A 61,596-nucleotide genomic window follows, 5' to 3' on the forward strand; every position below is an offset into this window, starting at 1 on the left:
GTATTTCTTCTCCCTCTCACCTACCATTGTGGACACAGCTGGAGCTTCTCCCAAAGGAGCTCAGTGCAGGTGCACCTGTAGCATTTTGGAACACTTCAGGGTAATTGCATCCCCACAGGAGGAGTGCCCTCCAGGTTAAGGCTGCCTGAAAGCTAGAGTCACAGTCCCTCTCTACATGCAACATCAGCATTCCTGCAGATGAAAAGAGGTGCTGGTCTGATCTGAATAACCAGAACACTGAATTTGTGACTCACGTGATGTGGAGCCCACCCCAGCTCAAGGAGGCTGGCCTGCCTCTGTCGACTCCTCCTCTGGGGACAGGGCGCAGCTAAACAAAAAGCAGCAGAAACCTCGGCAGAGGTAAATGCCCCTGTCTGACAGCTTTGAAGGGAGCAGTGGATCACCCAGCACAGAGGGTGAGATCTGAGAACAGACAGACTGTCGGCTCAAGTGGGTCCCTGACCCTTAAGTAGTCTAACTGGGAGACATCCCCCCACTAGGTGCAGACTGACACCTCACAAGGCAGGGTACACACCTGAAACAAAGCTTCTAGAGCAAGAATCAGACAGCAACACTCGCTGTTCAGCAATATTCTATCTTCTGCAGCCTCTGCTGCTGATACCCAGGCAAACAGGGTCTGGAGTGGACCTCAAGCAAACTCCAACAGACCTACAGCTGAGGGTCCTGACTCTTAGAAGGAAAACTAACAAACAGAAAGGATACCCACACCAAAACCCCATCAGTACGTCACCATCATCAAAGACCAAAAGCAGATAAAACACAAAGATGGGGAAAAAGCAGTGCAGAGAAGCTGGAAATTCAATAAATAAGAGCACATCTCCCCTTCCAAAGGAATGCAGCTCATCGCCAGCAACAGAAGAAAGCTGGAGAATGACTTTGATGAGGCGAGAGACGAAGGCTTTAGTCCATCAAACTTCTCTGAGCTAAAGGAAGAACTGTGTAACCAGTGCAAAGCAACTAAATACCTTGAAAAAAGAATGGATGAATGGATAACTAGAATAATCAATGCAGAGAAGACCTTAAAAGAGCTGATAGAGGTGAAAACCATAACATGAGAACTACGTGACAAAATGTACAAGCTTCAGTAACTGACTCGATCAACTGGAAGAAAGAGTATCAGCGACTGAAGATCAAATGAACAGAATGAAGTGAGAAGAGAAGTGTGGAGAAAAAAGAGTAAAAAGAAATGAACAAAGCCTCCAAGAAATATGGGGTTATGTGAAAAGACCAAATCTACGTCTGATTAGTATGCCAGAAAATGATGGGGAACATGGAACCAAGTTGGAAAACACTCTGCAGGATATCATCCAGGAGAACTTCCCCAACCTAGTAAGGCAGGCCAACATTCAAATTCAGGAAATACAGAGAACAGCAGAAAGATACTCCTGGAGAAGAGCAACTCCAAGACACATAATTGTTAGATTCACCAAAGTTGAAATGAAGGAAAAAATGTTAAGGGCAGGCAGAGAGAGAGGACAGGTTACACCCAAAGGAAAGCCCATCAGACTAACAGCAGATCTCTCAGCAAACTCTCCAAGCCAGAAGAGAGTGGGGGTCAATATTCAACATTCTTAAAGATTTTTAAACGCAGAATTTCATATCCAGCCAAACTAAGTTTCATAAGTGAAGGAGAATAAAATCCTTTACAGACAAGCAAATGCTTAGATATTTTGTCACCACCAGGCCTGCCCTACAAGAGACCCTGAAGGAAGCACTAAACATGGAAAGGAACAACAGGTACCAACCATTGCAAAAACATGTCAAAATGTAAAGTCCATCGATGCTAGGAAGAAACTGCATCAACTAACGAGCAAAATAACCAGCTAATATCATAATGACAGGATCAAGTTCACATATAACAGTATTAATCTTAAATGTAAATGGAGTAAATGGTCCAATTAAAAGACACAGACTGGCAAACTGGATAAAGAGTCAAGACCCATCAGTTTGCTGTATTCAGGAGACCCATCCCACTTGCAGAGACACACACAGGCTCAAAATAAAGGGATGGAGGAAGATCTACCAAGCAAATGTAAAACAAAAAAAATGCAGCAGTTGCAATCCTAGTCTCTGATAAAACAGACTTTAAACCATCAAAGATCAAAAGAGACAAAGAAGGCCATTACATAATAGTAAAGGGATCAATTCATCAGGAAGAGCTAACTATCCTAAATATATATGCACCCAATACAGGAGCACCCAGATTCATAAAGCAAGTCCTTAGAGACTTACAAAGAGACTTAGACTCCCATACAATAATAATGGGAGACTTTAACACCTCACTGTCAACATTAGACAGATCAACAAGACAGAAAGTTGACAAGATATCCAGGAATTGAACTCAACTCTGCACCAAGCAGACCTAATAGACATCTACAGAACTCTCCACCCCAAATCAACAGAATATACATTCTTCTCAGCACCACATAGCACTTACTCCAAAATTGACCACATAATTGGAAGTAAAGCACTCCTCAGCAAATGTACAAGAACAGAAATTATAACAAACTGTCTCTCAGACCACAGTGCAATCAAACTAGAACTCAGGACTAAGAAACTCACTCAAAACCACTCAATTACATGGAAACTGAACAACCTGCTCCTGAATGACTACTGGGTACATAAAGAAATGAAGGCAGAAATAAAGATGTTCTTTGAAACCAATGAGAACAAAGATACAACACACCAGAATCTCTGGGACACATTTAAAGCAGTGTGTAGAGGGAGATTTATAGCACTAAATGCCCACAAAAGAAAGCAGAAATGATCTAAAATTGACACCTTAACATCACAATTAAAAGAACTAGAGAAGCAACAGCAAACACATTCAAAAAGCTAGCAGAAGGCAACAAATAACTAAGATTAGGGCAGAACTGAAGGAGATAGAGACACAAAAAACCCTCCAAAAAAATCAATGAATCCAGGAGTTGGTTTTTTGAAAAGATCAACAAAATTGATAGAATGCTAATAAGACTAATAGAGAAGAAAAGAGAGAAGAATCAAATAGACGCAATAAAAAATGATAAAGGGGATATCACCACCGACCCCACAGAAATACAAACTACCATCAGAGAATACTATAAACACCCCTATTCAAATAAACTAGAAAGTCTAGAAGAAATGGATAATTTCCTGGACACTTACACTCTTCCAAGACTAAACCAGGAAGAAGTTGAATCCCTGAATAGACCAATAGCAGGCTTTGAAATTGAGGCAATAATTAATAACCTACAAAGCAAAAAAAGTCCAGGACCAGACGGATTCACTGCCAAATTCTACCAGAGGTATGAGGAGGAGTTGGTACCATTCCTTCTGAAACTATTCCAATCAATAGAAAAAGAGGGAATCCTCCCTAACTCATTTTACGAGGCCAACATCATCCTAATACCAAAGCCTGACAGAGATACATTTAGACCAATATCCCTGATGAACATCGATGCAAAAATCCTCATGGGTGCAGCATACCAACATGGCACAAGTATACATATGTAACAAACCTGCATGTTATGCACATGTACCCTAGAACTTAAAGTATAATAATAATAATAATAATAATAATACTGGCAAACTGAATCCAGCAGCACATCAAAAAGCTATCCACCATGATCAAGTGGGCTTCATCCCTGGGATGTAAGGCTGGTTCAACATACGCAAATCAATAAACATAATCCAGCATATAAACAGAACCAAAGATAAAAACCACATGATTATCTCAATAGATGCAGAAAAGGCCTTTGACAAAATTCAACAGCCCTTCATGCTAAAAACTCTCAATAAATTCGGTATTGATGGAACATATCTCAAAATAATAACAGCTATTTATGACAAACCCACAGCCAATATCATACTGAATGGGCAAAAACTGGAAGCATTCCCTTTGAAAACTGGCACAAGACAGGGATGCCCTCTCTCAACACTCCTATTCAACATAGTGTTGCAAGTTCTGGCTAGGGCAATCGGGCAAGAGAAAGAAATCAAGGGGATTCAGTTAGGAAAAGAAGAAGTCAAATTGTCCCTGTTTGCAGATGACATGATTGTATATTTAGAAAACCCCATTGTCTCAGCCCAAAATCTCCTTAAGCTGATAAGAAACTTCAGCAGTCTCAGAATACAAAACCAATGTGCAAAAATCACAAGCATTCTTATACACCAGTAACAGACAAACAAATCATGAATGAACTTCCATTCACAATTGCTTCAAAGAGAATAAAATACCTAGGAATCCAACTTACAAGGGTTGTAAAGGACCTCTTCAAAGAGAACTACAAACCACTGCTCAGTGAAATCAAAGAGGACACAAACAAATGGAAGAACATACCATGCTCATGGATAGGAAGAATCAATATCGTGAAAATTTATAGATTCAATACCATCCCCATCAAGTTACCAATGAATTCTTCACAGAATTGGAAAAAACTGATTTAAAGTTCATATGGAACCAAAAAAGACCCCACATTGCCAAGACAATCCTAAGTCAAAAGAACAAAGCTGGAGGCATCACGCTACCTGACTTCAAACTACACTACAAGGCTACAGTAACCAAAACAGCATGGTACTGGTACCAAAACAGAGATATAGACCAATGGAACAGAACAGCGCCCTCAGAAATAATACCACACATCTACAGCCATCTGATCTTTGACAAACCTGACAAAAACAAGAAATGGGAAAAGGATTCCCTATTTAATAAATGGTGCTGGGAAAACTGGCTAGCCATAAGTAGAAAGCTGAAACTCGGTCCTTTCCTTGCTCCTTATACGAAAATTAATTCAAGATGGAATAGAGACTTAAATGTTAGACCTAATACCATAAAAACCCTAGAAGAAAACCTAGGTAATACCATTCAGGACATAGGCATGGGGAAGGACTTCATATCTAAAACACCAAAAGCAATGGCAACAAAAGCCAAAATTGACAAATGGGATCTAATTAAACTAAAGAGCTTCTGCACAACAAAAGAAACTACCATCAGAGTGAACAGGCAACCTACATAATGGGAGAAAATTTTTGCAATCTACTCATCTGACAAAGGGCTAATATCCGGAACCTATGAAGATCTGGTCACTGCACTCCAGCCTGGGTGACAGAGCGAGATTCTGTCTCAAAAAATAAACAAATAAATAAAAATAAAAAAAATAAAAAATTTACAAGAAAAAAACAACCCCATCCAAAAGTGGGAAAAGGATATGAGCAGACACTTCTCAAAAGAGGAGATTCATTCAGCCAACAGACACATGGAAAAATGCTCATCACTGGCCATCAGAGAAATGCAAATCAAAACCACAATGAGATACCATCTCACACCAGTTAGAATGGCAATCATTAAAAAATCAGGAAATGGCCGGGCGTGGTGGCTCAAGCCTGTAATCCCAGCAGTTTGGGAGGCCAAGATGGGCGGATCACGAGGTCAGGAGATCGAGAGCATTCTGGCTAACATGGTGAAACCCCGTCTCTACTAAAAAACACAAAAAACTAGCTAGGCATGGTGTCAGGTGCCTGTAGTCCCAGCTACTTGGGAGGCTGAGGCAGGAGAATGGCATAAATCCAGGAGGCGGAGCTTGCAGTGAGCTGAGATCTGGTCACTGCACTCCAGCCTGGGCGACAGAGCGAGACTCCGTCTCAAAAAAAAAATAAAAAATAAAAATTAAAATTAAAATTTAAAAAAAGGAAACAACAGGTGCTGGAGAGGATGTGGAGAAATAGGAACACTTTTACATTGTTGGTGGGACTGTAAACTAGTTCAGGCATTGTGGAAAACAGTGTGGTGATTCCTCAAGGATCTAGAACTAGAAATACCATTTGACCCAGCCATCCTATTACTGAGGATATATCCAAAGGATTTTAAGTCATGCTGCTATAAAGACATATGCACACATATGTTTATTGCAGTCCCCACAACCACTGACTCCAGCCAGTCCACAAATTCTGAGCGTCCCAATCTACAGAACACAAGGCAGAGACCTATCGCCCATGCAAAGCAGAATTAATGTGCAGTCATCATCACTTCTACCCACCCAGAGTGGCCTTACGTTCTGGGAAGTATCCACTGGCAGGCAGGCCTCAGTGAACACGGGCCTCAGACATGCATCAGTGCTACAACAGCCTCAGTGGTCACAGGATATCATCTGGGACCCACTCCAATTTCAGTGGCCATGGGATTACAGCATTGCACAGCACCAGTCATGGCAGTCCCAGGCTTAGCACACCACCTAGAGCTGCACTGCCCACAGCAATCTAGAGCTTAGGGACAACAGACAACCTGCTAAAAATCTCTAGACAGGCTTACAACCAAAGAATGTTTCAGGGCAAAACAAATCTGCAAAGACAGGAATAAATACCTATTAGATGCATGACTACAGAAGCAAGAAAAATCAAGAAAGCATACATCACCAAACAAACAAATGGAGATGTATAAATTGCCTGACGAAGAATTTGAAATAACAGTTTTAGGGAAGCCCAGCAAACTTCATGAAAATACACAGAAACCACTGAAACAAATGACAAAAACAATGACCAGAATGATAAACTTAGCAAATATTGAAATAACTTTAAAAATCTAACAGAAATTCTAAAGCTGAAAAATATAATGAACAAAATGTAAATTGCTGTTGAGACCATCAATAGCAGAATGGACCAAGCCAAAGAATCTGTGAACTCAAATCCAGGTTATATGAAAATAGAGAAGAGGAAAAATGAAAAATAATAAAGGAAACTTATGACATTTATGGGACAGCAACAAAACAGCACATTTTTGAGTCATTGAAGGAGATAGAAGAAAATGATAGGGGGTAGAAAGCTTATATAAAGAAATAGAAAAGTTTTCAAACCTAGAAAAAGATGTGAATAACCATGTACAGTGAGGTGAAAAGTAACCAATCAGGTTCAATCCAAACAAAACTATCCCTAAGACATATTATAATCAAACCATCAAAACTCAGAGGGAAGCTTATCTGTATTGGTGGCAGTAGGTAAGGCTTTTCTAACTCCTTACTTCCACTCTATCCTCTGAGTTTCACCTGCACTGACTCAAGGAAGAGTATGCAGCTAGAGCTAGTGAGATTGGGATGAGCTTACAAAGTCAAGAGAGAAGCCTATTGTTCCTTGCTCACCCATAGATTATGTACTATTACTCAAGGCTGGCTGTATTTATTAGAGAAGAGAAAGTCTTCTTGTATTATATATGAGCTGAATTCTTGCTTATCTGAGAATTACCAGAAAAGTTTCCACCCGAGACAGGAAAAGAGAATAGGGCCAACATGTTGAGATTTCCAGAGCAATGAAGAGAAAAGAAAATCTACTGTGTTAGTATTGCCCCTGACAAACCATACTTTTGTCTTTCCTAGGAAGCTGATACTCACAACAGTGGAGATTAGCAATACCTGAAGCACAAATAACACTGAACAGAGCTGAGCTTCAAAAGACACTAGAAATGGTTAAAGCAGGTATAAAGAGAGAAGACTGGAACTTGGTCTATGCTTATCATCTAGCTTCAAGGAGAGACACAATTGGGTTCAGTCATTTTGAAACAATGGTTAGAAACTGCTTAAAAGTTCTTAAGCTTTTTATTATTTATGTATTGGTTTATTTATCCATTTTGAGATGGAGTTGCTCTGTCACCCAGGCTGGAGTGCAGTGGCATACTATCTGCTCACTGCAACCTCTGCCTCCCAGGCTCAAGCAATTCTCTTGCACCAGCCTCCCCAGTGCTGGGATTGCAGGTGCCCACCACTATTCCTGGCTAATTTTTGTAGTTTTAATAGAGAAGGGATTTCACCCTGTTGGTCAAGCTGGTTACAAACTCCTGACCTCAAGTGATCCACCTTCCTCAGCCTCCCAAAGTGATGGGATTATAGGCCTGAGCCACTGTGCCTGGCTCTTACTCTTTTTATGAGAAAACTAATAATTCAAATTAAATGAAACAAATGGTTTTCTTGTAAGATGGAGCAACGTTCTGCATGCTGGAAAATGAGATGCTCTTGGAGTCTTTGCATCTTGGCCCTCTACCGTTTTCCACATTGATATTTATGTGTTCTGTTTAGAGACTTGATGTGTTCCCAGAACTTTCTGAAGAGCCCCACCATATCCTCATTTCTCAGGAGGTAGATGGGGGAGTTTAGCATGGGAGTGAGTATAGTGCAAAATACAGATACAGCTTGTTCTTGCTCAGGGGTGTGGGAGAAACCCTGTGTCATGTATATTTAAACACACACTTCCTAAGTAAAGACCACTGAAAGATGGAGGAGCAAGTGGCCAAAGCTTTGTTCCTACTTTAGGGGGATTTCATATGAAGGACTGAGGAAGATGAGGTACGAGAAGCCATAAGTCCAAGCTGAAACAGATAAGAAGTAGAGAGCCGCAGGCCAAGATCAAATGGTAACAAGTAGAGAGTCTGCATTTGAACCAGGCAGTCTGACTCAGGGTGCACACATCATCTCAACCATGGATGACCACCACAGACACCTTGTTCCTTTCTTATCCCCCATATTCTGGCTTCTGTCTTGCTATGTACACTCCCCTAAATCTCCACACACCTGGGGCCACCCATCCCCACAATCCTGTTCCCATATCTCACCTTGACTGAGAGCCAAGCCAGGAATGAAGCATCTGAAATAATGTTGAAGGAGAAAAGCTGAAGTGAGTGGAGAAGGACATCACTTTGTGTCCTTTACTTTCTGTCGGCCACTGCCTGTCTCCCAGTCTAGACCCTACCTACAGGTGAGGCCTCCAGCACAGCTCATCTCTGCACTGTGTCTGTGTAGAACCCATGTCCCTACTCAGATTAGATATACAAAATCCCCTGGTTGTAGATTTGGGGGCCTGTGGAAATGAATCTCTCATAAACTGCTGAAAGGTACAAATTAACACAGCTTGAGAGAAGTGGCCTGGAGTGAACTTCACTTCACACTAAGCCAGGACCAGATTATTAGTCCCAACAAAATAGTTTGTTTATAGTCCCTTCTCGTGGACTCTAGAAGAGGAAGACGGCAGATAGGAGGCAGGACTGACTTGCAGCTCCCACTTGGATGGACAGAGCAGCATGTGGAGATTCACACTGTGGACTTTTGCGCCAAGAACTACCATAGGACATACCAGGAAAGCCAAGAGAATCCAAACACCCTTTGAAGGAGGACGCTTGCCACTGCAGGCTCCATGCCAAAAACTGAGTGTCAAAATGTGTGAAAGTGTAAAAGGGGGATGCTCCACCCTCAGACACACATCCTCACTGGGGAACCTGAAGGTCCAGATGGTGCGAAAATGATTTAATCTTACGTGGAAGTGAGATGAATTTAGAGAGCCAAGCAAAATACACAGGTAAGGGAAGCAACAACAAGAGCTATGCAGGGCACTCTTGGCCCCCAGGGAAGCCATCTCTGACTTTGTCTTGCAGGGGTCCTTTGGGAGGACTGCCAGTGGAATTGGGGAAAGACCACAAGGAGAAGAAAACTTTCAGATCAATTTTGTAACAATCTTGACTAATGTGAAGTTTCCTGGACAGAACCTGGGGAGGGGAAACTTGGGGTGCAGACACAAGCACAGAAGCTGAGGCAGACAGAGAGGCATGAAACCTAAAAGCCCTGCTTGCTTTCTTAATGAGGGGCTTGTAGACTGGGGCAAGTTCTCAGCCCTGCTCACCAGCTGCCTGGAAATAAACTCAGTGCTACTGCGGGCACAAAGTGGAGGTGAGACTGGCCTTTTGTGCTGCGTGGGAGCTGGGTGAAGCCTGTAACTGCTGGTTTCCCCCACTTCCCTGGTGACCTGCATGACACAGCAGAGGCAGTCATAATCCCCCTGGAAACGTAACTCCATTAGTCTGAGGACCACACCACGGTCCCACACAGCAGCCAAGGCAAGCCCTGCCTAAGGAGAGTCTCAGCTCAGACACCCTAGTCCCACACAGCAGCCAAGGCAAGCCCTGCCTAAGGAGAGTCTCAGCTCAGACACCCCAATTCCACACAGCAGCCATCGCAAGCCCCACCCAAGGACAGTCTGAGCTCAGACAGGCCTAACATTGCCCCCACACCTCATGGCCTTCCTCTACCCACCCTGGGAGCCAAAGATAATCTCATGGGAGTTCTGAGGACCGGCCCATTGCCTGAGAAATCAGGATACTTACCCAGGTGACCCTAAGGCAAGCTTGTGTCTTCCCTACACTACTGCAGCTGATGCACTCTTGAAAGAATCAACTGCTGGCTGGAAAATACAGCCAAGGACCCTCACGGAGTCCACTTCACTCCCCTGCTACCTCCACCACAGCATGTGCTGGTATCCGTGGCTGAGAGACCTGAAGACAGATCACACCACAAGGCTCTTTGCGGACACTGTTCAGTACCAGCCCAGAGCACAGTAGCTTTGCTGGGTGGTTAGATGTGGAAGAGAAACAACAATCTCTACACTTCGGTTCTCAGAAAGCCCCATCACTAGAAGAAGGGGTAGATACCACATCAAGGGAGCACCCCATGGGACAAAAGAATCTCAACAGCAGCCCTTTAGCTCCAGATCTTCTGTCTCACATAGTTTACCCAAATGAGAAAAATCCAGGAAAACTATTCTGAAAATGTGACAAAACAAGATTTTCTGACACCCCCAAAAGATCACACTAGCTCACTAGCAATGGATCCAAATGAAGGAGAAATCCCTGAATTGCCAGATAAATGATTCATAAGGTCAATTATTAAACTACTCAAAGAAGCACCAAAGAAAGGTGATTACCAACTTAAAGAAAATTTTAAAAATATTACAAGACACAGATGGAAAAAATCTCTGAAGAAATAAAACACAATCACAACTTCTGGAAATCAAGGACATAGAGAAAAATGCAAAAATTTGTGTACTTCTTTAGATATATTTATAACAAACCAATGATGCATGGCATCAGGATAAATTCAGAAACAATTACACAAGATTCCATATGGTAGAGATGAGAAATTAGATTTCGCTTATGTTCAAGCGGGAGAACACCCATTTCAAACACCCAAGATTATAGAAGGTTGAAAAATTTTAACTTTAAGCTGCTGAGGGAAGCTTGAAAATATTTAATTCTGACATTTGATATTCTTTATAACCATATTATGAATTACTCAGATGGTATTTAGGAATGAAGGTAAGTCATTAACATACAAAACCCCCAAAAGTGCAAGGAAACAACAAAAAAAAAAGCCTTTAAGACTGAGTCTCACTCTGTCGTCCAGGCTGGAGTGCAGTGCCGTGATCTCATTGCAACCTCTGCCTCCCCGGTTCAAGTGATCCTCCTGCCTCAGCCTCCCAAGTAGCTGGGACTACAGATGCGTGCCTCCACGCCATGTTAATTTTTGTATTTTTAGTAGAGACAGGGTTTCACCATGTTGGCCAGGCTGGTCTGGAACTCCTGACTTCAAGTGATCTGCCTGCCGTGTCCTCCCAAAGTGCTGGGATTACAGCCATGAGCCACCGTTCCCCCACTGATTGGGTTAATTCAATTGCTTTGTCTTCAAGCTCTGATTTTTTTTTTTTTTTTTTTTTTTTTTTTTTTTTTTTTTTTTAAATGCCAGGACCATCCTGTTTCGGTGTTTAATAGCTTTGTAGTATATCAGATAGTATGATGCCTATAGATCCATTCATTTTGCTCAGAATTGCCTTGGATATTTGGAGTCTTTTTTGCTTCCATATGAACTTCAGGATTGTTTTTCTATTTCAGGAAAAAATGTCTTTTGTATTTGGATAGTGATTGATTTAGTTCTCTTTAGGTAGATGGACATTTTAATGATATCAGTTCTTCTAATCCACGAACACAGGGAATCTTTCCATTTGTTTGTGATCTCTCCAATTTGAGTTTTATAGTTTTTCTTGTAGAGGTCTTTCACTTCCTTGGTTAAATTTTTTCCGATTTACTTTAGCTTTTGTAAATGGGATTGCCTTATTTCACTTTCAGATTGTGCACTGTTGGCATATATAAATTCTACTAATTTTGTATGTTGATTTTGTGTCTTGCAAATTTACTGAATTCATTTATCAGTTCTAACAGTCTTTGCTGGTGTCTTTAGGATTTTTTAATACATGACCATGTCATCTGTAAACAGGGAAAATTTGACTTCCTCCTTTCCAATTTAGAGGCTTTTGTTTCTTTTTTACCTAATTGCTCTGGTTAAGACCAGACACAACTTCTTTTTCTCTTTTTTCTCTCCTGAATTCTTGTGAATTCAGGATGTTATTCTTGTTTTTGAATAGTTTCTATTTGTACTTTTGTGGCTGTGTATGAATGATGCCGGAGGATCTTCTATTCATCTGTCTTGTTCCTGTAACTCCTGAGTCTTTCTTGACGTTTAAAAATACAGTTTGCTGTTAGAGTATAGAAACTCTAATTTACATACATTGGTTTTATATCCTGAAACTTTCCTGAATTTATTTATTAGGGAATAGTTTTTGTTGAAGTCTTTGGGTTTTTTAATGTGTAATATTACTTTATTAGCAAACAGAAACCATGTCACTTCTTCCTTTTCTATTTACAGTTTTATTTTCCTTACATAATTGCTTTGTCTGGGACTTCCAGTACTATGTTACATAAAAGTGGCAAGAGTGACCATTCTGGTCCTTTGCTGGATCTTAGAGAAAAAGCTTTCAACATTTCATTGTTAAGTATTGTGTCAGCTGTGGGTTTGTCATATGTGGGCTTTATTATGTTGAGATATATTTCTTGTATACCTAATTTGTTGAGTTTTGGAATTTTGTCAAATGCTTTTCCCCATCTACTTAATCACACAATTGTATCATTCATTCTGTTAATGTGCTATGTGATGTTTATTATTTTACGTCTGTTGAAGCATCCTTGCATCCCTGGGATGAATCCCATTTGATTGTGGTGAATGCTTTTTTAAATGTGCTTTTAAAATTTAGTTTGCTACCTTTTTTTGAGGACTTTTACATTCATGTTCCCAAAGGATATTGACCTGTAGTTCCTTTTTTGTTCCCGTGTCCTTCTGTGGCTTTGGTATTAGCGTAATTCTGGCCTTGCAAAATGAATTTGGAAGTATTCCCACTTCAATTTTTTGGAAGGGTTTGAGAAGAATTGGTATTAGTTCTTCCAATTTTTGATAGAATTTTGCAGTGAATCCATATTTTCCTGGGCTGCTTTTTACCTTTTTGGTGGGAGACTTTTATTACTACTTCATTGCATAATTCATTATTGGTTTGCTTAGATTTACTGTTTATAATTCAATCCTGATAGGTTTTATGTATCAATGAACTTGTATCTTCCAGTTTATATCTAATTTTTGGCATGCAATTTTTCATAATCTTTTGCATTTCTGTGGCCTCAGTTGTAATGTTCCTTTTTAAATTTCTGATTTGCTTTAACCTTCTTAGTCTAGTTGATTTTGTTTTCACAAAACAACTCTTACATGTTTTTGCATTGGTTTTATGACTTGTTTCTTCTGATTATTAATCTACTAATTTGGGGTTTCTTTTTTTCTACTTAATTAAGGTACAACATTACCTTTTCTTATTTGAGGTCTTTCTTCTTTTTTGATGTAGCCCTTCATCGCTATAAACTTCTTTTATCTGCTTTTGCTGTGTCCTGTAGGTTTTGGTATGTTGAATTTTCCATTTTCATTTGTCTCGAGCAACTTTGTTTTCTCTTTTAATTTTTTCATTGACCCACCTATTGTCTAGAAGCGTATTGTTTAATCACCATTTATTTGTAAACTTTCACATAATTCTTTCATTCATTTACAGTTTAAACTGCTGTGATCAGAAAAGATGCTTGATATTTTGATCTTCTTACATCTTTTCTATAGTCAAATATGTGATCTAACCTAGAAAATGTTTAAAATGTGCAATTGAGTATAATGTGAATTCTGCAGCTACTGAATAAAATGTTTTGCATATGCTTTTTTAGGTCCATTGCCCTAGAGTGCAATTTAAAGCTGTTATTTCATCGTTGACTTCCTGTCTGGATAATCTTTCCATTGCTGAAAGTGGGGCGTTGAAGTTTCTTATTATTTTATTGCTCTCTCCCCCCTTAGATCTATTAACAGTTACTTTATATATTTAGGTGCTCTAATGTTTAGTGCATATATAGTCACAATTATTATACACTTTTTATTGAATTGGCTTTTTAATCATTATATAAGATCTTCTTTGTCTCTTTCTACAGTTCTGGATTTCAGTCTGTTTTATCTGATGTAAGCATAGCTAGTCCTGCTCTTTTCTGGTAACGACTTGCATGGGATATCCTTTTTGACCACTTCACTTCAGTCTACATATGTCCTTGCAGGTTAAAATAATCTGTTGAAGGTAGCATTTTTTATTCATTCTGCCACTGTGTCTTTTGATTGGACAATTTAATACATTTACATTCAAGATAATTTCTGATACATAGGGACTTAACACTGTAATTTTAGTTGTTTTCCATTGTTTTGTAGAGTCTTTTTTCCTTCCCATCGTCTTTTGGGGATAAGTGATGTTTTGTCTAGTGGTATGTATTGATTCCTTGTTTTAAAAAATTTTTTCTCTATGTACTACAGGTTTTTGCTTCATAGTTATAAGACTTAACAAAAATATTATAACAGGTTATTTTAAGCTGCTCAACTTAACTTTGAGCACAATAAAACTCTACAAAAATCATTTTTCAAGAAATTTGGCTATAATTTGTTTCCTGTTACAAATGTTTTAAAGATAACCGGCAAATGTGTCTGTAATTATAACCCAGCAAATTGAGAGTTGACACAGGCTCTTTAACTCATCCAAGTCAGAGTAGCCTTTTATACTGTCTGAGTTCAGGAAAAATATTAAAAACCAGTTCTCTCACATTTTTCCCAAAACACTACAGAATCTTTGTTCATGGTCATAAAATAATTGGGTGTGGTGAGAGAAGAGGAATCTGTACTTTTGAAACCGCCTGATAATTCACGAGTTGGACATAGTCAATTAGGAAATTATAGGCATGCAGCTACCACATTTGTGCTTTTATGCAACAGATTCAGCAGGTCCCACACCTCAAATGTCCTCCTATCAGCCTATCCCGGTGTAAAGGCACAGTCGACTCCACTTAGATCAACGTCATTTAAGATCACCGTTCTCATTTACCTGGTCTCTGTGTTTTTGGTCTTGCACATCTCCAATTGGTTACCACACAAATAACATTTCCAAAATGCAAATCTGACCATTTCACTATTATTTTTAAAACCCTGGGCCACACAAGGGCAAGAAAGGAGGCTAAAATGAAATAAGAAAGAAGGATCTTCTGGAGCATTGATCTCTCGCTTGGTGAGAGCCTGTCTTTGCCCATGCTGTGCTTTTCCCTTGTAGCATGTCTCTGAGCACGTTTCCCTGGCTCCACTATCACACACTCAGCTGAGGGTAACTTCTAGTCACTCTCCAGCACTGAGCCGCAGAGTCTCCTCTCAGCTCCTTGTTTGAACTCAGATGTCACAGATGGAATTAGTGTGTCCTTATGAGCTGTACCCTTTACACATGAGTATCAAAACTATTTTATTACATTTGTTTGCATAAATTACATATATTTCTCCAATTCCTTGGAAAAAGTAGCCATGTGCTATTCCAAATTTAATCTTAGCTATTTTTAATTATAATAAAGCACAAAATGTTTGTTGAATAAATGAAGGATTGAATGCTGATGCCATCAACTCTCGTTGTTTGTATAACAAGTTACATGTTTGAAATGTCAGCTCAGGAATCACCCTGGGCAGGTAACCTTCCCTAAAACTCCTTCCACTCAGGTGTAATATTTTTTCTGCAGTCCATTATGTGGTCTTACATCCTCAGTATACCATATGGCACTGAATATTTCAGAGAGGCAATATCAACTAGATGCTGTCAGAATCGGACCATGCAGAAAAAGGTAGCCCTCAATAAAGAGGTGATGACTGGATTTTCTAATTAGACACAATGAAATGAACATGATTTCTAAGATGTCACAATTCCACCAAGCAGAAAGAATATTTTCAAAAAGAGAAAAGCCTGGTATTTAATTATTTGTAAATGATTTGAAATTTACAGAAAACTATCACAAATAAAAAATAGTACAATTAATATATATATACCCTTCACCTGGACTCACCTGTGGCAGCAACATTGTGCTGTTTGTTTCACTGCCCCGTCTCTCTTCCTCCCTCCTTCCCTCTCATTATTTGAGCAATTCATGACCTTTTTGCCTCTAAATATATTATGCATTTCCTAAGGTTAAGGATATTTTTTCACAAAATTAGAGAGCAGTCATCAACTTCCAAAAATGTTCCATTACTAAAACACAATCATATAAGAATTTTGGGTGGACAAGGACAGTAAAATAGAATTTCCACACAGTGAAAGAATTCCTCAACATGAGATGAATATGAGATGAAACATCATTGTATGAGAGTCTGAGGAACAACATGGGGATAAAAATCCTAAGTATCTGATGGGTAGAGAAAAGGAAAATAAATCTTTATATCCAAATGTCCTACTTTATAATTTCCTAAAGGACAATTCTCACAGTTAACATTTTCTTCAGAGCCCCCATGACATCCTTATTCCTAAGACTATAGATTAAAGGGTTCAGCACCGGAGTGAGGATGGTGTAGAAGACAGATACCATCATATCCTTCTCAGGGGTGTGGTAGGAGCTGGGGATCATGTAGGTGTAGATGGCAGCCCCGTAGAAGAGGATGACCACAGTCAGGTGGGAGGAGCAGGTGGCAAAGGCCTTTTTCCGGCCCTCTGCTGAGTTCATCCTATGGATGGTGAGGAGGATGAGTAAATAGGAGCTTGAAATGACCGTCACAGGGATGAGGAGCATGAGAATACAGCATAGGTACATGAGGGTCTCATAGAGGGAGGTGTCTGAGCAGGAGAGTTTCAATACAGCAGGGACTTCACAGAAGAAATGATGAATCTCCCGGGATCTGCAGAACGGAAAGGTCATGGTGATGGGAGTGAGCATGAAGCCATCTACTGAGCCCAGGAGCCAGCAGCCCGATGCCAGGAAGAGACACACCCTACGGGTCATGAGGACAGGGTAACGGAGAGGATGGCAGATGGCCACGTAGCGGTCATAGGCCATGGAGGCTAGAAGGAAAAATTCTGAACCTGCTAGTGTCAGATAGAGGAACATCTGCATCCCACACTCAGCGGCTGAGATCTGATTCACACCCATGACCTGGTCCAGGAGCATTTTGGGCACAGTGACAGAAATGTACACCATGTCCATGAGAGACAATTGACTGATGAAAAAGTACATGGGGGTGTGGAGGTGGGCGTCACAGTGTATCAGAAGGATCAGGACAGCATTTCCAGACAATGCCATCAGGAAAACCACAAAAACGACCACACAAAGTAGAGCTGGATGTTTGGATTGTCTGAAGAGTCCCAACAGGATGAAATCCGACCATCCAGTGTGGTTGGCCATCCAGGTGGTGTTGGCCATGAGGTTTCACCTAGGCCACCAAGGAGAGTTTTGGAGTTAGTGTAATGCATCCCTTTGTAACGAGTGTTTAGTGAGTACTCACATTCGTGTATGCTGATTGTGCTAACCTAAGTCCCGTGGGTTTGGGGAGTTGAGTATATAAATGACATATAACAAATTTACAAAAGAAACTAAGAATTCACAACTATAGGCCAAAAGAATTGGTAACTGATAGTAAGGTTGTCACGGTTCAAATTCATAAACTTTGCTGATAGTGTCATTTATCAACAAGTACTGCAAATTTGCAGAACCACCCTCCTCTGCTAACACAAATGTGACTCATTGAAAGATAAATCAAACTCGTTATTTCTAGAGTTTTTGTCGTAGAGGGCTGGATTGAATTAACATCTCTGGTTTAAGAAAATAGGCATCTTCAAAATACTCAGGGGTATATTTGATATAAGAAAGATGTAGCAAGTAACTAAAGCGTAACTTGGAAAAGAAGTTATACTAGATGTTTGAAACTCCTCCCCCCATAGGATCGGGCCATGCTGTGAGGCTGTGATTGCATGAAGCGAGCCTCATATTCTCATGAGCAGGGAAGGGTCCTCACACACGACTGACCCTTTAGACATTGAAGGACATGAGTAAGGAGCACACACACAGACTCCAGCCATAGGTCTATCTTTTTCTCTATCTGCCATTCCTTTCTCCAGTCTACATCAAAAAGAATACAAATCATGTTTGAGCTCAGGTGTGATGAGGGTAAAATGAGGAAATGTAATGAAGGTGCTTAGAATAGTACAGTTTCCGATAAATAAACACATATACTCTTAAGGAGTTAATATCTATACTATTCTGCACAACCTACCTAAGATGGTTGCTACTATTATTATATAAGATGCATTAACTTCCATTCTCCAGATGCAGTACCTGTTCATATACATTTAAGAAGTTGATTTTCAAAATAAAAATGGCAGAAGGTCTGCAAAATAAAGCATATGACCCACTTGAAAAAAAACACTTTGGGTTTTATATTTACGTGTTTATGTGTAAATATTCTGGTTTTATATAAACATATATAAACATATTTATGTAAACATACACAGGTAAATATATAAATATAACTATATTCTACATTTCTTATTTTAACCCTGGTTATGCAGAGCTTTTTGGAGAATCCCATGTCCTTCCTGTCTATTATGTGGTCCTCCAACCTAATCTCCTTAAAGCTCCTCTCATTTTAAAGCTCATTAAATCTCAGCAAGGAAGAACTAGAATTTGGAGGGTCACTGCTGTTTATCAGACAAGGCTTTAGTTGTTTTTGCAAACATCATGTGTTTCACTGCCTGCCATAATTAATCTTTCATACACACTGAGAAGCAGGGAGGAAAATCAAACACTGAGATGCCTCTGACTTCAACTCACTGTTTCCTTCTCTACCATGACACTCACAGCCTGTCTGTGTTATATGCTGAAGATGAATCAAAGACGAATTGAACTTCAGTGCACTTAAGAAGGTCACAGTCAATCTATTCAGGAAAAATTAATTTGTCAATGTGATTTAAAGTGGAATTTTTAAACAGCTACAAAACAAGGGCAATAGACAAAATATATCCGGCCTTTCTGAAATAATCCGTAACAGCTTCTTCCACGTTTTCTCTGAAGGAAATTAAACTTTTCCAACTTTTCAACTTCTGACATGTTAAATGTTAAATTTTGATAGCCCTTGTCAAGAATAAGGACAGAATAACTCCTCTTTCTGGGAAGACTTTAGCTGTGGTTATGATGCAGGGACATTTTGGAAAGAATTTACAAGTTTCAAATACATTTTGTATTCATGCAATAATTGTAAAAACTAGTTAAGACGTTCAATTTACCAAAAGTGTGAATATTCTGGGATGCTTTGATGCTTTATCATAAATATCTAACAAATCTGAGACACATTTTATCTGTCTATATATTTGTATACATATGAATAGATGATAAGTAGGTAGGTGAATGGATAGATTATTTGTATCAAACACGGTCCCCACTGGCAAACAGTGGCTGAGATCTGTGTACAATTTTAAAACATTCCAGTAAACTGCAAAACACAATTGCCAATCTCGTCTGTATTTGTGGCCAAAGTGAAGCAAGGACCAGAGTGACCAGCACATGTGAAGACCTAAAAGGTGTTTGCTCAGTAAATTCAGAGGGAACAGGAGGGCAGGGAGATGCGGGGTTTGCTAAGCAAATCTTTGCGCTGCACTTTGGTAAATGGGGATCACTGTCATGAAGCCACTCAGAAAGCTCACCCAGGACATGGGACAGATATGGAAACACTGTGTCCACACGCAGTGACTGGTCCCCTGTTCATTCTTCTTCTCTATCCGCTTGTTTGGGTTTCATGTAAATTGCTTAATGCATGTTTAACTTGGGGATTTATTATAAGTATAAATGGAGTCATATCAAATCTTTATTTGAAGCAGACACCATCCCAGGAATTGTTCTAATACTAATACTAAAATTGTTTAATACTTTACATTTCTTCTTTCCCAAGAGCCTATGAGTTACTTCGTCATAGTACTTGCTCTTTTTACATATTAAATTCAGGTTCTCAGGGTACCTGCCTAATGTCACACACCTAACGAGAAAGAACGCATGTCTCAGCCCAAGAGTGGGACCCAGAGCACCTGACTCTGCCTCAGTTCTCTAACGGACACCACCCTCCCTCCACAGTCTACACTTGGGTTTAGGCCACGCTCTGTGGGTTTCATCAGGGAAACATAAAATGATTGAGACATTGTTTCTAGAGTTTTGTAACCCTCAGAAATCATCCCCACTCAAAAGAAAATCAGTCACTTTTCCTCTATAAAACTTCAGTGACAGGAAAATAAATGCATCATTGTATAAAAATACAAAAATATAGAATGATTTTTTCCATAAATAACTGTAAATTAAAAATCCATTGACAATTTTGTCACAGTAAATATGTGTTATATAGAAGTTATAAGAATCACATGTGGTTTTTCTCCATTAAAAACATAATAAAGAACAAATGAGGAAATACTGTGAAGAATAGAACGTTTCAGAAGCAGAACAAGTCGAGAGCAGTGCTTACCCTTTTGTTTCTACCAGTACTGCCTGTCTTCTGGCAGAACTCACCATCAGATGCTGTCTTGAACCTCACCTAGACGAGCTAGTGGTCTGTAGCCAGGTTAAGAGCACAAAGAGAAGAAGGTGGCATCATGCCTGGTTTTACCATGTCCACCAGGGCAGTGGATGAAAGCTTTCCGTTGACACATCACCTCTGGGATTCGAAGAAGAATGCAATTAACAGAGCTAAAGAAGTCAGTAGGTAGCTCTCCTGAACCATTCTGGTTTTCTTCTAATGGCTTTTAAAATTTTTACCTCTGTTTTTAAATGCAAACTCTTAACCAATATTTATAATAAGCTCAAATCTCATCATCAAAATCTTATCTATGAAGCATATGAGTTAATAGACAGCTTTTTTCACTTTACAAAATATATTCCATATATGTGTGAATCTTCATTTAATCTTCAAGTAAATTTTATGAGATATTTTTCCTTTAATGTTTCACAGGCATAGAGTTTGAAATTCAGAGGTCAATTGATGTCTCAAAGATACCTCCACAAATCAGTACCTTGATCAAAACTAAAATTCACGTCATCTCCTTCACTTCACCTTTTTCACTCTTCATTAGGACTCATTGTACTCTTTTTCCCATCACTTGCTTGCAATCTAGATTGCATTAGTGGTGCAGTAACTTTTTATATATTTGTTTTTGTTTTAAGTACTGACATTAAAGTTACAGAAAAATCTAAAAAACACTGGTTGAATGTAAAATTTTAAACTTCTAATGTAATAAACCAGACAAAAATCATGCTTTAATATATCTTGCCTTCAAGTTACAAATATTTCTTGAGTGCACACCATGTATTAGACATTTGGACAAAGCAGGGAAGACGACAGAAGAAACCACACTGACATCGTGGATCTTGCAGCCAAATTCTCTGAACTTTCCTCTACAGACGTGCTCTGGAAACAGGTTGATCATTTTCCTGCATCATGGAGGTCTGTGCGTGACCACCCTTGTCTAGACAGTGCCCTCTTTTCAGGTGCCCATTTGAGGGCTGGAGTCTCCTCTGACCCGCAGTGCTCCAGCCTGCACAGGGTCTGTCCGTCTCCTTTGCTACTTCATTTCTCGTAAGGCTCTGAGAGTGCAGGCCCTTGTGGGTGGACACTGCAGGGTGAGAGGAAGAAGTAAACGTGCTTTTTAACCTGCTTCTGATGAGGGTGCCGGTCAGCAGCTATAAGCAACAGGGACCATGGGGGCCTCAGGCTTCAGCCTCTGAGAGGCAGTTTCAGCCGTTGGCGAGAGGCGGGCATCTGGGCAGCTGCACATCAGCAGGGCGGGGCTCTCCCCGCAGCCCTGGAGGGCAGAGTCCCCATCAGCTCAGCTCAGCAGGGAGGGCACATGGGGCTCCAGTGGTGAGGACTCTTGGTCCTTGGATGACAACACTCCCCAGCCCGCTTCTCCAGCCTTCCTGTAGCCCTTTGCCACCCCTGTAACCCGTCTTCTGTGCTACGTCTCTTCAGTCTGAAATACGTAGTGTTTGTATAGATGACTGGACAGTATCTACTGGAGTTAATATCTATCAAAGTAATTACATCACAATTGCAATCTTCTAATAGTGAACAGTGACGTTGTATTAAAATTTTTAACATTATCAATTACACAGAAATAAAATTATACAAAAAGCACTCTCTGAATAAGTTTTTCCCTAAGACAATCTACCATTTGATATACAGTGATTCAAACTTAATACACAACGTTGAATTACTTTTCCAAAAGCCTCTTCAGATTTTGCTGCAGAATTAAACTTCACTTGCACCAGCTCTGAATTGTGTCTGCTTTTCCTTCTTAGTCAATTTCACAGGTGTATCATTATTTAACTTGTGTTTTTTGATTACCGATATGTTTATGTAAGTTTTCATGTTTATCCAGGTAACTACTATTTTTGTGAAATGTTTTTATCCTTTTCCCATTTTTTCTATTGAAACATTTTAAGTGTTTTTTATAAATATGAACATGTTTTTGGTATGAAAATACTAACTGGCCAGGTGCAGTGGCTCACACCTGTAATCCCAGCACTTTGAGAGGCTGAGGCAGGTGGATCACCTGGGGTCAGGAGTTCGAGACCAGCCTAGTCAGCGTGGTGAAACCCTGTCTCTACTAAAAATACAAGATTAGCTGGCCTGGTGGTGCGTGCTTGTAATCCTAGCTACTTGGGAGGCTGAGACAGGAGAATTCACTTGAACCTGGGAGAAAGAATTTGCAGTGAGCCGAGATTGTGCCATTGTTCTCTCTAGCCTGGGCAAAAAGAGTGAAACGCTGTCTCAAAAAACAAACCAAAAAAAGACAGTAACTCTTTGTGAATGATATCAACTATAATGTCTTTCACTGTTTTGTGCTTACAAAGTCTTTATGAATTTGGGGATTATTTAAAGCATCTACCTTTACATTTTTAATGATGAGCTTCAGAGGGTTTTTTGGTATGTTTGAGTTGTAATACAGAAATAACTTATTTGGGTATCATATGCAGTGATTCACTAACATTATTGCTTTTAAGTAAAAAATTCCAATGTTGAATATTTTCCTTCATTCATTCCAAAAATAAGTACTCAATAACAGTTTTTTTCAACCACTATTCTAGGTTTTTGATGGTGAAAACAAAGATTCTGCCCACACAGAATTTATATACTAGTGGTAAATACAGGCAATAAGTTAATAAATTTGTAATCAAATGTCAAGTATTAATAATTACAGTGAACAGGAAATAAAGGCAGAGATGAGATAGGAATGATTAATGAATCTATTTTACATAGGCTACTTGGGAGCCCTTTATTTAGAAGGTGAAATTTCATCAGATCCATAAATCAAACAATGGAGTCAGTCATAAACAATGCGGCAGAGATGCTTTAAGCAGAGGAAATAGAAAAAGTAAAGGCTGTGAGACTGAAAGTAACTTGCAACATTTGAAGAGCAGCAAGAAAATCTGTGGCCCCAGATTGAGGTGAGAAAGTTGGCCAAACATAGAAAATGGGGTTAGAAATGAAGCCAAGGAACAGGTCCTATAAAATCATGGTCCTTGGAAGGACCAGGGACAGTCAGAGGTATATTGAAGAAAGGGAAGACAAAAGCATGCACATGACACTCAAGAGAGTGAATGTGCGTTTAGAAAAAGAAAGGAAATCTCAATGAATGTTTGGCTCCTGTCTTCTAAGAACTCTTCAGGAAGTTTACCAAGCATGCTCACATAGTCTGTTCTGACTGCAGCCTGGCTTCCCCTCCCCACCCCACAATGCTACAAGCTCCCAGCAACTGCCAGCACTCAGACAATCTCCAGAAAGTGAAGAGCCCCAGAGCTTTGACTCTCCTTGCTTCTTGGTAAATTCCACTCTGAGATATCACTGGAGGACTGACGGAGAGGAAAGACATATGGGACAGGTATATGAGTATCAGTGAGAAGGCTTGAAGCAAGAATGGAGGAGAGGATTTGAGCTAGTCCTGGTGAGAGATATGGTGTCTGGACAAGGGGTTTGGTGGAGGAGGTGAAGGTGGATTGCTATTTATACACACAGGAATTTTGGGGCTGGGCAGGTTGGCATGGAACACTGAAACTGAAATTTGGGACTCCAGTTGCCCAGTACACATCTACATGAATATTATGCAGCAAGGCTAGTGCATCCGCGAATCCAGAGTTCATAAGAGAAGGCAGTCCTGAGATCATGGGTTTGAGAACCAGTGTGTATGGAGGAAACAATGGGATTGCACAAGGAAGGAGGGTCAACATCCTATCCCAGGAGCCAGAGCAGGGGAGGCTAAGTTTCCACATTATCTCTTCTTTCCATTGGTCTTTCACTGAATTCCTTTAAAATATCTTGTTTTATTGGATGTTCCCTCATGACAATTTTAAACATCTAGTGAAACAATTCTTGTCTTCCTGTATGTTCATGTTCAAAATAGTCAAGCTTTTAACAGTTTTTCCTTTCAGTTGATCTATTTGGCTAGGTTCAAAAGATCTAATCGTATGGATTGGAATACAATAAAATATATTTGGAAAGAGCTGATACTGTTAAAATGTTGCAGATTTTTATAAACAAGCATGATAGGTCTCCCAGGTATCCAAACACTAAGAGGTTGAGTCTGGATTTAAAATAATTTTAATAAAATTCTTCCACAATAATTCAGATTAAAAAAAAATCTCAGAATAATTTTTTGAAGAGAATATTTTTATTTAAAAATACTTAAAAAGTATTAACAGTGACAGAAAAGCTACTGATATATATATTTTTCAACAGTAATATTTATGGTGGAAACCCTGCTTAAGTTCTACCTTTTTTACATTTTAAATGTAAACAGAAAATATTTATGAAAGTAAAAATAAAATTTTAAGAACTATAAATATATAAAACATGTCAAAAATTTTGTAAATGATCCTGAAGACACCATCAGAGATATAAAGAAATGGAAAGATACATGCCCAGAACAAAGGAAGAGGGGCCACCACATTTATGGACTGGAGGTCAGGATATCAAGCCAAAAAGGACCTCAAGCCCTAAAATCTAAAACTTTCCATGACAGGTTTCAGGCTTGCTTTGGGCTCCAAGATTTCTTTATTACTTCCAATTTCTCTTTTTCAGAATAGGAATGTCCATCCTACACGTCAGTGTCACTGTTGTATCTTAACAGCAGATAACTTGCTGTCCGGTTTCACAGGTTTTTAATTAACTTACTGAGTAAAATCCAAGTTGAATAAGGTGCTAGAGAACTATTCTTAATACAAAGATTAAAAGCATTAGCAAGATGGAAGAAGAGGAGCTCCTATAATTGTATCCCCTCAAAGCAGCAATAATATAGCAGCCAACCAGGCACAAAAGTCCCTTGCTGGGAACTTCTGGATCTTGGTAGGAAGTGTCAAAACTGTGGTGAATCCCAGCACTGAAAAGAGCTATTTTGAGAAGGCAGGACCTCACCCAGGTGGCAGGCTCACTGACTGTGGTCCTGGCTACAGACACAGAAATAACATCCCTCGGGACTCAGCTAGAGCCCTGTTAGGCATTGTTCCTGCCACCTGAACCATCTGCCAATGGGCCCGGGGCAGTCACACTAACGAGTACCTCAGGTAACAGGCCTGCTGACCTTAGTTCTAGCTCCGGACCCTGAAGCAGTCCATGACCCAGCTCCAGCCTCCCTCAGCCAGATTCTGGGAAAAGACCTTCCCGTACAGAGACCTGCCAGGAGACAACCCTGTTCATGTGCCTAGAGGCGGGCCCACAACACTAGGTCCAATGCCAATCTTGAAGCAGCTCTGTTGCTTGGCACCCTTTTCCATTGCTCAAGAGCAGTCCTGCCCACTCAGTGACCTCCTGGGTGACACATTCATTGACGCCCCCATAAACAAGACTTCTGACATCAGTCAGCTGGAGTTCCTGAATCAGCCCTCTTATCCAGCTCCAGTTTCCATTCAGCCACAGCTTGGGGATGTCTTACATTTACAGGGACTATACAGGAGGTACACCCATCCATGCAGGACAGAAGACCTCAGACTCAGCTGTGGTCCATGACAGCCCTGAGACTCAGATCCAGGCCTTCTCAACTATTGTCTGGGGACAATCCTTCCTGCCTAGAGACTTTCCCACCAGTGTAATGGGAGTCCTTCGAGAGACTCAATAGAATCCACACCCATCTCTCTACCTGGTAACAGGCCTGCCATCTACGGAACCAAATGTGAACCCTGAAGCAGTGTCCTAGTGATAGCCCTATTGACCAAGGTACTAGAGCCAGTTCTTTCTACCCAGGGACCAGACAGGATTTATCCTCAACTTGACTTCTGGTAACAAGCTTGCCAACTGAAAATTCTGCTGTACACCCAGGAGTAGCCACATGACATAGCTCTAACCTCGCTCAACTGCAATCCTGGAGGTAATTCTTATTAGCCTAGAGAAACAACAGGAGAATGTCTTTACCTACTGAAACCAGTCTACACAGACCAGAAGAGCTGTTTGTACCTTCAGATGTGCACACATCAATGCACAGCTACTTGAGTCACAAAAAAATCAGGCAAATGTGACACCACCAGAGTAATAAATACCACCAAACTAGTAAAGCTCCATTAACCAACCCCAAAGAAATGGAAATCTATGAATTGCCTAACAATTTTAAAATCATGTTAAATAGGATCAAAGAGCTTCAAAATAACAGAAATCTAAAGGTAATGAAAAAAATGCATAAACAAAATGAGAAATTTAATAAAGACATTGAAATCATAAAAGAAAAAAATTCTTGCATTGAGAAGATTTGTAGTCAAATTTTCAACACTAGTACTGTAATGGAGGTGTGTAAATCATGTTAACTTCAGTGTAAAGCTTATGAAGTGTTCTGAATACAATTACAGAAGTGAAAAGTTCAACAGAGTACTTTAACAACATGTTTCATCATACAGAGAAAAGCAGAAACGAACTTGAAGTTAGATCATACACATAGAGCAACAAAAATAAAAAAATAAAATGCAGAAGCATCTGGGAACTATGGGACAACATCAAGCAAATATGTATGTGCATTATGACATTCACAGGAGGAGGAGAGAGAAAAACAAAGCTAAAATGACAAAATTTAACTTTGTGAGGGATAGGAACATGCAGATTCATAAAGTTCAAAGGAACCCAAGCAAGAACAAACCAAAACATTATACCTGAGACATATTACGATCAGTTTGTCAAAAGTTAAAGACAATTCTATAATTTGGAAAAATACGGATGAGGCCAGAGGACAATATTTTAAATAAGCCTGATATAGGACAAATTTTGCACAATTTCATTTATATGTGAAGCGTCAAATAGTCAAACACATAGAAACAGAGTAAAATGTTGGTTACCAGAGTTTGGAGTGACAAAGGAAAAGAGAAGATGTGGGTCAAAGGATACAAAATGTTATTTAAGCAGGAAAAATAAGTTCAGGAGGTTTATTGTACGTCATGATGACTACAGTTTCAACAATCATATACTTGAAAATTGCTAAGAAAGTAAGTATGAGTACTCAGCACATGAAATGATCACTTGAACCCGGGAGGCGGAGGTTGCAGTGAGCCAAGGTCATGTCACTGCACTCCAGCCTAGGTGACAGAGTGAGACTTCATCTCAAAAAAAAAAAAAAAAAAAAAAAAAAAATCTCCCAAGAAAAGCCTAGGACTAGAAAACTACATGGTGGATTTGTCCAAGCTCTTCAAGAATTAACACATATCCTTCTCTAATTTTTTCAAATATTTGAAGAGGAAAAACACTTCCAAATTCATTACTGAAGCCAACATTCCCTTTAAACCAAAGCCAGGTAAGAACACTAACCCCCAAAATATTATAGGTCAATATTCCTGACAAACAGCTTTCATAATTTTGATAAAAATTAACAAAATACTAACAAACCAAATTAAGCAGTGCATTAAAAGCATACTTCACCATAATCAAGTGGGATTTATTCTTAGGATGTATAAACCAAAAGTATCTGAGACAGGTCTCAACAGTTTTAAAGTCCATTTCACCAAGGTTAAGGACATGCTCAGAAAAAAGAACACAGAATTACAGAAATAGACTGTGGTCTGTGCTTTTCTTTAAAGATAATTTTGAGGACTTTAATATTTGAAGGGGAAAGCAGGCTAGAGGGAAAAGAGGGAGAGTATGATAATCCACAGGTTGTAAGAAGAAAAGCAGCAAAGGAGTGGGTAGGTGAAGAGTCAATCATGTATTCCTTTCACACTCAGGAGAAGGATCCTCGCTTTACGTGAGGTAAGGAGAACATGGAGTAACTGTCTGTTACTCTAACCTTTTATCTGTAGCTAACCAATTAGGAACACACACACACACACACACACACAAACACACAAAACAAAAGGAAAGGCAGTTTCTTGCATAACAGCTTTCAGCTTAATGTCTTTTTTCCTTTAGGCATAGTCAGTTGGGGTCCCAAGTTCCCCCCTACCCCCAGATGCCAAGATGGTTGAACATACACCAGTCAGTAAATATGCCACATTAACAGAATAAATGACAAAAACAATTGTTCACCTCAATAGACACAGAAAACGCATTGGATAAAATTCAACATCTTTTCATGATAAAAACTCAGCAGATTTGTTATAGAAGGAATGTACCTTTACATAAGAAATCTCACAGCTAAATCATACTCAATGGCGAAAAACAAAGATTTTCTCTACTAAGATCAGGAAAAAGACAAGAGTGCTCACTCTCTCTGCTTCTATTCAACACAATACTGGAAACTCTAGCCAGAGCAATTAGGCAATAAAAAGAAAAAGGACTTTCAAATCAGAGGAAGTTAAATTATCTTGCTATCTGTTTGCAGATGGCATGATTTTACATATAAAAAACTCTAAAGACTCCATCAAAATCCCTTCAGAGTTAAAGAATTCAAGAAAGTTGCAGGATACAAAATCAACATATATAAATCAGTGGTATTTCTATACACCAAAAAGGAACCATCCAAAAATGTAATTAAGAAAAGAATACCATTCCTAATGCCATCGAATAGAATAAAATACATAGGAATAAATACAGCTGAGGGGGTGAAAGATCTGATCACTAAAGAGAAGATAAATAATGGAAAGATCTCTCATGTTAATGGGTTAGAATAACTACTATTCTTTAAATGTCCATATTACTCCAGAAAATGTCTGATTCAGTGTAACCCCAACTAAAATTCCACAGGCACTTTTTACATAAATAGAATAAACCAATTCTAGAAATTTTGTGACTACTCAAAAATATTGAATAGTCAAAGCAATATTGATTTAAAAAAAAGAACAAAGTCAGAGGCTTCAGACTGATTTCAAGCTATATTACAAATTATAGAAATAAACTCATGCTTATACAGTCAATTAGTCTTTGATGAGGGTGCCAAAAATGCAGCATGAAGAAAAGGTAGTCTGTTCAGTAAATACCATTGGGAAAACAGGATATATACACATGCAGAGGAATGAAACTGGACTCTTATCCTACACTATACCCCAAAACTAAATCTAAATGGATTGAGGACATAAGTGTAAGACCTGGATTGTAAAAGTCCTAGATGGTAACGTGGGGGAAACGGCTCTTTGACACTGATCTCGGCTATGATATTTTTTGATGACACAGAAATTAAGGCAACAAAAGCAAAATAAATAAGTAGGACTGCACCAACCTCCAAAAACTTCTGCACAGAAAAGGAAACAACAAAATGAAAAGGTAATCTCTGCAATGGGAGAACATATTTGCAAACCATATTTTGGATAAGGAGTTAGCATCCAAAATATAAAAATAAACTGACATGAATCAATACCAAAAATCAAATTACCCAACTTAAAAATGGTAAAGACGGTGTGAATAGGCATTTTTTCAAAGAGGGCGTACAAATAGCCAACAGGCGAATGGTTTGATGTCCAACATACTAATCATCAGGGCCATGCAAATCAAAACCACAATGGGGTATCAGCTCACACCTGCTAGGACGGCTGTTACCAGACCAACAATGCATAACACATGCTGTCATGTGTGTGGAGAAAATGGAACCCTTGTACGTGTACACTGTTGGCAGAAATGTAAGTTACAACAGCCTGTGTTGAAAACTGTATGGTAGTTCTATAAAGAGTAAAAATAGAGCAACTATATAATTCAGCAATCCCATTCTGTACACTTTCCTGAGGTCAATAATATAATTATATAAATAATGTGATGACAACATAACTACTAACATTGTTAGTCTGTCGTCTCTGGTGTCCATTTGAGCAGTTTTGCCCATTTGTTTAATTACAGCGATTTCTGAAACCAAATTTTACCGACCTCTAACAATCCCCTCTTACATTATGAGTGAGATTTCTGTGCCACTTGAAGGCATTTACTTCCACATTCAGATCTCTGTACACAAACCCAGACAAACTGCCTTCATGCCCTGCAGGAATAATTTTCAGTGAGAAGCAAAAGTGTTCACTCGATGTGTCATGTAAAGCGAGTACTTGTCAGTTCTCTCCAAGATGCAGCAGGCATGGAACACCTGGCTTCCATTCACTGTGAATCGGGCCAGGTCAGGGCTTTGCCAAGGGGAAGCAAATTAACAGCTTCGAGATTCAGCTTGAGATCCGGCTTCTTGCATATTAGTTAAAGCAAGTATATTTCTCTCCTAATTTCTCACATTCCAGAAACACTAGACACATGCATTGTTTTGTTAATGAAAATGATAGTGAGCTGATGCTCATAGATCGACAGAAGTTCTCTCTGTAGCATGATATACGTCTGGCAAACTGAAGGCTAGTGACAAGTTTACAACCATTTTGCTGGTTTTCCCATTTTCAGAAGAAACATACTGAGGGGGTTAAGCTTTCCTAAATCTCCATTATCCCACGAGACTGTTACAATATTTACTCTAACCGTAGTAGACGATTGTCTGGAATAGACTAAATCCTAAAAAAACTAAATGTGGAAATACTTTTATTTACATACAATAGAATAGATGAACCTATTATCTCTTTGAATTTTAAAATGGATTCATTTTTCCTTTAGGTGGTTTTGATAGTCAAACAATGTTAAAACTATTGGCATTTACATGATAAAACTAACTTTAGCCTTTGGAAAAAATGCGTTTTTTTTTTTAAATTTATTTATTATTATTAAACTTCAAGTTGTAGGGTACATGTGCACAATGTGCAGGTTTGCTACATATGTATACTTGTGCCATGTTGGTGTGCTGCACCCATCAACTCGTCATTTACATCAGGTATAACTCCCAATGCAATCCCTCCCCCATCCCCCCTCCCCATGATAGGCCCCGGTGTGTGATGTTCCCCTTCCCGAGTCCAAGTGATCTCATTGTTCAGTTCCCACCTATGAGTGAGAACATGCGGTGTTTGGTTTTCTGTTCTTGTGATAGTTTGCTAAGAATGATGGTTTCCAGCTGCATCCATGTCCCTACAAAGGACACAAACTCATCCTTTTTTATGGCTGCATAGTATTCCATGGTGTATATGTGCCACATTTTCTTAATCCAATCTGTCACTGATGGACATTTGGGTTGATTCCAAGTCTTTGCTATTGTGAATAGTGCTGCAATAAACATACGTGTGCATGTGTCTTTATAGCAGCATGATTTATAATCCTTTGGGTATATACCTAGTAATGGGATGGCTGGGTCATATGGTACATCTAGTTCTAGATCCTTGAGGAATCGCCATACTGTTTTCCATAATGGTTGAACTAGTTTACAACCCCACCAACAGTATAAAAGTGTTCCTATTTCTCCACATCCTCTCCAGCACCTGTTGTTTCCTGACTTTTGAATGATCGCCATTCTAACTGGTGTGAGATGGTATCTCATTGTGGTTTTGATTTGCATTTCTCTGATGGCCAGTGATGATGAGCTTTTTTTCATGTGTCTGTTGGCTGTATGAATGTCTTCTTTTGAGAAATGTCTGTTCATATCCTTTGCCCACTTTTTGATGGGGTTGTTTTTTTCTTGTAAATTTGTTTGAGTTCTTTGTAGGTTCTGGATATTAGCCCTTTGTCAGATGAGTAGATTGCAAAAATTTTCTCCCATTCTGTAGGTTGCCTGTTCACTCTGATGGTAGTTTCTTTTGCTGTGCAGAAGCTCTTTAGTTTAATGAGATCCCATTTGTCAATTTTGGCTTTTGCTGCCGTTGCTTTTGGTGTTTTAGACATGAAGTCTTTGCCCATGCCTATGTCCTGAATGGTACTACCTAGGTTTTCCTCTAGGGTTTTTATGGTATTAGGTCTAACATTTAAGTCTCTAATCCATCTTGAATTAATTTTCGTATAAGGAGTAAGGAAAGGATCCAGTTTCAGCTTTCTACTTATGGCTAGCCAATTTTCCCAGCACCATTTATTAAATAGGGAATCCTTTCCCCATTTCTTGTTTCTCTCAGGTTTGTCAAAGATCAGATGGCTGTAGATGTGTGGTATTATTTCTGAGGACTCTGTTCTGTTCCATTGGTCTATATCTCTGTTTTGGTACCAGTACCATGCTGTTTTGGTTACTGTAGCCTTGTAGTATAGTTTGAAGTCAGGTAGCGTGACAGAGAGCCAAATCAGGAATGAACTTCCATTCACAATTGCTTCAAAGAGAATAAAATACCTAGGAATCCAACTTACAAGGGATGTAAAGGACCTCTTCAAGGAGAACTACAAACCACTGCTCAGTGAAATAAAAGAGGACACAAACAAATGGAAGAACGTACCATGCTCATGGATAGGAAGAATCAATATCGTGAAAATGGCCATACTGCCCAAGGTAATTTATAGATTCAATGCCATCCCCATCAAGCTACCAATGAGCTTCTTCACAGAATTGGAAAAAACTGCTTTAAAGTTCATATGGAACCAAAAAAGAGCCCGCATCTCCAAGACAATCCTAAGTCAAAAGAACAAAGCTGGAGGCATCACGCTACCTGACTTCAAAATGCGTTTCTTTCTACTGACTGAGATACAAGAGCAGAAACATTGAAAGCCAGAGGCTGCCAAGTGAACCGAGGTTTACAGTGTATTGCAAAGTGAGGAGCAGCGGACACTCCTCTAGGGCTCTGCTAGGATTCCAAGTCTTTACACGAGTCTCCTCCAGGGGTAAGGTGTTTACAACCAAGTCTCAGACTAAAATGATCGGTGAACTTGGGATGGGAGAGGAGATAACAGGCACCCTATAAGGTCTTTCATAGGTCAGCTATTGCAGCAGAGTTTTAAAAAAAGATATTAAATCTAAGGAGATAAATAGGAGCAATAGGTAGTGTGGAGGGAAAAAGCCAGGTATAAGCAAGAGGGAAAATATGAGTGGCTTTGTGCTGGGGACCCTGGAACCTGAGGGCAAAAGAGAGGAGAGACAGAGAATAAAGGAATTATAGAAAGAGGAAGGGGACGATGCTCGCTATTTACAGCTTTTCCTGGTTCATTCTTGGCTGCATCAAGCTCCTCACAGCCCCAGTGACATCTTTGTTGCGGAGACTGTACACGAGGGGGTTGAGCACAGGAGTGAAGATGGTGTAAAAGGCGGAGGTCTTCACGTCCTGCTCAGCTGTGTGGTAGGAACTCGGGAGCACGTAGGTGTAGAAGGAGGCACCAAAGAAGAGCAGCACCGTGATCATGTGGGAGGAGCAGGTGGCCAAGGCTTTCCTGCGGCTGGTGGCAGAATTCGTCCTGTGGATGAGGCACAGGATGAGGGTGTATGAGCCGGAGATGATTGTGATGGGGACGAGAAGCATGAGGATGCAGCACAGGTACATGAGTGTCTTATAGAGGGAGACGTCAGAGCAGGAGAGCTTCAGCAGGGCAGGAGTCTCACAGAAGAAACTCAAGAGTTTCCTAGACTGGCCAAAGGGGAAGCTCATGGTAATGGGGGTGAGCAACAAACCATCAACCATTCCCAAACCCCAGCAGGCTGACACCAGGAGCTGGCACACCCTCTGGTTCACCAGCAGAGGGCAATGGAGGGGTCTGCAAACAGCAGCATAGCGGTCACAGGCCATGGCAGCCAGGAGGAAAACCTCAGCTCCAGCCAGGGTCAGGTAGAAGAACATCTGGGTCCCACAGCCTGCCGGGGAAATGGTGTGATCTCCAGTGACCTGGCCCACAAGCATCTTGGGCACAGTCACGCATATGTACGTGAGATCCATGAGAGCGAGCTGGCTGATGAAGTACATGGGGGTGTGGAGGCGGGGCTGAGTGGATGAGGAGGATGAGGAGGGCATTCCCAGTGAGGGCCATCAAGAAAAGAATGAAGGTCAAAGTGTAGAGGAGGGCAGCATGCTTGCTTTCAGCAAAGAGTCCTGTGAGAATGAAATCGGTGCTTGCAGTTTGATTCTGAGAAGTTGGATTCCCTGAGCACATGACTGGCTCACAGTTTCCACTTGAGGGAAAAAAAAGAGTCATTAGTTTTGAATCTTTCCTATGTACATGGCTTTCCTAACCTTTCTCTGGTAAGACATGCGCTTTGAGTTATTTTTCTAAAACTTGAGTTAAACTGATGTGAAATCCTAAGTTCAAATCTTAGAGAGATCAAGTCGCATGTCGGCCACAAGCTAAAATGAAATATGAAACAGATGTGGGGAGGTGACTCTTCATGAGCCAAGTCAAGAGTGAAGACATGTGCACTCTTTACGTCTTATTTATTTCCCCCCAGAATTAATACACATACACTGGCCTTGTGGGATGGCTCGAGACCTAAGTAGGGAATGTACATTAGGTCTGTCACACAGTGTTAGTGTTGGGTTGAGCTTTTCACGAACTTTTGGATGCAGTAGCTCATCCAGGACTCAGTGATGGAAATCACAGCTGATGTTAATATTGTTAATGGTACAAATATCATAACTGATACCATGAAATAAGCTGAAACTTTGAAATCTCCTTAAATTTCTCTACCATGATACATCTCCATTAAAGTCCACTTTCCTCATGAAAACTTTTCAGCTTACTCTGCTGTTCCTCACCAGATTGAGTTCCAGAAGCAGCACTGCCTGGGGCAGAGGAGTGGAGGGAGAGTCCCGCCTGCCTACGGAGAGTAGCTCAGGGTGCAGAACTAGTGCAGAGCGGGAGAGCAGCAGGAGGGACGGCGAGCCCTCTCCCAGTCCCCAGTGACATCTAAGGCATTTAATGTATTAACTGTCAGGCAGAGAAATATTTTTACAAGAAATCACAGCAGTAAACAGGGCAGATGCCCTAAATATCAAGCATTTAGTTGAAATAGAAAAATATTTATTTTCATTTTGCTGATACCATTTATCCCCCAAAATCATGCCTAAAATGTCCAAAATTCCGTGCGTAGTGATTGAAAAATGAAGTTAAAGACAGCACATGGGGCAGTTGTGTCGAATCTTTCATAAAATCACAGCCCTGCAACCAAGCCTCGGAGTCCTCTCGTCCTGCATCTCCTTCGCACAATAGACTAAACCGCCACCCACCCCCCCATCAATTCAGAGCTTTGCTCAGTAACTGCTTTGTCTGAATATTTCTGTGTCTCATTTTCCAGTTGAATTGTTTCAATCACGCTTGACACAATTGTCTCAAAGTTAAGAAGCCCAGTAACTTCTAGACTAATGAAGAGTCAAGGAGACCCAATGACTGAGGCCTGGTCATCCTCAGGGTTGCTGCACTGCAGGTTAGAGAAATAATGCTAAGGAAAACACTAATAGTGACTGAGGCACGTGGAAACGCAAAGTGAAATATAATGCACTATTCCTAGGGCCAAAAAAGAAAAAACAAACCTGGGACTTCAGGAAACCTAAAGTCAGAATTAGGAAGATACAGCAACAAGAGTCAGGTATCTTTGTTCCTTACTTACCCGGTTTATAAAGCACTGAAGAGACGGGTTACCAACACACCTTTCAACAAAGAGACTGACACGGCACATACAGCACAAACCTTTTGCTCCACCTGTTCTGCTGCATCAGAGAATAAATCGAAGCCACGCCAGCTCAGTGAAGCTGCTTTCACCATGCTAAGGCCAAAGCAAGGGCTTTAAATTCAGAATGCAAAATGAGGAAATTACATCAGTTTCTTCACTTTAGGGAATTGAGGTGAGTGTTTATTGCTTAATCATTTGCATTTTTTTTTTTCCTGCTAATTCATCTTCCCTGTACTTGGCATCGTCTCTTCCCTGGAGCTTCTACTTTCTTTAAGACCATCTCAGAATCCACTATTTTGGTATTTTTGTTTTGTTTTGCTATTTTTGATTGATAGATTCTAACTTTCCACTCATGGTCCCTGTGGGAATTAAACATATTTTCCATTTATGCGGTGCGTCTATCCAAAAGCAAATCCGTCTTTTTCATGACATTGTACATTTTTTAAACAACTTCATTTTTCTGGTTTGAAATTCTATTTTCATATCGGACATTTAAAATCAGCTCTTTGTAAAAGCAAATCTGAATTTCACAAAGGGAGGATCATGCAAAACCAGTGTCAGAAGTCTGTAAACTAAATATAAAATCCTAAGTCCCTTAATCAACTGAACAGACCCCTCTAGGCCAATAGGACCTCAGGAAACCTGGAAAGCTGAATTCCAGGACATAACAAGAAGGGAGACACACTTCATTATACCCCCCTCTTTTGGAGTTTAGGCACAACTGACCAGCATTAACATTGAAAGAGAGATCCTAAGACTGACAAAACAGACTCTTAGGGGTAACAAGATACCAAATTCCAACCTGACTCTGCTATAGCATCACATGACAGATAGCAGACCCTGAGGGAAATCAAAATATTCCACCCAAAAGTATGTCTTATGACAGATTTTGAAATGGCCCTGCAAAGCCATCCTTTGTGGGGAAAATTTGCATCTATAGAGACTCTCCATTAACACAGCTGGGGCTTTCCCAGACTCAGGAGAAAATATCTGAGTCTGACAACCTTCGAGGTTCTAAAAAAACATTGACCATTGATTATATTTGGTTCCAATTAATTGTGTAATCTTAGTGAAGACACTGAAAGCTCTGAGTGTCACTTTGTCAGAATCAAATACAAGGAAGAGTATTATGTACTTGCTATGCTTCTGTGAATCTTAACATCTGTGAATCTGATGACCGAATGTGATCTAAGATTTCTCCATGACAGGGTGACCTTCCACATCACCGCTATCCTTAAAAGCTCAGAGACTTCCCTTGAAATATTAGTCTAATCGAATTTACATTATATAACTTGGGAATGAAAAAGAACGGGAAAGGGAGCCACTTTTCTCAGTGCCTACAACGTTCCAACGCTGTGCTTAGTCCTTCTCAGTATGTCAAATGTACAAGTACTGAGTAGTGTATTCATCCCTGTGTACAGTCACCCCAGTGTAGTCATCCTTCAGTATCTGTCCTCAGTATCCGGGATATCCTGAAAATACCAAAATCCGTGATGCTAAAGCCCCTAATATAAAATGGAAGAGTATTTCTATACAACCTACACAAATCTTCCCATTATGCTTGAAATCATGTCTAGATTACTCGTAACAACGAATGCAATATGAACACTATGTAAATAGTTGTTATATTTTTTAGGAAATAATGACAAGAAAAAAGTTCTGGAGGATGGAGGATGGAGAAAGAGGGCAGAATAGAAGGTTCCATGGATCATCCCCCTGCAAGAACACCAATTTAAAAACTACACCAAAAACCACCTTTACAAGAATCAAAAATCAGGTGAGCACTCCAAGTACATGGAATTAAATTCATATTTCTGAATGAGGCCTGGAAGAAGTCAGAAAAACAGTATTGCATCACTGACACTACCACTCCTTCATCCCCCCAGCAGTGGTGGTGTGGTATGGAGAGCTTCTCTGTGCACCGGGGAGAGGGAGAGCCAGTAATTTTAAGACATTGAACTCAGTGATGCCCTTGTTATAGCAGAAAGAAAACCCAGACCAAATGCAGCTGACACCCACCATGGAGGGAGCATTTAAACCAGCCGTTGCTAGAGGGGAATTGCCAATCCCAGTGTTTGGAACTTACTTGAGCTACCCAAGCCTCACCATGAAGGGCTAAAGTGCTCCGGAGCCACAGACAAACCTGAAGGGGAGTCTAGGCCACAAGAGCTGCAAGTCCTAGTGCTGAACTGGGCCCAGAGCCAGTGGACTGGGGGGTCACCTGACCCATTAAAACACAAGCCAGGGCAGGTAACCTCATCCCCTAACCTCAGGCTCCACAGCCTGTGACTCCAAAGGAGGCCTCTTTCTTCTGCTTGAGAGGAGAGGGAAGTGTGAGGAGGACTTTGTCTTGCATCTTGGATACCAGCACAGCCATAACAGGTTGGATACCAGCCAGAGTCATGAGACCCCCTTTCCAGGTCCTAAATTTCTAGACACACACTGGGTTAGAAGGAAATCTGCTGCCTTAAAGGGAGAGACTCAGTCCTGACAGTATTCATCACCTCCCAACTGAAGAGCTCTCAGGCTCCAGATAACCAGTAGTGACACCCAGGTACTACATCAAGGGCCTTGGGTGAGACTCTGAGACATGCTGGCTTCAGGTGAGACTCAGCATATTACCAGATATGGTGGAAAGGAAATTAAAGGAGACTTTGGCACTTTAGTGCAACTATTGTTACCATTGTTATTCAAAATATTATATTGGAAGTCCTTGCTAGAGCATCAAACAAGAGAAATATAAATATATATATATGCATGTGTGTATATACATATATATGTACACATATATACATATATATGTACACATATATACATATATATGTATACACACACACACATATATATATGGCATCAAACTTGAAAGGTGAGTAAAATTATCTTTGTTCACAGATGATAGGATCTTATACTTGGAAAAACCTAAAGTCTCCCCAAAAACCTATTAGTACTAATAAATTCAGGAAAGTTGCAGCATACAAAATCAACATACAAAAGGCAGTAGATTTCTAGATGTCAATAGCAAATAGATTAAAACAGAAATTGAAAAAGTAATCACATTTAGGACAGCCACAAATAAAATTAAACAGGAATTAACCAAAGAAGTGAAAGAGTTCTATAATGATAACTACAAAACATTAATAATTGAAGAGGACACTACAAAATGAAAAGATATTCCAGGTTCATGAACCAAAAGAATCAATATTGTTAAAATATCCATAGTACTCAAAGCAATCTATAGATTCAACGTTATCCTTATCAAAATACCAATGACATTTCTTACAGATCTAGAAGACACTATCATAACATTTGTATGAAAGCATAAAACACCCAGAATAACCAAAATTATTCTAAGCAAAACCACCAACCAACCAACCCACCAAAACTGGAGGAATCCCATTGCTTGACTTCAAATTATACTACAGAGCTACCATAACCAAAACAGCATGGGTCTGGCATAAAAACAGATACATAGACCAATGACACAGAATAGAGAACTCAAAGAAATCCACACACCTACGGTGAACTCATTTTCTACAAAGTTGCAAGGAACAGATGCTGGGGAAAAGAATGACTCTTCAATAAGCAGTACTGGGAAAAGTGGATATCCATATGAAGAAAAATGAAACTAGTCCCATCTTCTCACCATATACAAAGATAAAGTCAAAATGGACTAAAGACTAAGACCTCAAACTCTGAAACTATCACAAGAAAACATTGGAGAAAATCTCCAGGATATTTGTCTGGGCAAATATTTCTTGAGTAATACTCCATAACATAGGCAACCCAAGCAAACATGGACAAATGGGAGCACATTATGTTAGAAAGCTTCTGCACAGTGAAGGAAATAATCAACAGAGACAACCCACAGAATGGAAGAAAACGTTTGCAAACTACCCACCTCACAAGGAATTAACCACAATACATAGGGAGCTCAAACAAATCTACAGGAAAAAATCTAATAATCTGATTTAAATATTGGTAAAAGATTGAATAGACATTTCTCAAAAGAAGACAGACAAAAGTCAAAAGCAGGCACATAAAAAGGTGCTCAACATTGATCTGAGAAATGCATATCAAAGCTACAATGAGATATCACCCAATTAAAACAGCTCTTATACAAAAGATATGCAATAACAAATGCTGGTGAGGACATGGAGAAGAGGGAACCCTCATAAACTCTTTGTGGGAATGTAAAGTTGTATTTAAAGCTGTATTTAAAGGTGCAACAGAGACCAGTTTGGAGGTTCCTCAAAAAACTAAGAATAGAGCTAACATATCCAGCAATCCCACTGCCGGGTATATACCCAAAAGAAAAGAAATATACTGAAGAGATACCTACACACCCATGCTTGTTGCAGCTCCATTCATGATAGCTACAATTTGGAGGCAACCTATGTGTCCAACAGATTAATGGGCAAAGAAAATGTGGTACTTACACATGATGAAGTACTGTACAGTCACAAAACATAATGAGATCCTGTCATTTGCAACAACATAGATGGAATTGGAGGTCATTATGCTAAGTGAAATAAATCAGGCACAGAAAAACAAACATTGCATGTTCTCAGTTATTTGTGGCACCTAAAAATCAAAACAATTGGACTCATGGAGACATAAATTAGAAATATGCTTAGCAGATACTGGGAAGGGCACTGAGGGGATGAAGGGGTAGGTGGGGATGGTTAATGGATACAACAAAGTTGTTAGAATGAATAAATTGCATTACCATGTCAAAACATCTCATGTACCCTATAAATATATAGACCTACTACATAACAAAAAAATAAAATTTTTAGAAAAGTCTGTACCAATGTGACCATCATAAGCCTAATTATATTTTCAATCCATCATTGGTTAAGTCCATGATTGGTTGAATCCTCAGATGCAGAACCCAACACATAAACCCAACTGTAGAAGCAGATATTGACACCAGGAAACAGAATGAGCATATTCTCTCCTTGGCTGGTAACCACCCTGTCTTCCAACATTGCTTCTTCCAATATCTCCGAGTATCTTTAAACCACACACTTTCATATTCCTTCATAACTTCTCGTATCCTGCTTCCTTGCTGTGAATTTACCAAATGCATTTCTGTATAAACTCTACCAGTCATAAATGCTCAGATAATATGACAATTTCTGTATGAAGGCTTGCTCTACTCTTAATCAGTGAGAACTCTTGCACCTGAGATGTCACAATCCTTTTACACTCTTCACACAAGCCTCAACTCACTTACTCTTGTATTTTAAGTTTCAATGACAATTCCACATGACTAATATGTATATGTATAATTAAAAATTACTTTAATGGGCTATCTAAATGCTGCATAGGTATGAAAGTTAAAAAACTAAGTGTTTAAAAATCACAGGTGGAGGGTTGATACGTAAAATTGCAAAATTCTCTCTAGATACATTTTAGGTACTGTTATGAAATTCTTAATGAGCTGTACACTTATGATTTTTTATGGATATATTCAATAGTTGTATAAACTTCATGTATAGCCACAAATATAAACATATTCAAGAACATAAAATGACAAAATGGTCAACAAATTTATCCATCATCTTGGGTCCTTGAGAGACTTTTGATGAGTGGATCCCAAGTACCATCTGACAGATTTACAGTGTGAACATCACATAAACAATGTTTTTGTGCAGCTTGAGATGTTACTATGGCATTACCTTGTCCATTCTAATCCATAATTATATTTAAAGTGGCAACAGTGCTCCCCTATTTTATGTTCATAACATATCATCTTTCATGACCATATCATACGTTTTACCTATTCACTGTTTGGGGCTTTGTTATCACACGAGGAGACCAAAATATATTTATTTTCTTCTCTATTGTTTTCTAACATTAGCACTGTGCCTGGAATATGTTACTTTTGCACCAACCTAACAGTAAAAATTGATTATTTGTTAAATAAAGGAAGGAGGGAAAATGGTTAGAAAGATTAGTGCAACTCTTTTAGAGATGAATTTAATAATATCTCATAACATTGAAGATGTTCTTTCTTCACTACCTAAGACTTCCAAGGAGATTATACAAGGATAGACACTCTGGTACTCTATAAAGCATGAAAAAAGTGGTAAACCTAAGTATTCATACAAAGAAAATGCACATGATCAATATTAATACCAATTTATTGTGAACATTTCAATAAGTTGAAGAAAAATATATATTGTAGAATGATCAGTGTGCTACCATTTAAATATATCCTGCTAAAATATTACATTTGGACACATCTGCAATAAAAATATTAAAAATTGATAGGGAAGTTACACACCTACTGTCTAAAAAATTGGTCTGAGGACACTAAGACAGGGAATTTAAGAGCACAGGTAAGAGTTTGATGTATCTGTAAAATAGATATCCTCCTGTTTTTGAGTTAGGACCTTGCTCTGTCACCCAGGCTGGAGTGCAGTGGTACAATCGTGGCTCACTGCAGCTTCAATCTCCCAGGTTCAAATGATCCTCTCACCTCAGCCTCCTGAGTACGTAGGATTACAGGCACGTGCCACTATACTTCCCTAACTGTTTAAAATTAATTTTTGTAGGGATGAGGTCTCACTATGTTACCCAGGCTGGTCTCAAACACCTATCCTCAAGCAATCCTCCCACCTCAGCCTTCCAAAATGTTGGGATTATAGGCATAAGCCACTGCACCCCTGGATGATGTACATATATATATATATGTATGTGTATATATATGTATGTATGTGTGTGTGTGTGTGTGTGTATCTATCTATATAGATACACATATATATATAATTTCAATAGGTTTTGGGGAGCAGGTGGTGTTTGGTTACATTAATAAGTTGTTTAGTGGCAATTTCTGAGAATTTGGTGCACTCATCACCCAAGTAGTGTACACTGTACTCAATGCGTATTCTTTTATCCCTCACCTGCTCCCACCCTTTCCCCCAAGTCCACAAAGTCTATTGTATCATTCTCATCCCTTTGCGTCCTCATAGCTTAGCTCCCACTTATGAGTGAGAGAACATACAAATGTTTGGTTTTTCATTCCTGAGTTGCTTCACTTAGAATAATGGTCTCTAATTCCATCCAGTTTGCTACAAATGCTATTATTTCATCCTTTTCATGGCTAAGTAGTATATATATATATATATATTTTTTTTTCTTTATCCACTCATTGATTGATGATCATTTGGGCTGCTTCCATATTTTTGCAAATGTGAAGTGTGGTGCTGTAAACATTGTATGTGCAAGTATCTTTTTCGTATAATGACTTATTTTCCTCTGGGTAGATATCCAGTAGTGGGATTGCTGGATCAAATGGTAGATCTACTTTTAGATCTTTAAGGAATCTCCACACTGTTTTCCATAGTGGTTATACGAGTTTACATTTGCACCAAGAGTGTAAGTGTTCCCTTTTCAGCACATCCACACCAATGTCTAGTTTTTTAAAAAATTTTTGATTATGGCCATTCTTGAAGGAGATGACATTGCATTGTGGTTTTGAATTTCGTTTCCCTGATAATTAGTGATGTTGAGCATTGTTTTCATGTTGGTTAGCCATTTGTATATTTTATCTTGAGAATTGTCTATTTGTGTCCTTAGCCCACTTTTTGATGGGATTGTTTTGTTCTTGCTGACTTGAGGTTCTTGTAGATGGATGTATAGACTGAAGATTTTCTCCCACTCCATGGGTTGTCTGTCTACTCTGATGATATCCTTTTGCTGTGCAGAAGCTTTTTAGTTTAATTAAGTCCATTTATTTTTTGTTGTTGTTGTTGCATTTGCTTTTGGGTTCTTGGTCTTAGTCTTTGCCTAAGCCAATGTCTACAAGATCACATTTTCTCACATTATCTTCCAGAATTTTAATAATTTCAGGTCTTAGTTTTAAGTCTTTGATCCATCTTGAGTTGCTTTTTCTATAAGGTTAGAGATGAGGTTCCAGTTTCATTCTTCTACATGTGGCTTGCCAATTTTCTCAGCACCATTTGTTGAAGAGGGTGTCATTTCCCCACCTTTATGTTTTTGTTTGCTTTGTTGAAGATCAGTTGGCTGTAGTATTTGGTTTTATTTCCGGGTTCTCTATTCTGTTCCATTGGTCTATAGACTGATATTTAAGACAGTACCAAGCTATTTTTGGTGACTATGGCCTTATAGGATAGTTTGAAGTCTAGTAATGTGATGCGTCTGGTTTCATTCTTTTTTTCCTAGTCTTGCTTTGGCTATGTGGGCTTTTTTTTGGTTCCATATGCATTTTAGGATTGTTTAGGATTGTTTTTCTGTGAAGAATGATGGTGGTGTTTTGATGGGAATTGCATTGATTTTGTCCATTGCTTTTGGCAATATGGTCATTTTCAATTATTGATTCTACCTACCCATGAGCATGGGATGCGTTTCAATTTGTTTGTGTCATCTATGATCTCTTTCAGCAGTGTTTTGTAGTTTTCCTCATAGACGTCTTTCACCTCCTTGGTTAGGTATTCCTAAGTATTTTTATTTTGCAGCTATTGTAAATTGGGTTGAGCTCTTGATTTGAATCTCAGTTTGGTAGCTATTGCTGTATTAACAGAGTTACTGAGTTGTGTACATTAATTTTATATTCTGAAACTTTGCTGAATTTGTTTACCAGTTCTAGGAGGTTTTTGGATCAGTCTTTAGGGCATACTATTAGCAGACAGCGACAGCATACCTTCCTCTTTACTGATTTGGATGTCCTTTACTTCTTTCTCTTGTCTGATTGCTCTGGCTAGGACTTCCAGAACTATATTGAATAGAAGTGGTGAAAATGGGCATCCTTGTCTTGTTCCAGTTCTCAGAGGGAATGCTTTCAACTTTTCCCCATTCAGAATGTTTGCTGTGGGTTTGTCATAGGTGGCTGTTATTACCTTACAGTATGTCCCTTGTATGCTGATTTTGCTAAGGGTTTTAATCATAAAGGGATGGATTTTGTCAAATGCTTTTTCTGCAACTATTGAGATAACTATGTGACTTTTGCTTTTAATTCTGTTTATGTGATGTATATGTTAAACCATCCCTGCATCCCTGTTATGAAACCCACTTGATCATGATGATTTTTTTGATATGCTGTTAGATTCTGTTAGCTAGTATTTTGTTTAGAGTTTTTGCATGTATGTTCATCAGCGATATTGGTCTACAGTTCTGCTTGTTATGTCCTTTCCTGTGTTTGGTATCAGGGCGATACTGGCTTCATAGAATGATTTAGGAAGGTTTCCCTCTCTCTTGTGGATGCCAATTAATTCAGCTGTGAATCCATCTGGTCCTAAACTTTTTTTGTTGGCACTATTTCAATCTTGCTGCTTGGTACTGGTCTCTCTTCAGAGTTTCTATTTCTTCTTAATCTAGGAGCATTGTATATTTCCAGAAATTAATTCATCTCCTGTAGGTTTTCTACTTTACATGCATAAAGGTGATCATAGTAGCCACAAATAATCTTTTGTATTTCTGTGGTTTTGGTTGTGATATCACCCGTTTCATTTCTAATTGAGCTCACTTGGGTATTCTCTTTTCTTGAATAGTCTTGCTAACGGTCTATTTTATTTTTTCAAAGAACCAACTTATTGTTTCACGTATCTTTTGTATATTTTGTTTCAATTTCATTTAGTTCTCCACTGATCTTTGTTATTTCTTTTCTTCTGCTAGGTTTGGGTTTAGTTTGTTCTTGTTTCTCTAGTTCCTTGAGGTGTGACTTTAGATTGTCTGTCTGCTCTTTCAGACTTTTTGATGTAGGCATTAATAGTATGAACCCCATGTGATTCAGGAATTCCATTACTAAGGATGTATCCAATTTAAATGGGTATGTCAAAGAGATATCTGCACTCCCATGTTCATTGCAACATTATTCACAATAGCCAAGATATGGAATCAACCTAAGTATCCATCAATGGATGACTAGATACAGAAAACAAGACATCCACAGTGAAATATAATTCAGCCTTAAAATAGAAGAAAATCTTGTTCATTTGTGTCAATGTTGTACATTGTGTTGTATATATCAAAATTATATAATTGTATATATAATACGTATGTACATGTGTATAATGTATATTATATATAATACAAAATTGTAATTACACATGTACTATGTGTTGTATATCAAAATGGCTAAGTGGGTACATTTTAAATGTCTCACCACAAAAATTGGTAAAATGTTCATTAGCTTAATCATTACAAATATACATAATATCCAAATATCACATTGTACCCCAAAACATATGTATTTTAATATTTCAATTAAAAATATTTTTGAAGGCCGGGCGCGGTGGCTCAAGCCTGTAATCCCAGCACTTTGGGAGGCCGAGACGGGCGGATCACGAGGTCAGGAGATCGAGACCATCCTGGCTAACACAGTGAAACCCCGTCTCTACTAAAAATACAAAAAACTAGCCGGGCGAGGTGGCGGCACCTGTAGTCCCAGCTACTCGGGAGGCTGAGGCAGGAGAATGGTGTGAACCTGGGAGGCGGAGCTTGCAGTGAGCTGAGATCTGGCCACTGTAGTCCAGCCCGGGCGACAGAGCCAGAGTCCGTCTCAAAAAAAAAAAAAAAAATTTTTTTTTGAAAATAATGCAATAAGAACACAAAAGTGGAAAAATGATTATAGACCTTTTGATGTGGAACTGAAATCAAACACAGATATTAACCTATGATTTCTACATACATTTATAAATAGATGGTGTCTACTTCATTCTTTACTCTTTCAACATTTTGTAGACATAATTTGAGATTTTTAAATTCTGTCTTCTTGAAATAGGAGATTCGTCAATATTTAGCCTTTCTTCTTTCTTAATGATCTACAGGGATAAATTTTTCTGTAACCACTTGTTTAGCTGCATCCTATACTTTTTTCTTTTTTTTGAGACAGAGTCTCACTCAGTCGCCCAGGTTGGAGTGCAGTGGTGCGATCTCAGCTCACTGCAAGCTCTGCCTCCTGGGTTCATGGCATTCTTCTGCCTCAGCCTCCCTGGTAGCTGGGACTACAGACACCCGCCACCACACCCGGCTAATTTTGTTTTGTATTTTTTTTAGTAGAGATGGGGTTTCACAGTGTTAGCCAGGATGGCCTCGATCTCCTGACCTCATGATCCGCCCGCCTCAGCCTCCCAAAGTGCTGGGATTACAGGCATGAGCCACTGCACCCAGTCCATCCTACACATTTTATGTCATGTTTATATTATTGTTCTGTCAAAGGCCCACCTGTATTTGATTTTGGTGAGAATCCCATGTGCACTAGAAAAGAACGTGACATTTATTATTGTTGCAAGCATTGTTCCGTATGTACAAGTTTTGTGGCCATTATGTTGTATAAATCTTCTATAACTTTAGTAATTTGGAGGTTTATGTACTCTATCCCATATTGCTGTGTTAACATATATACCTTTAAATTGAGCAATGACTGGGCAAAAGGAAAAATCAAAACAGAAAATCTCAAGACAAACAAAAAATACAATATACTAAAACTTATGAGATGCACCAAATCTAGTACTAAAAGTTGATTGCAATGAATAGCTACATTAAAGAATTCAAATTAGCCAACTTCATACCTCAAGAAACTAGAAGCAGAAAAGCCTAAGTCCAAAGTTATCACACAGAAAATATTAAAGTAGAAATAAATGAGACTAGAAAAACTAGAAAAATCAGCAAAACTAAATTTTTTTTTCAACTAAAAGGTGATAAAACTTAGCCTAAGGAAAAAAAAGAGTATCCTCAAATAACTCTCAAATAGCTAAAATAAGAAATAAGGAGTCATTAGAACAAATGCCTCAAAATGAAAAGGATTATAAAAGACTTATGAAAATTATGCACTTATAAATTAGATTATCTATAAGAAATCAAACTTCTTGATTTATACAACCTACAAAAACTAAATCAAGAGGAAATGGGAAGCCTGAGCAGACCAACAAATAAGATTAGTAAACAAAAACTTCTCAAAGACCAGAACCAAATGGCTTCATGGATGAATTCTAAACATTTGAAGAAGAACTAATAGCAATCCTTCTTAAACTCTTTCAAAACCCAGAAGAATGACCCAAACTCATTTTATGAGGCCATGATACACTTACATCAAAGCCAAAGATAATCACAAGAAAATAAAACTACAGGTCAATATCACTGATAAATATAGGCGTAAAAATCTTCAACACACTACTAACAAACCAAATTCAATAGCCCATTAAAAAGATAATAAACCATGGCCAACTGACACATATCTCTGGGATGCAACAATGCTTCAACATAGGCAAATCAATCAGTGTGATATAACACATTAAGAGAATAAAATTTGCATCAAAAGCATTTGACAATTCATGTCAAAACTCTGAAAACAGGTATAGAAGGAACTTACTTCAACACATCATATATGAAAAGCCCAGTTAACATAATAAAAAATGAAAATGTTTCTCCTATGATCTAATACAAAGCAAGGATGTCCATTGTCACCACTTCTGTTTAACATGGTGCTGAAAGTCCTAACCAAAGCAATTAGACAAAAAAGCATCAAAATTAGAAAAATATTAAAATCATTTCTATTTGCAGATGATATGGCCTTAGGGTTTTTATATACAAGATTACACCAAAAAACTATTTGAATAAACAAATTCAGTAAAGTTGTAGAACATAAAATAGCACACAAAAATCAGTGGCATTTCTGCAAACAATGAGTTATTTGGAAGGAAAATAAAGCATCCCATTTAAAATAGCAAAAAAATATATATTTAGGAATACTTAATCCAATGGGGCAGACAATTTGTACACTGATTCATAATACATTAGTCAAAGATATTGAAGGAGACACAAATACATGGAAAGACACTGTATTCATTGATTTGAAGAATTAACATTGTTAAAATGTCCTTATTAAGCAAAAACAATCTATAAATTGCAATCTATAAAATATCAGTGATATTTCTTTACATCTAGAACCAAAGATCTCAAATAGCCAAATCAATCTTGAACAAGAGCAAAACTAGAGACATCACATTTATTTCAAAATATATTACAACGTTATGGGAATTATCACAGTAAGTAACTGTCATAACAAAGAAAAATGGACATATAGACCAATGAAAACAATAGGGAGAAAAGAAAGCAACTCGAGCATATTTGGCCAACTGATCAACAAAGCAAAAAGACAACCTACAGAATCGGAGAAAATATTTGCAAATAATGTATCTGTAAAGGGGGTAATACCCAAAACTCACAAGGAGCTCAAACAACTTAGTAGCAAACACCAATTACCTTGATTTAAAATAAGCAAACGACCTGGGTAGGCATTTCTCAAGACATAAAAATGGCCACCAGGTAAATAAAGAGCTGAACATCACTAGGCAGCAGGCAAATGCAAACTGAAACCACAAGGAGGTATCACCTCCCACCTGTTAGAATAGCCATCATTACAGATGAAACAAGAGAGGGAAAGTGGAGAAAGAGAAACCTTTGAACATTGTTGGTGAAAATGAAAACAGCAATTATAAGCAAACAGTATAGCGTTTCTTCAAAGAGTTAAAAATAGTACTATCGTATGATCTCACAATCATGCTTCTAGGTCATGGTTCACCCAAAGAAGCGAAATCGGGATCTCAAAGAGGTATCGGCACACCAGTGTTTATTGCAGCATTATTCACAATAGCAAAAATAGAAAAATAACTAAATGAATGAAAATATACATACACATATTTGCACAATGAAATATTCTTTATTTTTTAGCCCCAAAGTTACTCCTACCATTTGGGACAACATGAACCTGAATATTATGCTAAGTGAAAAATACACAGAAAGATGAATACCATATATTCTCACTTATCTAAAATAGTAGACTAGCTCACAGAAACAGAGTAGCATGTTGGTCCCCAGTGATTAGCAGTTTAGGGAAATGAATAAGGATTGGTCAAATGGTACAAAGTTCAGTCATGCAAAAATGAATAATTTCTAGAGGGCTAATATACAGCATGGTGACTACAGTTAGCAATAGTCTTGTATACTTGACATCTGTTAAGAGGATAAATCTTGTATACTTGACATTTGCTGAGAGGATATCTTAAGTGTTCTAACCACACCCTCCCCCCCCACCCAAAAAAAAAACTATGTGAGGTGATGGAAATGTTAACTAGCTTGCTGGTGGTCATGATTTCATAACGTATACATACATAAAATCATCAAAGTGTACAGCTTTCACCTATTCAATTTCTATTCGTCAATTGTACCCTCAATCAGGTTGAAAACAAGCCAGACGAAACACATACCAAAAAAAAAAAATCTGCCATTGTGATTATGGATTTCCATTTTTTCATTTTTTATGTATTGTGAAGATTTGATATTAGTTCTATGCAAGATTAGACTTGCAATATTTTCCTGGTGTGTGGGTTCCAGTCATCACTATCTCTACTAGTGTTTATTGTCTCAGATGCTGCATTATTTCACATTAATTGCATTTTTTTTTTTTTTTTGACATTTTTCACTCTTTGGTTAGTTATTGTCTGCTACATCTTTCATTCTTTTTTTCTCCCCTTGGGCCATAAAATTTTATTGGCAGGTCAGGGGAAGAGCCCTTCCTTCCCTGTCCTATCCAGGAGACACCCTCTGAAGGAGGGCAGAAGCCCCGGACCCTGCCGCCTCAGAGGACCTTGGAGGTGGAGAGGTTGTTGGAATGATCTCGCTGGCTCTTGAGCAGACTGCGGTAGGTGGCGACCTCCTGCGACCTCATGTCCATGAGGCGCTGGTTCTCCTGATTCTGCCGCTGTCAGTTCGCACAGTGGCCAACCGGCCCTTCGATACGTCTCCTCAGCGCCCGGATCTGCGCCAGCTGGGCCCCAAAGCGCACCGCAGTTTCCACCAGTGTGCCTTCCAAGGCAGCTTTCAGGCCGAGCTGCAACTGCAGCTCAATCTCAAGACCCTGGAGGGTGCCCTGCAGGTCAGTGACATTGGACCTGCTCATCTGGAGCTGCTTCGTGCAGCCAGCGACCTCCCGGTTCAGCTCCTCAGCCCCGCTGGTGAACCCGACGCCAGCTCCTTCCGGTTCCGCTCCGCCATGACCTCACATTGGCTTCGCAGGTCACTCGGGATCTCCGTGCCAGGAGCCGAATCCACCTCCACACTGACCTGGCCTCCCGCTTGGCCCCTCAGCCACCGACTTCTTCCTCGTGGTTCTTTTTCAGGGAGGCCAGCTCCTCTTTCAGGCCTTGGATCTGCATCTCCAGGCGGGTCCTGCCTAGGTCAGCTCGTCCCGCACCTGCGCACTTTGATGGCGCCCTCCAAGCGCATGCGCAGAGCTTTCCGTCTCAGGCTTGGCCCGGAAGTCCTCTGCGGCCACACGGGCGTTGTCGATCTGCGGGACAGTCCTGCGGTTCTCAGTGGTGGCCCCGAGAATATCTTGTCCCACAGGTCCTCGATGGCTTTGTAGGAGCACAGCTGGAGTCGCGGGAGGGCCTGGGCCCCCTGCTTCTGGTACCAGTCGCGGATCTTCATCTCCAGCTCGCCATGGGCCGCGCCTCCAGGGCGCACACCTTGTCCAGGCAGGAGGCCAGGCGGTGCTGAGGTTCTGCGTGGTGAGCTCGTTCCCTGCCATCAGCCCGTCACATCCAGCCAGGACGCCGCTGTAGCCCCAGGAGGAGGATGAGGACACGAAACAGGCAGAAGACACCTACACAGCTGCCGGAGCCCCACTGCATGCAGTTTTCTTCTAATACGCCATGTCCTATCAATTACCAAATTTACATTCTGTGTACACCCTCTAAGTGCTAAAAAGATGAAGTTTGTTTTGCTCATGAATGCATTCTCAGTTTGTAGAACAGGGCCTGGCAAACTATAGGGGCTCAGTAGGTATTTGTTGAATGCCTGAATGACTTGGGCCTTAAGGAAATGTAACAGAGTCATGGAAAGTTATCTTTGTATCCTTGTACTTACAGATGAAAAAGAGCATTTTGAAGAGAGGGAAAGCTATGTGAAAACACTGGATATGGAAAGAACTAGTGATTCCAGGATTGGAGTATGGCCCTCCCAGATGGAGAGACGCAGTCTGGAAAAGGCCACAGACTCAAGAGGTAGCACATGCAGTGGGCAGGGGCAGGGGCAGGGACTCCAGCCTGCTTGGCCTGGACTTACATCCCTGTTGAGCATTTTCTAAGCTGCATGCCCTTGTTCAAGTTTCTCAAACCCACGGAATCTCAGTTAAATCAACTGTAGAATAAAGCTAATATTAGGCTGTGAAAATAAAAGTGTTCCATACATGTCACACACAAAAAATGGTGCCAGATCATGATAAGCACACAAGATGTTATCGTTGTTAAAAAAGTTAATACAAATACAACTATGCGCATACATAAAACTGATTTGAAATTATATTCTAAGTATGTGTCACCATTGGCTTGAACAGGGTAGAAGTGTGAGAAACTTCCATATTTCTCTGGTTAAGTCTAAATGAACCAATTCTACTCCAAACAGATGTGTTCTGGATAGCCCATGTGTCTGGTCTAATTTGAGGTTGAACTTCTCATATGCTCACAGAAAATAACTTGAGAACATTCTAGAAATTCTGATGAAAGAAAAATCTCAACTGTACATTTAGCATCTCTAAGGTCTTGAATGTATTTAGCCCCAAATGCTTATGGATGAATGAACCTCCTTTCCCTGAGGATCTCCTGCTTGGGGCAAGTCAGGGGAAGCCTCAAAGGCTGTTTTGTCACTTTTGAAATGTGGGTGACCTTAGCTTCAACCACAGAGGGTGAGGGTCAAATGAGGTGGTAAAGGAAGTCTTTAGCACAGAGTGGATGTGGAGGAACAATCTGAATATGGAGTTATTTCATGTTCAGTGAGCCCATGATATCAAAACAAATTTTCTCTCTGGTAGAAGGTGCTCAAGGGTCATAAACACATTTATTTTCATATTTCTCAACTCCAATCTAAAAAAGGACTGTTGGCCCCGAAGGACTGGAGATCAATGCTATGAGGGAAGAGGGGTGGGGGGAGATAAGTGAACATCTCAAGTGTGATTATAGGAGAGAAGAAGAGTGGACGGAAACCCCCTGAATGGCAACTCAGAGTCAGACACCACCACAATATGCTGATTGTTTTATAGGAAGGACACCTAAAGTGAAGAGAGAGACCCTAAGAAGAGAGGACCAACTTAAGTTCTTTCACACTTTAATATGGAGCTTTCTGCATTCTTAGCATTTTTTTCAAAGCCCCTGTGACATCCTTATTCCTGAAACTGTAAATGATAGGATTCAACACAGGTGTAAGGATGGTGTAGAAAAAGGACACCATCATATCTTTCTCCGGGGTGTGGTGGGAGCTGGGGAGCATGTAGTTGTAAATAGCAGCTCCGTAGAAGAGGCTGACCACTGTCATGTGGGAGGAGCAGGTGGTGAAGGCCTTCTTCCGACCCTCAGCTGAGTTCATCTTATGGATGGTGAGGATGATAAAGTAGTAAGACACTGAAATGACTGTCACAGGGATCAAGAGCATGATGACACAGCACAAGTACATGAAAATCTTGTAAAGTGAGGTGTCTGAGCAAGAGAGCTTCAAAACAGCAGGGACCTCACAGAAGAAGTGGTGAATCTCATGGGATCTGCAGAAGGGGAAGGTCATGGTGATGGGAGTGAGCATGAAGCCATCCACTGAGCCTACGAACCAGCAACCTGATGCCAGGAGGAGACATACCCTCTGGCTCATGAGCACAGAGTAACGGAGAGGATGACAGATGGCCACGTAGCGGTCATAGGCCATGGCAGCTAGAAGGCAGTACTCTGCACCTCCCAACTGCAGGTAGAAGTACATCTGGGTCCCACACCCAAGGACCGAGATGGTCTTCTCTTTGGCCAGCTGGTTTACCAGCATTTTGGGGACAGTGACAGAAATATATGTCAAGTCTATGAGGGAGAGCTGGTTTATAAAGAAGTACATGGGAGTATGCAGAGAGGAGTCAATGTGGATCAGAAGTATCAATGTAATATTCCAAGTCACAGCCATCAAAAATATACTGAAGATAAGCAAGCAGAGGAGGCCAGGGTGTGAGATCTGGCTAAAGATTCCCAACAGGAAAAAGTCACCACCCAGGGTCTGGTTGGCCAGCCACATGTGGTATGATCGTTTGAAGTGGCTTTACCTGGAGGATAAAAGTAAATGTTATGTTATTTATAATCCTGTGTGCACCACATAAAAGTATGTTTGCTTCGCTTCAACTTTTAAAAATTTCAAGTGGAAATCAGAGTTTATTTCCGACATCAGCTGTGAATTTGCACTAAAAAGACAGCACGTTAGATTGTGAATCTGATTCCCATCTAGAATGGGAATGAAATATTTATACTCTCATTGAAGAGGTCCATACAACAAATTAAAATATTTCTCATAGGAGGTGATGTAGTCACTAGTATTTGTTAGTTTTACTTGTATGTGTTCACATTGGTTTTTTGTGTGTATCTTACAGTTGCACGTGCTTGTATTGCCCGAATCCCATTCCCATGGGATTTTACAGAGCTAATAATATAAATATTTGTTTGACCCTCAAGAGTCATTTCTGCAAAAAAGAATTAGTAATACTTGTGTTTAATATTAAATATCTTATGTGCAAATCTATGAACATGTTTCAATATTTAAATATCTTAACCAGTAATTGTAAACATTTTAAACATAAAATTCCAAAACCTTTATACAACAATTACAAATTTAATCAAATGTCTTTAAATGTATTAATAAAGACACTAGTACAAATTTGTCAATTTTTCTAAAATGATTTAAATGCTTTTACCTACGTGTGATTTATAAAATATATTTTTACACTTCCACTTAACTTAGTATCTTACAGTTGCATGTGTCTGTATTGCCGTAATCCCATTCCCATGGGATTTTAGAGCTAATAAGTTTCTATATATGTGACCCTCAAGAGTCATTTCTGCAAAAAAAGGAATATTTTTATTAAATCTCATTACAAATCTATGAACATACAATTTTTCAATATCTAAAAGCAATATATTAAGCAACCAGTGATTTTAGACATTTTAAACATAAAATTCAAAACCTTTAGTCAAATTTATTTAAATGTATTAAAGACACTAGTGCAACTTGTCAATTTTTCTAAAATGATTTAAATACTTTTACACACAAGACTTATAAAATGTTTTTATGCTTCCACTTATCCTATTACAAAGACATTAATCTTGTGAGTTCATATTTTCATGATTTCCATCAAGATGTTCTGATCTGTTGTGGTTCTGCCAATCTTTCAAGATATCAAAAAAATTATGGCTAATCTCAGATCAGTGACGCTTTAGGAATCAGTATTATCATCGAATCAGTACTTTATTCTGAGGTGATTGGTCTGAACCTCACTTGCAATTTCTTGGTGTGAACCTTTATAAAATTAAAGTAAAATGTAACTGGATTTTACAAGCCCACATCTTTTCTTCCAATCTCTCCATTTTGCCTGTAAAATCTTGGTGAGAGAAAGTTTGCCTCAAATTATACTTACCTTAGTGTGACATTCAACATATTTATTGTATTTGGGTAGGTCATCCTAAGGTTTCTTCTCCCAGTGGTTAAAGCATGGGGGTCCCTGAAGTTGCAATTTTTAAGACTACTCATAGTGCATTAGTGAGAGGGGAGGAAAAAGAACAAGGAATTCTACCTGTAACTGGCTGTAAACAATCAATTGAGATAACTATCTTCACATCATCCAAGTTCCAATGTCTTCTTAGAGCATCTAGTCAATTAATCACCTTGTAATAGACTGTAGAATTCTACCTGGTTATTTTTGGGGATCAGTGGTGCTAGTCAGCCCTTTCCCATTGATAGCACTCTCTCTTGTTCAGAATTCTGCAATTTACATATGGATGCTCATTCTTCTCTAAAGAAAATGCGTCTCTATCCTTTATAAAATGAAGTTTTGGATACTAACGTTCATTAATAACGTGTCAAATGTTTATTTAAATCAAACATTCATTTTTTATATTTCAACTTCTCTTATGTAACTTTTTTACATTGCAACTCATACTTTATATTATTCTTTTTCATTAACTTAAAATTTATAAATAAGAATTATTGCAATTGGTCATATTATTTCCTTTTTTATTTCAAATATCTTGTCCTGGCCAAGAGTAATCTCGTGGGTTTTCATTTTGTTTTGGAGATACTTAGCACAAAGGACACAGAAAGCACGAGAGTAAAGTAATGTCAGCTTTTAACAAATTGCTGTCTTACATTAAGAGATTTAAAACCAAAGGGACCGAACGTATTTTCAGTAAATAAACATCATATCATTGGCCATAACAAATGGTAGATTTTAGTCAATAAATTACTAGACTAAATTACTAGACTAATAAACTTTTTTCCTGGAGCAGAAGGTAATTTTCTAAGTATAAAGGCAAAATAAAGAATTCCCAATAAACTTCAAAAATTCAGTGGAATCGTTTAGTAGATTCTAAAAGACAATGAAGTAAAATCTAGAAAAATTTGAACAATTATGGTCTACGAATGAAGCATATATCCAGCAGTGAAACAGCATAGAGGCCCCGTCTCAGATATCCAAGAACTTAGAAAGCAGAGAATCAGGTAAACCGTTTCAGAAATTCACTATCAGCCCCTGCTCCGGCCAATGTCAGCCAACATCTGTCCCATCAAATAAGACAAAACTACTGTAAAATGTGAAAGTCATGGTACACCTGGACTGAAGGCAAAACCTGAGACAACACACACACGTGCCAAATTGAATGATAATCATCCATCACATCATGTCTCAAAGAAACATCAGGAAGTAGACGGAAAAGGTATAAGGAAAAGACTCAATGGAATTTCCACAATATAGGAGATAAGCATTTTCACTTGTTGCCCGGCTTCTCAGTGAAATAAGTATATTAAATGTCCACTCCCAAAAATGGAGTCCTTATAGGGACAGTGTCCGGGATAAGATTGGTGCCTGCCAGAGCTAATTAACTGTAGGTCTATGCAAGGAGGCCCTTTCCCAAATCGAACAGGTGGTTTACAATGAGTATAGTTATACAAATCAGTAGTGAGATGGACATGAGCTAGTCAGGGTGAGCATGTCTCAGGTTTTTTCAAGAGAACAAAAGTGAGAGTGGATATTGCATTTCTTGGCCATATAGTTCAATCTACTGTTCTTCCACAGACACTGAAACACGGGGACTGAGTCCATAAAGCTGCAGAGCAAAAACTCTCCTTAACCAAATTAATTTGTCCACTTGTAGGAAACAAATGATACCAGCACAGATGGCCATGCAAGGCAAAGAACAGCAATTAGGTTCCTTCAAAGCAATAAAATATTTTAAAGAAGAATTGCTCTTCCAAAAGTAAACCTTCATGACAAAGCAAACCAGTTGTGACAGGCTTCCCAGTAGTAACATCTGCACTGTAGGAAGGAGAGCGCGCCTCCTTCTTGAGCGGGCATTCATACTCCAAAGTGATGGTCATGCTTCACCCAGGAAGGAGAATTATGTTGCTCACCATGAGGCTTAAACCTGTTATCAACCATCTCTCACTCATCCATGTGTTCCTCTTTCAGGGTCTTGGAGATCAGTGTTTGTTTGTTTGTTTTTTTAATAAAGGGAAGAAAGGAAGAAAGGAAGAGGAAAACTAATATTCAACATTGCTCCAATTTTCAGAGGAAAAAAAAGTGTTAAGTCAGATTTGTGTGGAAAAATATATCACCAGGAGGAAAAGCCTCAAGATCTCAAATCAGTTATGTTTGAGTTTGTTTCTTTTCTGAGGTACGTTGCAAGTCACCTAAAACTTTTGAATATCTTTTTTTCCATTTATACCTGTAGGGATACTCACTACTTATTTCTATAGCCTGATAGGATTGCAGAGAGTTTCAGAGATAATATGCACAGCAAGTACTTTCTAAGTTATAGCTTTGTGTGTAGTATTAAGTTAAATATGCTTATAATAAATACGAGTTATTTTATGTGATCTGTAATATATAACACAATATTAGTATATTTTATCAATTATATTTGCTGTAATATATATTAGGTTATACTGGTGATTAATATCAGCTGATAGTTCTATAATGCATACATTTATGGATTAAAAGTTAAAATGACCATTTGTTTCTTTCTTTCTTTCTTACTGGAGCAAAGGAAGAAATGTGATACCCTGAGGAATTCTATTTCCAAGAAGGTTCTTCCAGTACAGTTGTCTCGATGAGTTACAGCCTTGTCATTTTCACTGTGATCTGTCCACTTTGTCAGTGAAACACCAGCCTGCTTTTCTATGAAGGAAACACTTACAAACTCGATGACTCTCCCTGAAGAGCAGCTGATGTTGCCAAGTCTCATATGTGCAGTCCTGGGACAACAAACTCAAAGAACTATGCTCTCCTCAGGGACCCTCCCAGGGCTGTGGTGGCCTCCATGGGAGCAGCCCTGGAGGAGACTCCTTGGCCTTTGTTGAGTTGTCGGGCCTGATTCTCTAGACTTTTCTAATTGCCTAACTCCTGTAACCCTCCAAAGGAAAATAAGCATCTACTAATGGCACCCAGACTGCACCAGAATGTTTCCTTGAAGACCACTCCTCTCACAGCTCAAATCATTGCATCATGTTGCCATGACGGAAAAAAGTGACACAAACCCGAATTAGACAATTGTTAACACATTTGGTAGAGTATATTCTTCCATGTTTATTGGTTTTCATAGTAATAACTGTAGAAAATTTAAAAACTAAGTATTATAAAAAAGAGAAATAATATATACTCTAGAAAGCCAAAGATAACTAGTTTGAATTTTCCTTGCTTTTAGGCATTTTCATATGATTTTCTCTATAGAATTTTGTATCTATTTGTCTTTGAAAATATGACATTTTAAACCAAAGTGTGTATTTGAGTGTCCATAAAATGTAAAACTATTAGAGATTTGTGTTATTTCTAATTTTTCTTATTTAACCCAAACAATTGCACATAAGAAACTTTTTAAATTATGAAAATGGACATTTGTAATTGAAATTGCTTTGTTAAATGTATAAACCCTTTTAACTGGAATTTTCATAAGATAGGGTTAGGGTTATTGCTGAAAATTTGAAAAGCATAGAATTACATAAATAATACAAAATAACATTTTCTTTTACTTTTAACCCTTAGAGGCACCAATTGAGGAATAATGTAAGATTTCCCTCCAGGATGTGTTTGGAGACAACTGATATATATCATATCCAAAAATTTGGCTTTTGCATTTCAAGCAGAAGATTATAGAATGGTCTTTACACTGTAGCATATGACTTTGAAATAATTCATGTAGAACATTGGCTGAGTAAACAAATTATATGACCTGTGTCTTAAGTCTTCAGAGTGTTTCACATTTTGTAACATGAGTGATAGTTCAATAAACAGTTCTCTGTTCAATGTATTTTGGTGGAGTTACAAATTTGAAATTCCAGGTGTCATGGTCAGAGGATATATACCTCTTAGAACACTAACTTTCCAAAATGTAACCATTAAAAGTTTTACAGTTATTTGTGGTCCCAAAACACATTCATTATAAAAAATTTACAAATACAAACTTCAAGGAAGGAATAATCTACAGAAATTGAATGTGCCATTGAGTATTCTAGCGTTTTATACTGAAAAGTATATCAAACATACTTTACCGTGTCAGTGGTAACATAAATCCACCTCCAAAAAGTATGTGCATGTCACATGCAGATACATTCCAAGTACACAGAATGTGTTCAGTGATTGATCCAATCAGGAGTCACGCAGAGTAGGTGCTAATCAACCCTACCCCGAGTGAGGATGCAGACACGGAGACGCAAAGGGCATCAGGGAATTTCCCCCAAGTCAGACAGATGAGTGACAGGACAGCTGGACTCAAGAACATGCCCCTAGAACCACAATGCTGCACTAAACTCCCTAATTGCACTTCCTGGTAACAGCTGAAGGATATTCTCTGATCATATTGTAGTCTGTATTTAGTAAACTTTTTAGAAAATAGACACAAAATGCAAAAGTCATTAGTGTACAGCTCAAGTAATTTTTACAAACTGAACTCACCACAGCCTGCCCAAAGATACACAATCAGAAGTGGGTTAGCCCCCAAGGAGACCCCAGCCTGCATCCCAATACCCTCCCCAAAGAAACCAACTCTGCCTTCCTATAAATTAGTTTTGTCTGGATTTGAGATTTGTGTAGTCACAAAACATGCACTCTTTCATGCCTAGCATCTTTTACTAAACATTATGTAAGATTCAACCACATTTACATGTAGTTATGGTGGTGGTTTGTTCATTCTTACCCTGTATTGTATGTATGCGACTATAAGAATAAAGACCAATTTGTTTTGTTGTTCATGGCAGCTTTTCTATTTATGATTATAAATAATACCCTATGATCATTTTTAAGTTGAAACTCATAACTTAATGATGAAATAATCAGCACACCTTTACATCCACTAATAAAACACAAATTGCATCGTACAAGCTAAAAGGATAACAAAAATACAGCTGCTAAATTGGCCATTTTGATTTTTGTTAATTGGAGAAATGCGTTGCAATCGTTTAAATTTTATAAAACCATATGCTTTTAAAAATACGTATTAACCACTACAAAAAATTTAATAAAATATTTCACCTACATTTAAAACATATATTTTAGTAAACACACATTTGCATTTCTGTTGCATATATAACCAGGAGTGGGATATCTGGGTCATAGATGGGCACATGGTTCAGCTCTATCAGATACTGTGTCAAACTGTTTTCCAGAGGTTTTATCGATTTAGTTTCATTAGCAGTTATTTTAATCATAACCACACTGACAGATGTGCTATTTCATTGTGGTTTTAAAGTGTCATTTTTTGACAACTAGCCAAGTTGAGCACCTTTTCGTGCATTATTGGAATTTACTGGAATCATGGCTATCATATTTGTACATTCCTGTTTTTTTGCCATTTGAAAGTGGATTTTCTGCTTCTGTATTGATTTGTAGGAATTTCTCCTCTATGTTCTATGTGAATCCTTCATAGATATATCTATTGTAAACATTTCCTTGTTTTCTATGTGTTAACATTTTTACAATGAATTTTTTAAAAATAAATTCTTATTTAATGAAGTCCATTTACTGTTTTCTTTTAAGGTTAGCACTTTCCTGCTTAATACTTGCTTACCTCATGATTATGATGTGTTATTCTACATTTTCTTCTAAGAGATTATTTTACCTTTTATTTCAATCTACAGCGCATCTGAACTGTATTTTCTTACCCTGTAATATAGGGATCAATATTCATTTTTTCCATGTGGATGTGCAGTGGAGTCAGAGCTATTTATTAAAAGGATACTCCATTTCCCACTCTGAATGGCTGTCCTTGTCATAAACCTGATGTACGTGTAGGTGCTGATCCATTTCTAGGCTTTATTTTCTGTTCCATCTGTTCATTTGACAATTTGCACAGACATCACCCCATATCAATTGGTATAGTTTTAAAGTCAAGCAAATGGGAATTGGCTGTGGTGGCCACCAGCAAAGAATGGTGGTATCTGTGAGTTGGCATTTGAAGAGGAGGAACTCCCAGGGCTATGTTTGAGAGTGCTCATTAAGAAGAGTACAAACAATGGCTGGAAATAATGTGTTAATATCCATCACTGGGGACATTAACTTGGCTGACTCTTCCATTTTCAATTCTCAAATTTACTGAAACCTCCAAAGAAAACTCTTCATATTTTGAAGAATAAATGCCTCAGATGGAAGTGAGTGATATTGATTCAAGAACCTGGAAAGCAAGAATTTATAAGAGGCTTAAAGATTTTTAATATAATGGA

General features: G+C 38.9%; 3 protein-coding genes and 1 pseudogene across 3 annotated transcripts; all 4 read right to left on the bottom strand.

Moving 5' to 3' along the window:
• Positions 1-14,849: 14,849 nt before the first annotated feature.
• Positions 14,850-20,591, bottom strand: LOC103231067 (olfactory receptor 2T29). Its single transcript, XM_037986136.2, has 2 exons — positions 20,546-20,591; positions 14,850-17,429 (listed from the first exon to the last, which is right to left on the bottom strand). The coding sequence occupies exon 2, from the start codon at positions 17,417-17,419 to the stop codon at positions 16,472-16,474; it is 948 nt and encodes a 315-aa protein (XP_037842064.1). The 5' UTR covers positions 17,420-17,429; positions 20,546-20,591; the 3' UTR covers positions 14,850-16,471.
• A 12,788-nt stretch (positions 20,592-33,379) lies between these two features.
• Positions 33,380-34,378, bottom strand: LOC103230980 (olfactory receptor 2T3). The gene is given in 2 exon segments (XM_037986222.2): positions 33,380-34,166; positions 34,168-34,378. Coding segments are annotated over 2 exon segments (996 nt in total). The 5' UTR covers positions 34,377-34,378.
• Positions 34,379-50,452: 16,074 nt separating this feature from the next.
• On the bottom strand, positions 50,453-51,954 carry LOC140710176 (keratin, type I cytoskeletal 19 pseudogene; annotated as a pseudogene).
• Positions 51,955-52,977: 1,023 nt separating this feature from the next.
• LOC103230981 (olfactory receptor 2T10) lies at positions 52,978-53,934 on the bottom strand. The gene has a single exon (XM_007990126.3). The coding sequence runs from the start codon at positions 53,914-53,916 to the stop codon at positions 52,978-52,980; it is 939 nt and encodes a 312-aa protein (XP_007988317.2). The 5' UTR covers positions 53,917-53,934.
• Between the last annotated feature and the right edge of the window lie 7,662 nt (positions 53,935-61,596).

The sequence above is a fragment of the Chlorocebus sabaeus genome, chromosome 25 (genome assembly GCF_047675955.1).
Source record: "Chlorocebus sabaeus isolate Y175 chromosome 25, mChlSab1.0.hap1, whole genome shotgun sequence".
Taxonomy (NCBI): Eukaryota; Metazoa; Chordata; class Mammalia; order Primates; family Cercopithecidae; genus Chlorocebus; species Chlorocebus sabaeus.

Coding starts and splice junctions, on each gene's coding strand:
- LOC103231067 (XM_037986136.2), bottom strand. CDS start 17,419: ATGGCCAACACCACCTGGATGGCCAACCACACTGGATGGTCGGATTTC.
- LOC103230981 (XM_007990126.3), bottom strand. CDS start 53,916: ATGTGGCTGGCCAACCAGACCCTGGGTGGTGACTTTTTCCTGTTGGGA.